Consider the following 60,948-nt stretch of genomic DNA (forward strand, 5'->3'; position numbering starts at 1 on the left):
GTTCTAAAGATTATGTTGCGTGTGATTTGTTTTTAGGTCTTATTTTCAGATATTAAAGCATGAGATCATCCTATTTTGTTTCAAATTATTTGGATATATATATATATCTACCCATCCAGTTGTTTTTATTGGTTAGTTAACTCATAATACTGTACGTAAGCTAGCTAAGCCTAACCTAGCCTAGCTTGCTCTGCTTTAATTTGTTGGGTCTTGTGATCCTATTGAGAGCATCTCAAAAAATTGACTAAAATTTAATTTTTTAAATCTTAATTTAGTTATTCATGTCAAAAGATTACGTCTCCAAACTGATGTGCACTTCAACACACTCATTTGGATCATTCTAAGAGCACAAGTTCAAATAGTATAGCCAACTACTAGCTCCAATTCATCTACAGTCAATCTAATAGTCAATTCATGCAATAGCTACTTAGAAAACCTATATTACTCTGTCACACATGTCATACACACATTATATCTTAGAGTCCGTGCTGTATCTAGCTATAGCTATAAATCTATAGCTTATTGCTCTTCTCTCTACTTTCTTAGCTTTTTAAAATATGTTTATAGTTGGCTTATAGTCTACTATTGTACCTGCTCTAACTCTTCAAATCTTAATGGTAAGGAGGACCACTTAAGCATGTTAGGTGGAATAATGACTTGCCAGATTTGCCTATTAAAAAGATATGTTTAGCCATTCAAATAACATGTTAAGTCCATAGTTCTTCGGGGATATTTTTTTTAACATATAGTAAAATTTAATATGGTAAGACAAATAAATAGTGTTTTGAAGATGCGGTGAAGCCTTGGTCACTATTTATTGTGGGGAGATCATTTGCGTGCGGGTCACCGTCGCCTGTGGCCGCCGTGTGGCAGATGCACGCATGCTACTGTAATTCCAGAGTCCATGTCTCACTTGGGCGGAAGGGAAATGACGCACAGAAGCGAGCGACGGGTCAGTCAATCAGTCAGCCAATACTGTACAACGACATTACACGAACTGCACGCGCTTGTAGTAAAATTTCCAACAGCGTTACAAAACTGTACGTGTCTAATGTGGACCGGACAAAATTTATCGTCCATACTGTATTCTCTGTAGTATTCAAATCTTGCTATATTAGGCCCTGTTTAGTGTCTGTTTGTTTTCTAGGGGCTATTTTTAGTCCCTATCCCATCCAATACTTAGATACTAATTAGAAGTATTAAATATAGACTATTAACAAAATCACCTCATAATCTGAACTATTTCGCGAGAAGAATCTATTGAGCCTAATTACTTCATGATTAGCGAATGTGATGCTACAGTAAATATTTACTAATCGTGGATTAATTAGGCTTAAAAATTTTGTCTAATAAAATAGCCTTTATTTATGCAATTATTTTTGTTATCACTCTATATTTAATACTTATAATTAACGTCTAAACATCTGATGTGACAAGGGACTAAAAAAAGTCCCTGATCCAAACAGCCCCTTAGTTCCAAAAACATCACATCGAATGTTTGGACATCTAAATAAAGCATTAAATATATATGAACATTAAAACTAATTACACAATTATGGAGAAAATCGTGAGATGAATCTTTTGAGCCTAATTAGTACATGATTAGTCATAAGTCCTACAGTAACCAACATGTGCTAATGACGGATTAATTAGTCTCAAAAAATTCGTCTCGTGGTTTTTAGACGGAATCTGAAATTTATTTTGTAATTATATTACATTTAATACTTCAAATATGCGACCGTACGCGTCGATGTGACCTTCCACCCAAAAAGTTTTTGAATCTAAACACACCCTTATTGTAACTTTCCATGAATCGATATAGCTAGAATGTAATATCAGAAGGCCCAAAACACTACGTCCTAAAATTTTAAAAACTCTGAGAAAGTCTCCCCTATTAATAAAGACATTATTTGTAAAGAGCATGTTACACGGGAGAGTCATGAACCATGTTTTCATCGCTAAAACGTTGTATATCTATTCTTTTAACATTTTTTGTTTAACTGAAGAGATAAAATTTAAGAAATTACATGTTTACCCTCGTGCCAAGGTTATACATATGTTCCAGAATTCAGAATGAAATTTCCAAAATTATGGGTCTTTCGGTCCCTTGGTAGGATATCTAGCTTTTTTAAAAAAATAAAACATTTGAATTTGTGAAATTTTACAATATGTGACTAAGTACCTCGAGTACCAGGTTATTAGTTTAAAGTTTTAGTAATTTTATATATGTATTACCTTGATATATCAAAGTTTTAGACTAAAATACCATACCTTCCAGTTTTGCCACGACAGTAAACCCGAACATATATATAAGATACAGTCTGAAAGAGGTATTCACATTTATTTTTTAGGTATAACACTAATAAAAAAGAACTTTTGTAGGCATCCTAGTTTTATTTTTCAGATAGTTGAGAAGAAAACATTGGCCTATGAAAATGTATAAGGGGTTCTCAGTTAAAACCCAACTATAAAAATCAATTTACATAGATGAACTACTTAAATGACCCATCTGTAGCTGGGCATACCTTAAGCTGCTAGGCCACCCATCAAAAAACCTACTTATAATAGAATAGGTAAGAGGCTAACAAGGAGGGCTAACTCCCCAGGCCTCCCTCTTCTTCTTGATCCAGTCTCTCCTTCACCCTCCTGACCCCTTCCCTCTCTCCATGCTTGCCTTGTCCATACTCTCTCCCCCTCCACCGCTCCTCCGATGGCGACAACAACGAGAAGTACAACAATGATTACTGATGACATCAAGGAGGGGAAGCTCCACATCAGGGACCTTCGTGAGGGGTGGATCAAGCATCAGTAAGCTCTAGGAGGGGTTGATGCACATCAATGGCATTGGAGAGGGGTGAATTTACGTCAATCCATACTAATGATGTTAGATAAATGTTGATCCTGTGCCTATGACCCCTCTCCCAGCCACTCTATGACACACCTCTCTCTTCCCCAAGCCAAACGGAGGATGAACAATGGTGGACCGGGGAGCAATGTGGAGGCTAGATCTAGACAATGATTCTCTAGATCTATTAGCGATAGGCATCGATGATTGCAGTGACGATGGTTGCAGCTCAGAGAGGTAGCTTAGTGACTACGGTGATGACCATCTTGAATATGGTTCTAGGGTTTTGGAATTGGGAAATCCGCTAGCAAAGGCCACAGAGAGTAGCGGGTGACGACGGTGGGATGGTGGGGCTAGGGTTTTGGAAATTTTTTTTGTTCAATTTCTTGTGCAAGGATGTCATAACTTGACCGCAAGTGAACATTGATCATCATGTGCCGTTGCAAGGCATGCGCATGAAAATTACGATTTTCACATACATCTGTGGTTGGGTGCATGCTTCACCCGACAATGAAAACTAAGTTTGGCTGTTTGCAAACATCAATTTTGTAGCAGTATGACACAATAATATAATGCGTTGTGCTTAGGATAAATATAATACAGTCTGTCTGGTAATTTAGTGGTGCAATATCGGTGATACGTACAGCTATTCGGATCATATTACACTCGTACAGTAATAAGGTAGATCTGTAGATAGGTAGCTAGCTTGTGTGTGGGGAACTTTGCTAAACTCCACTCCCAAGCATGTCGGCCCGGCACGCTAGCTACTCCGAGCACCCCGGGCAAAGATACGGATACGGATACGGATCGGGGCGGTGAATTGGAGCTGCAAACAAAACGAAAGAGAAAACTTATTTCGTTGGTCACATTCATGCCGTTTTTGCGTCCATTTGGTTGAAAGGCCGGAATCAGGCGACAAGAAAGAAAGAAAGCAAGAAAAAAATCATTTGAAATGTAGATTCATTTATTTGAAATTGGATTTTTTTTTTTAGGACAAAGGGGGTATATTTAATTTCGATTTAAGAAACTCACTAGGTGGGCCGTCGCCCGGTGATCTGCACCAGTAGCCGGTGACGGCCGCCAGCCAGAGCACGACGGCGAGCTGAACAACGGCGAGCAACCGGAGTCGGAGCAGCCGCGCCATCGGGAGAAACAAGAGTAACCCTAGTGTGCGTTTGCAACCAGATGTATGGGAGTTTTGCACCGAGCTACTCGCTCGTCCTAGCTATAAAAATAGTGGCTTTGCCAGCACACTTGTCTCGCACATGGTTTGACGAAAGAGCTATTTTATCATTTTTAAAAGTATCTTGAGGTACCAAAATTTATATTACAAAATTCTGGTATCTTAAGATACAATAGTACTAAATTTTTATACTAAATAATATGATATCTCGAGATACTTTTTTAAGTATGATAATTAAAAAAGCTCTTGACAAAAACAGCTTCAAAATGAGGTCCTCGGTACTAAGATATATAAGCCAAGGCTGAAAAATAAACTACGATAAAAAAACTTAATTTTAATCTTAAATTTTAAAGTTAAAAATTTAAAAATTAGCTTATAAGTATAAACAAAAGTCAAAAGATGAGGTAAAAAAAACCCCTTTGTTTTAGGTATTCCTCTTCCTTCTAAACTGATTGCTCTAGTCAACACCTTTTTTTTCTTTTACTGAAGTCCACACGATTTTTTTTCATTGTTCTCACACTATTATTGGTTATGCAAGTTGACTCATTGTATCTTATCAGGAATGGGATACTCTGTCCACATGATTTTTTTTTCCTTCTTCTCACACTATTATTGGTTATGCAAGTTGACTCATTGTATCTCATCGAAAATGGGATACTCCGTAGTACCGTCGATACAATACGACTCATAACAGTATTAGCCTCATGCTCTTCGGCATATATGTCAATGAGCAGTACCATTTCTATAATTTGAACCCAACTCCTCGAGGTACATGAAACTTTTCATGATTCGGTCAGTTTATGTAAGGCATCTTAAAGGAGGAAGCAATTAATATAGTATTAGTCCCTCCAATTCTATTTAACTATAATTTTCTATTAAAATATAATTTAAAAAAATGTAAGTATTTTTATGACTCATCTATATTGTCCTCGTGTTCAGAGCTCTGTTCTTCGTTCTTTTAGTTAACTATTGATGGTTTGATAAGAGCAAGTTTAATAGATCCTAGTCAGCAGGCGGGAACATGTTCCACATCATCAAAATCCTAAGTGGAGGAGTGAGAAGTGATGGAAAAGGGCGAAGTGGGCGGTCCATCTATCACTCAGCTGAAGCGCACCGTACGAGAAAAAAAAAAAGCCTTCTCCTCCTGATCCCATGCATCTCTCTTCCCCTTCTGCACAAATTAATCTACACAAAGGTAAACAGACAGACAAGATAGAGTGTAGCCACAGCAGATCAAGAACACAAGTAAATATCAAAATTCCCCACTCTACACAAAGGTAAACAAACAAATAACCTAACCGCCAATCTATTATATCTATTATATGAGCCAGCTATAGTGATGGCTATAGATGACATGGTAGTAGTATTGAACCAGCAGCCGGCTATAGTATTAGCCTTGCTCTAATCTTTAGAGATTCAGAGATTCAGTGAGGTTGAGTGTGTGAGCTAGGAGCGAATTGCAAGTTTCCTGACACGGAATAGAAGCGCAAGGAGACGAGGGGTCAGCTGGGGTCGCAGGCAATAATTAACTTTTTGTCACTCTTAAAAGACCCACATGTTATAGACACATGAGGACCCACGTGTCATAAACAACGAGACAAATATGTTAGGTGTCATTTCTAAGAGTAACAAAAAGTTAAATACCCCAGAGTCGCAGCATCCGCGCCATCTCCTTGCATATATCACGAAGGCCGCTTGCAGCTCCTTCACATGCATGTACACCGTAGCTGCGCTTTACAGAGGCATACAAGATCATCGCAGTGCAGCTAAGTATTCTCTCCATTGCACGTTATAAGACGCTATGATATTGTATAGATTCATATATACATTAATAAATTTAGACACATATACGGAGCATGCATATCGATATATCCGGCACAGTATTATACGTACGATACAAATCGTCCGATTTTTATATGAGCAAACGGCGGTCTCAGCTGTTCCGTTTGAAGCAACGCCAGTGCATTTATCTGTTTGAAACAGCGGCAGTGGTGAGTTTGTAACACCGGCTGATATCGTAAGTTTGTAGTAAGTTTTCGTCGTACGTATAGTGATTTTGATAAACGAATCTAGACAATTCAAAATATTTTATAGAAGGGAACAGAGCGATCAGATGATTGAATGAATTTTCCTGGTCCATGGTTTTGGAAAGTCAGTGTCGTCCGGTCAATTGTCAGCATTACAGTACTGCTGTGGACAAGATTCGTCGACATATTCGAATTGGATACTGATGCTACGGTGGTTACGGTGGTGTTTATAGATTGAGAAAATTTTTTAGATCGGACGTTGGAAGAGGTTTTTGGACATAAATGAAAAAAACGAATTTCATGGCTAGCCTAGAAACCATGAGACGAATCTTTTGAGCCTAATTAATCCGTCATTAGCACATGTTGGTTACTGTAGCATGTATGGCTAATCATGGACTAATTAGGCTCAAAAATTCGTCTCGAGATTTCTTCCGTAACTGTGTAATTAGTTTTTTTAGGTTCATCTATGTTTAATATTTTATTTAGGTGTCTAAAGATCCGACGTATGTTTTTGAAAAAAAATTAGGAAGTAAACCAGGCCTTAATTTCACCAACCGCGAGTATAAGTACACGAGCATACACAGATTTTCCGACAATGTTACACAGGTGTGTACATGTTCAGTTGACTTGACTAGCTCACTTGTTTTATTTGTTATACTTATAAAAACTAAAGTTTAAATTTTAAAAAATAGTTTTAAATTTTTTGATAGATAGCTTATTTTTTAGCATTTTTTTATATCGGTAAGAATATATATATATATAAATTTATATATATAAATATTTTTAAATCATTAATAAGTTGTTTCGTTTATTGTTCAGAATCAAAAGGATGGCCCGTCCTCGCCCATGGCCTCCAAAGAATTATTTTTTAAAAGAAATTCGTAAGCTGTAGGCAATATGCTCTACTTTTATACAAAGCGGATAAGAAAACAGTGGCTGATATTTGAATGAACGACAAAATTTATTTTGCATGCTTTCACATGCAAATTTGTAAGTCTTGACAGAGGTGTATGTCCTCAGCCTTAATTGATATCTTAAAGAAGAAGTATTTTCTCCGTTTTATAATATAAGATGTTTGATTTTTTCTTATAATATTTGACCATTTATCTTATTTAAAAAATTATAAAAATATCATTTACTTTACTTGTGACTTACTTAATAAAAGAACTTTAAGCACGACTTATTATTTATTATATTTGTATTAAATGAATAAGACGAATGATCAATCACTATAACTAAAAAAGTCAAACATCGTATTTATCACAGCCACAATGATTTGACCCGGAAGGAAAGGAAGATAAAATTTTGTTTTTTTGTTTGAAAAGCTCTGTGTGGATTGAAGCAAACACTGAGGAATAACTAGACGGCTGTCCCTGCAGACCGCCGGAGAAATCCGGCGAGCAAATTATAATTAAGTTTCCGGTCATGACAATTAAGCTATAAACTTTAGTTTTCTGTGATCGATGAAATGCGTGAAAAATTAAGGGGAAAACAGATAAACTGTCGTTTACCGCATGCAATTAATTTGCAAGTAGCTTGTGCGTAGATAGATATATATGCATGAGTGAAAATTAAGGGATCGGAGAAGTAAATGTGCTCATAAATTAAGGCAATGTTTTGTCGAAGATCGTCTAGCGCCGAGCTAGCTAGTGTTCGTCGCCGATTTTGTTATCATCTCATCTGCCATGCATCTGTCGCCGGTGGCCTGCCTGCATTAATATATATGCATGGTGCTTGATTTAATTTCCAACTCCGCATTCGTCGTGATTTAACTTGTAATCAGCAAGATAAGACGGTGCATGCATCATGGTATGCACCGTGATAAGATTTAACAGGTTATGATTTGATTTATTATTAAAGCAATTTTAAGAATAACTTATAAATTTGTACAAAAGTTTTAAATCAGACACTGATAAAAAAACGTAGATCAAAAAAGTCAATAACGTTAAATAAAAAACCTGGGGAGAGTAGTAACATTATTAATATATTTTAGGGTGGAGTGGGCGTATTGGTTCTATTAAAAATAATTACTCCCTTAGTTTATAAATAGTTGATACACTTGACTTCTAACGTAACGTTCAACCATTTATCTTATTAAAAAAATCATATCAATATTTTTTATTTTATTTTGACCTACTTTTATTATGATGTATTTTAATTGTCTTTTTACACTAATTTTCTTTATCAAAACAAATAATCAAACACTACAATCAAAAGTTAACCATATCAAATAATGAGGACCGGAGAGGGGGTATAATTGATAGAGTCAAGAAAGGCTCGAGATGACAACATATATGCATGATGGTTCTAAGGCTCTTCCATCTCCACCATTCTTATTCAAATATATATACCTGCACATACACAGCTCAAATCTCGAGCATCTCATATACATTAAGATTGGAGTGGATCTTGATTCATTATTACTAAGCGGCGTATCCATCGATCGATCTATAGCAGATAGGATTTAATTTTGTTGGCTAGACGTACGACGTCCAGTCGTCGGCGATTTCAGTTAAGGCTGGCCGCCGCCAGGCCTGCCTGAGTAGCAACCTTCCGGCGGGCACACCGGCCGCGGCGACGGGCAGCCCGGCCGGCGACAGATCGGCCGCGGAGTGATGGGCCGCCTGCTGCTGGGAGCTGAATTGATGCAACGCACGTACGGCAAATTAGAGTCTCGAAATCTAATCAAGTTAGTACTTCTAGTGCCGGGAACAAGGATGCTCACGAGGAGGGATCGCCGGCGGCGGCGGCGGGTCACCCTGCTGGCAGAGGTAGCCGCTCGTGGCCGCCAGCCAGAGAACCGCGGCGAGCTGGACAATGGCGAGCAGCCGCCGACGCAGCGGCATCGCTCAGGGATCGATGCAGTACGTACGTTGATCGCTGGTTAGCTAGCTAGCTAGCTAGCTTGGCCTTCAAATTTTGCTCTCCGCTCTGATGTGCTCTCGCGAACGTCGCGTTAATTTGCACCATTTATGGAGGCAATATGCAAGCCAAGTTTTATGTTTTAGTACCCAGCTACTGTCGTGCAATTTTGATATTTTAGTCTTTTTTAAAAAAATATTTTATAAGTAAAAGCTTAAAAAAACCTTATTGCACGAATAGATCTTTTTGATCACGCCAACATCATTAGCGTCGTCATTGTATAGGCACCGTCATCCGGCCACATGAGCATGTCATAATGACTTGGAGGATGATGCCCTTCTATGTAACGACGACACCAATAACGTTGGCATAATCAAAAATATCTATTCCTGCAATAAGTTTTTTCAGAAATTTATTTGTAAAATATTTTTTTGTAAAATGTTTTCTTTAAATAAACCAATATGTCAAAATTCCAGAGCTACGGTCTTCTGACAAAGTTTGTCAGAGTGTGGCGACAAGGGTATGGAAGCAAGGAAGAAACAAGAAACTTCGCTCTCTGCAATTAATTGGTTTGACACGCGGAAGTTATATTTAAACTCGCAGTACTACATATAAAATTTAAAAAATTAATTTTTTATAACTATGTAATATATGAGGAATCCGTTTGTTTTCATGGTGGACAGATGTGTCCTCCTTTTCATTAGCATATTTTTATGAGCTAATATACGATATTTTTTTTTGCAAAATAAAAAAATAAAAGTTCATGCATGTACATGTTTCTTTACGATGTAAAACATCTATTTTTAAATTTAGAATAGCTAGCTAATACTTTAATCAATCATCCTCTGACTAACAACTCATCGATATATCGCTTCGTATACCATAAAAGATGCAAACGTACATCGGCTACCTTGGCTACTAGCTCATGGAGAGAGGACTAGACAAATTAACGGTCCAGTCTTCGTCTTTTGGACAGAGAAAAGTTTGGCACGGACGACACATTTTCTCCTCACATGCGCACAAAGGAGAAACGAGAAAATTCAACAGTTTAGTGCGGTAAAAACTAAAAAAGTAACGAAGTGTGAGCGTCACCATCAACATACTCCTATCTTTCATCTTTCAGTGATAGTCAATTGGACACAGGATTAAGGTGTTGGAATTTGGATGGTCATTTCTATGATTTCTTTATTTCTGAAAACATGCAAGTGCGGTAGGCCTTTTGGTTTGTTTGTGGGTAGCCTGAGAACGTTTAGAGGACGGAGACGTGAAGAAAGAGCGTAGAGAAGAGTCATGGCCGGTCATTATTTTTGACACCCAGTGCGAAAGTAAGAGCAATTTAATTTTACGGTTCTTCATCAGTTGCTAAAAGATATTAAATTTTACCATGTAGTTTTGGTAGTTTCCAGTAACTTTTCAATAACTATAAAAATTACTCCCGAAGATAAACATAAAGATCCTTATCATGCTATACAATATTAACATAGATATATATAGATCGAGAGAGTAATTTTATGGTACTCGAAAAAATACCAAGAGATACCAAAATTTTACACTAGGTATTAGGAGGTACCAAATTTTACACTGAAATTTTAGTACTTCACAGTACCTACTCAAGAACTGTAAAATTATTTATATATATATAAATAATTTATATAGAAAATATTTTTAAATTGCATTAAAAAATATTTATATAGAAAATATAGTACATATCATCTTAAAAATTTGGGGTGTGACCCCTACGATTTGGGGGCCAAAACGTCCGCACTGCTCGCCCTCCCAGGGCCAGCCCTGAGGAGAGTACAATATCAACGGGGCACAAGCACATTTTAATTAGCAATATGATATTGGAATACACATCTTACAGTCCAGATAACTTGTATTCACGTCGGTGTTTGAGATATCTGATATTAAATATTTATCTTTTATGATAGTTGTTTAAGGGTATAAACAACTAAAATAACTACAATAAAATGGTAATCTTGTTCTAAAAAAGTCAGAGAATGAACTTTTATATAGAAATGTTTGCATTAAACACGTCGTTTATGAGGTACAAAACTGTGCCCGGAAAATCCACAAACCATAAATGGATTAGAACGCAGCCACGTAATGCAACTGCAGTTAACTTTGAATTTTCCAGATTTTGATATCATTTCTCACACTATTCATTGCACAACTATAGGAGTAATTATTCTTGCAATAGAAGCAACGTATGCGCAGGCAGGAGGTTTGCGGTGATTTTCGATTTTACATATAGCAGCTTAATATTTAGATGTATTTATAAAAATATGATGTGCGTTTAAGGATAATTATACGCGTATTGTGAACCCTCTGTTTTGTACTATGCTTCACCACGAGAAAAAAGAATTGTATTCTCATCCACTTAAACTTATAAGCTAAAATTTAAGAGCAATTTTACCATTCGATATCAAGAAATACCACTGTTTTTTATATAAAATTTGATAGTTTTTTACCATCCTTGAAAAAGTATCTTAAGGTATCATACTTTTTAACGTAAAAAGTGTGGTACTTTAAGGTACCAAAAAATTGTAAAAAATCCTCGGTACCTTAAGTTATTTTTCAAGGATGATAAAAAAGCTTAAAATTTAATATCTCTTGATACGATACTAGAAGGTACTAAATTTTATATAGAAAAGAGTGGTACCTCATGATATCTCCTCGAGGATAGAAAAAATACTCAAAATTTAAATTTTGATGCTTAAATTTAGAGTTAATTTTGAATTTTTTATTATAATTTTTTCTTTTAGATCACTGTAAACACTTGTATAAAAGTTTAAGTACAAATTATTTTTTAGTCGTTAATAAGCAGTTTCATGTGTGCTAGCTTATAAGCAGAAACCTAAAACGAGTTAACTAGATTCATGCCATTATAATTTTGCCTATTTTAAAATATACTATTACTATTTGACTAATTGTAAGGATGTCATTATAATTTTAGAAATATTTCAGATATGTCATATTTAGACCAAATTACCCTTTCCACCTATAAAGGGTGTAGTGAACAACGTAGGGGCAATATGGTACAATTTTCTTTAAAAAATACAGCAAAAGGGCACAGAGTGGCATATTTCGAATAGTTTTGAAATTATTATGGCATTCTTCCAATTAGTTGAATAGTAATGGCATATTTCAAAACTAGCAAATTTATAATAGCATTAATCTAATTAACCCAAAACAATAAGGCTGTTGATCACGAGCTCAACCTTCCGCGAACGGAGGGCTAAACTCTCCGTTACTGCGTCAGAGCAAGTATAATAGTAGACTATAAGTTGGCTATAAGCTGATGTGGAGGAAATAGGAAATAAAAATGAAGTAGGGTTGGCTCGGTTGGCTCTCATGCAAGAGCCAGCTATACACCAACTTAAAAAAATATATTAAATACAAAGGTAAGAGAAAGAGATAAGAAATAAAAATTATAGCCAACTTTATAGCCAATCTATTACTCCCTCATATTTTTTTTGTTAGACGTTGGTTAGTTCAATTCGTCTAACATTTAAATATGAAAAAAGTATATGTGTTGATTATAATATAAACTTATAGCCAGTAAGTTAGCTCTACTATTAAATTTGCTCTCAGAGTTTTGGGTTCAGTTTTGCACCTTCCTTTGTATATTTCGTTCCTACGAAAGTGCCACAGTTAGATAAAGGCGGTACTTAGTAACTTTGTATCTCCCTCTAAACTGATATTAATTATCATGTTCATGCATGCATGATGACGCGGCATGGGGCACTGGTACGTACACATAAAATTTTCCAAGGTGATTAATTCCTTGATAGATATCGGGCAGATATATGAATATCTCACATATAAATTAAAATAATAGAAGACGGTATGAGTCAAGGCCCCATACGTAAAAATTAATTTTTACAGGAGGCTCGCTAAGAACCACGCCTAGAGGTACTTCCAGTAGCTGCCACGGTGACCATGGCGATCGATGATGGCCCGGGTGGATTTGAACACCTCAACAACGATCTAGTCACAGTGCATTAAAAATACTGTTATATTTATCTATAAATTTGGTTAGATTTGATTTGGAAAAACAGTTGCACTATGGAACAAAGGGTGTATTTATTTATAACAATAGCGAATACGACTAGACAAAGTGATTATACATGTATGATCTCCTCGGGGAGGATAATACGAAAGGTATAAACATTTCTATTCCGTGCTCAATTATATTGAAAGCAAAACAATACAACTCTGCACCATGTATGTATAGTAATTAGTGTAAATTAACTTTGCTCCTGGACCTGCTTAGCTCTAACCCTATGGTTGGGTTCTTGGGTGCTCGATCTCATCGATTTCATGGCATAATTTGTCCATTTTAATTGTTGTTGCGTCCTTGAGAGATAGGAGGATTGTGCTCACCGCCGGGACCTGAGATGAAACTCCCCCCAAGTTCATACATTTTTAAAAACACACAAAAAAAAAACGAAATACACGAAATTAAACTCTCAGATATCAAAATTAAACGACTTACTTGACGGAGCTCCGCCACCAGCCAGAAACCGACGAGGTGGTGGTGGTCTGCTTGCAGCCGCCTCCCAGCCGCCGGCGACAAGCTCACCGGCGGCGATGACGCCGGACGGAAACGGCGTCGAGAGCAGGAGGAACATCACCAGGATTACTTGCAACTCGACGCGAATACGAGCAGCTCCCATGGTTGCTTTGGAAAATACTACTGTATGTATTCTTTTGAGAATTCTAAGCATGCATGCATACATACGATACGAGCTCTGTGTCTCGGACGCAAATAGTGTGATCTTTCTACAGAATCCGTAGCTGTAGCTTCAAACAGAATCCGTAGGTTTGAATCCGTAGAAGTCAGAAGCTTTTTTATAGTTAGTTTCTGAGAATCTGCAGTGACAGATTCCAGAAAATAAAGAAGCCAGAAGTTTGATTTTCCAGCTTTTTTAAATTCTAGAAAGTTGGCTTCTCACCTGCTGCTTTTCAGAATGTTAAGCTTTTCCAAACAAACAAGATCCCAAGGAAAACATATACATAGCTAGTGCTCACAATACATAATTGTTTTGTTGAGAGGAGGGTTATTCATGTAGTCCGATTAGTTGATCTCGATCATCAGTTTGTGTACATATACTAGCATAGTATTGCTATGCGATTTAAATTAATAAAATTATCAATACTTTATTTTTATTATTATATATTATCTTTTAATTGATGATACATTTTACAAATATGTGGGCGTTTTGTCCCCCACACTATTCCCTTTTACTCCTATATAACGTAGAAAGTTGACGAAGGATGTCCGACATGTTGACTCTTTGCTATCTTCTTAGAAAAGATGAAGATCGCTGCTTCTTTTGTAAGGGGTTGTTTAGATGGGACTAAACTTTTTATCCCCATATCATATCAGATGTTTGGACACTAATTTAAAGTATTAAATATGGACTAATAAAAAAACTAATTTTATAAATGAGTGGTAATCCACGATACGAATTTTTTAAGCCTATTAATCCATAATTAGAACATATTTACTGTAGCATCACATAGGCTAATTATGGATTAATTAGGCTCAATAGATTCGTCTCGCGAATTACTCCAAGACTATGGATGGATTTTATTAATAGTCTATATTTACTATTTATAATAAACATTCGATGGGACAAGAGACTTAAAATAAGTCCCTGTCCCAAACACCAACTAAGTGTATCGATACAGTGACATTTTTTCCACTAGAAAAGTTACAAATCTTGCAGTTAAAGTCGCAACATAACTCTAGTGGCCAACATAGCGTACTACATAGTATAACAACCTTTTATAAAGCACAAGCAGAGTATCTCTTATATATACTAAAAGTCCATTAAATTTTTCTTGTAGAGGTCTCCTAGTTCTTCTCTATAAAATTAAGAAAAATCATAGAAATACTAATGATAAAGCAAGACACTTAACTGTTATTTTCCGCTTTAATCGGTGCATCCATTATTTTACACCATTAGATATCTATTCTAGACATGGAAAAACCCACCCAATCTCATCCATCCACTCACGGTACACACGTACTTTAGACGTCCATCGTCCTCTTCCTCCGTACATTTTTCCCTCTTATTCCCTCGCTCTCACGGTTCTAAAATTAGAAAAAAGAGTGTACAAATTGTAAAAACAAAGAAAAAATTTTGGCCATCAGTTTCACTTAAAATGTTGGAATCTCGAAATAAAACACACTTCTAATTTTTTAGGTTTTTTCTTGAAAAAAAAAAACAAGTTCAACATTTTTCCTATAAACGGGACCAAAAAGTTGAATCCCCATCAAAACATCCAACCAAAATTGAAAAACAAAACAGAACATCAAAACATCTGTTTTCGCTTGTACCAGTGGACCCGTTTTTTTTTCAACCATTTGATCAAATCTAAAATTTCCTCGTGTATATATTCATACAAAATGGAAGAAAAATATATGCTTAAAAAAATCCGAATACAATGTCTCTATGACTCTATCTGCCATCCACCAGGCTTTGGTTTCCTTCCCAGTGGGTATATAAACCTATTGCCAAATGGCCCCTTAATGTTTGTAGTTTGACTAACAATGATCGATTGGTGATTATTGAAATTTATACGGCCATATACATGATCAAACATACTTAAATAATATATCATAATTTAAATATTTTTAATTTCTTGCTGATAAAATAATGTGATCAAAAAGTTTGAATGTGAAGAATATGTCAATATCTAACTACAAGTGTTTGAAAATTTAGTCAGTTTCATTTTTTTGTGAAATTCATTTTTTTGGTGAAAACCAAATTGCAAATATAATTTGTGAAAATACAAACATGGAAAAATGATTGTTTGGTTTTTTATGGAAAAAGTCAAACAGCATATTTGCAAAAGAAAATTTTGAATAAAACTTTTATACATATATTCTCAGTGATCTAAAAGCTAGAGCTGGAAAATTAATTTCGGTAAAAAAACCTCAAAATTTAATGTTAGAAATTTAAACTTTAGTTTATAACCATAAGAGAAAAGATGAGGGGCACAATTTCTTATATTTTGTTTAGTGGATAGTCATAAAAAAGTACGGTGTCGAACAACTCACCTTTTGTGAGCCTAACCTATAATCACTGAGTAGTACTTCCTCCAATTCCATAGTACTTTGCATTTTGGACAGAACTAAAGCCAAACTTTAGAATTTTAATTATTAATAACTTTTAAAACATTTACTTTAACGGAATTATATGTATATATAAAAACTAATCTTAAAAGGTACTTCAATAAAACCATTTTTATTATAATTGTTGATATTACCATATATATATTGTAATTGAACAAATTACGGTCAAAGTTACCTTTTGGAGACATCATCTTATTGAAAACAATAATTGTTATGTAACCAGAGGTAGGAGCAGGAACACGCTCAAACAGTTCTGGTATGAAGCTGCTTTCTATTCTGGCAAGCAAATTTCTCGCCCTAATGTACAGAACCGAAGCAATACATCACCCTGCTAAAAAATTGTTATATACTTCATCTGCCCCCAAAATGTGACCACATAGGATGAGATTTGATCTATCCTAGAAGTCTGGAGCTACGAATCTAGACATGGAGGGAGTATTGAATAATAATGGATCATTCAGTGTCTCTTGATACATTATACGAGGGCGCCCCTTTAAACTAGCAGCCCTTTGGTATTGGCGGCAGCTTACAGATACAACAAAACCGAACAGGTTCCCAAGACCCTTCTGTCAATTACCAAGGGGATGCCAAACAAATTCCCCACTTGAACTGTGTAGATGGGAATGGGTCAGGCCGCAGTACGTTCCAAGCTGCAGATTTGCATCGGAGCAAAATTGATGAGACTCTAAGCGGCCTGAGCTTGTCGACCAAGCCATGACTAGAGTGTGCTGACAATCAAGAGAAGCTATCAGAGGCCTCTTATCAGGGTCACTCGCCGTCTCCATTGCCAAAAACTCCAATGCGCTGTCTTCGCTTATCAAAAACTGCCCTGAAGGATTCACCTTCATCACGGAGTTGATCGCTGAATCGCTTTTTTGTATCATTGTTGATTGCCCCCTTTGTCTGCATGGAATTACCTTCAGCTAAGGGGTTGGAAACCTGCAAGCAACAGGATAATAAATTGAACTGCCAGTAGTTTCAATGTATGATGTAAATGCTAATCTGAGTCTTCGTGTATTATGTGGATAAAGCAGGAAAGACATTCCCTTTCAGAATCCTAACCAAAATGAAATATGGAGCACGATTCACATTTTATGCATGACTAGGATAAGATGGCAAAGAGGTAAACGAATAGGAGACCACAACCCCACCAGTGATTTCTAGAAGGTATGGAACTATACATAGTGCAGGAAGGTCAAAAGACCATGTAAGTACCAAAACTTGAGTAAATAAATCAATTAGGCTACTGACCAAATTGTATCCTGATCCAGGTCCTATGATTAATGAAGAAGTCAGTCTTCTCTTAGCTGCACCAATAGAAAAACCACCCTTTTCGAGCTGCAAGGAAAGAACAAAAAGAAATTGAATAACAAAATTGGTCACATGATGCACAGCAATAAACATGTAGAAGTATAATCAAATATATGATTTTGTAATACTTATAAACAATTATATACATTTAGTTCTGTAGTTTAATAATGAGATTGGTTTTCTTGCAACGACATGACATAGGCAGCAAATGTTCAGCATTAACAAAGCACAGGAGAAAAAAACATACCCTGTCTCCCCAGCTAACTGTTTTTCGATGAGTGCCGTAGGTTTTAGCCAACCCAGAAAGAGCACGTGTACTTCCCTCTGCATGTTCAGACTTCTCGATATCCTCATCAAAATCTTTGGACCATTTACTCTGTCCTAACTCTTTGTAGCCATCCAGGTCATCGTCTTCTGGTGAGTCCCACTTTTGTCCTGCTTCTGAGATGTCTAAACAGAATTTCACAGGGATGACTTAACTTGTCCCTAAGACTATCACTAAGAATCTATTCTAATTTTAACTCATGAGGATAGCTTTCAAGCAAACTAAGAATCAAAACTGACAGTCTGCTACAATTGATGGATGCACTACAGTACTAATATCAGAACAGTGGTTCCACACCCATGCTATGGTGATGGTGTAGGAGTATCATTGTTCACTGATATTCAGAATAGCAGGATGTCTTTTGCACCTAACCATCTACTTCAATCCCACAGTGCTTGATTTACGGTGGATTCAACTGGTCTCTCCAAATTTCATAAGTGTTGCAAAAAGAACTCCCTCTGTCCCCCCAAAGAAAAAACAATTCATGGCTACAAATCTGGACATAGGGTATGTCCAGATTCGTAGACAGGAATTGGTTTTCTTTTTTGGACAGAGAGACTAAATATTTGGCCACATTATCTAAACTAACTGAGAACTGTGCCAACAGAACAAGAGAAGGCAATTGGTACTATCATCTCGAATCAGCAGGTCTAGCTTGAGCTTGACAAAGGTGTATGCATCCAAGGATCAGAGCCTCAGACCACCCATAGTGAAGAGTTTTCTACATTTATGTTGTAAAAATACAAGGATTTCCTAAAAGTTTTGAGGGTTTAAATGTTACAATAAATTGTAACAAAAGAATGTCCACTCATCACTGAAGAATGATAGGAATCCGTACCTTGATCATGTCCATTTTCTAGTGATTCAGACTTCTGTGTGTTTTCAGCTTCAGTACTAGTTGCTGCGTTATTGACATCATCAACATCTTCTGTGTCCATATCCACCTATTTGAAGTATGATAAAATTTGAACACATAGATCTCTTTATAAGTGACTGGCAGGGTAGTGATATACTAATATGTGATACCTCTTGAATAGAATGCTCTTGGAGATTGTCGTCATGGAATAATGACTAAAATTATCAACACAAAACATGAAAAATATTGATTAATCATGTATCTAATAGCAAGTCTTACATCTTAACTGCGAATTATATGGATACTGTCAAAAAAGCATACATGGATGTCTAGTCGAAGATATAGTGGTGGAGCCTCTTCCCAGTCTGCTGCCATTTTTTTCACATCATCTACTGTAAACCCATGCACATTCCTAGCAGCACAGCCCTGTAGTTCACAAGATATCAGCAATGATTTCTAAGTCAACTGAAGAAAGAGGTGTCCATATGTCGCTTATTTAGTGGGTCCAGATTGATGGTGCAAATGCGTAACATATTCATAGACATTAGATTTTTATAACATAAATATGTATATAATTAGTGTTTAAGCATGCAAGTGTGCTATGTAAAACCTTCACAACATTCAACTTCAACAAAAACAAATGGTCAGTAAAACTAAAATGGAATGTCCACAACAAGAATTGTATTTTGTACCACACAATCACTTGATGACCCAGTACATGTTACAAGCTGGTTATTAGTAGCACCACGTGAAATATTATATGTGCAACTTTTATAAGAAAATAGGAACATCTGATTTAACAAAACAGAAATAAATTATCAGATGGTTAAAATGTATGATCCAAATACTGGTAAGATAACTAATGGGAGCACATGCAAGACTTTTTACAGCCTGATACATATATAGATCGCCTACATAGCTAACATATTAAGAAATTATGCCAAGGATAAATTCATGTCTTACTCAAGAAATAAGGTGTCTGATATAGCACATTAATATACATATTAACTGGGTAAGCTTTACATAGTGATAGCAGAAACTTACTGTTGGATCCTTGTATGGTGCCTCCAGCAAGTACACTTCATAGCCTGATTTCTACAAAAAGAATAGAAAAACAGTTAACTTACTTTCAAATGGCTACCAACAAGACTACTATTCAGAGAATATAACTCAAAGTAAATGTAGAGGAACAGAGTGGCTCCTGAATGCCAAAGTATAATCCAACAAAAAGTTGCACGGACCAGTCTAACAGAAAGTCACAATAATTTGAACAGTCACTGCCTATTTGGGCGTATCATCTCAATTCTAAGTCAATAGTGCCAAGAAAGTGGAAACTAATGATGCTTTGGACCAACTGAAGCACCAAGAACTATACCAATAATGCAAATACCAAATCCCTTTTAGCAACTCAACAGCTGATTAAGGGTATGTACAACAAGCTGACTACCATAAACACTTGAAAACAAACCAAAAAAACGTTTATATCATTAGGCGAACCATGTAAAATTAAAAGGAAGACCCCACATGCAATTAATTGCATATGGAAACCAGAATTACAGCTGGCACAAACGTCTACACTCAGAAACAACCAAATACTCCCATTATAGCAGAGAAGGAAAACAGAAGAAAAGGGAGAGAAGGGTCCAGTGGACTGTCTTAGAGCAAGTTTAATAGTAGAGCTAACAATTAACTATAAACCCATTTAAAGATCGTATTAGCATTAACAAGTACAATACTTTAGCTATAAGGTTGTCTCCTTTTTAATCCCTCACTTCTCTTTTTAATTCATCCCTCTTGTAGTTGTAACATGTGCAAAGGTGGCTCTAGCATTGAGATTTAAGAGCCTTCTTCCTTTTCTCGTCTTTCTCCTCCACATGTGCAAAATTGGTGGTTTAAGCATGCTATAAGCACTCTAGTGTACTAGCTCTAATGCCTTAGCAGTAATAGATGCATAGTACTATTTATCTTCTTCGAAGCTTTAGAATGCAAAAACTTGCAGGAAACAATTCAATTCCAGTAGGAATATTGGTGCATTACAAAATGGGTGCTTAATTTTTAATATGGTATGCTTGTGATAGGAGTACAACTAATGTAGTATTGAGAAACCATTAATAAAAATGGAAAGAAAGAAATTAGAAGATTCGTGTTGTAGCCAAAAATAAATTTAAGAGTGTTTCCTGGTTCATAATTTGCAATAAAGTATGCTTTTCAAGTGCAGGCCACCTCTTGATCTAGAGCAATAAAATAAAAACAGAACCCCTCGAGGATTCAAAACCATAACAAAAAGTTCCAGTAAACAATGTAAATTCTCGCGCAACAGAGACTGAGAGTTTACCTTCGCACTTGCCCAAAATTGAGCAAAATCAGCTACCCGCAGATTGCGGTCATCCACTAAAACAGCCAAGGGATACCAGCAATAAACAAGTCAGTTACCACAGATCCAGCATTAGCCATTGCTAAAATGAAGGCATCACCCGGTACATTGCCATTGTAGGCCTGTTGCTTAATTGAATGTCTCGAACAGTACAAAACATAAACCACTAATACAAATGGATGTCCTGTCACCCTCCGAATGTCTAGGGAACCCATTGCCTATGTCCTAATCCCAGAAAGTGATCACCAAACTGTTGAACTTAGACAAAAATCGGATCATGGATAAAAGCCAATTGATTGTCAAACTATGATAATATGATGTCAATGAATATATGATAAAAAAACATAAACATAGGACACTTTCTTTAGTCAATGATATTTATGGAAAATACATGAGACAGAATATACTTTAACCACCAAAGCAATTACCACCAAGGCACCAACATGAATTATATCATTAATTCCTCCTAAAGCAACAATATTTAAAATGATTCATACCAATCACAAATGTAAAACTCCCTTCATCAAGGGTCTTCTTAAATGCATTCAACATGCTCGATCTGTATGTCTGTCCAATAAAAAGGAAAATTAGCAACATTACTACACCAAACAATAAATAGACAGATACATGAAAAACAATATTTGCACTGTAATTTAGAAAATGAGATTGATAGACAATGCTTCCATATATGGTATACAGATTCCATGACAAAAAAGTGTCTTAACATTAACATGTGTTATGAGGTATAGTATATTTAGAATACAGTCTGAGATATCATATCCTTTCAACATAACAATGACTTGTAGGCAATGTGTTGGCATTGTTATTTAAAGTAACCTGAGGTATGTGATTTGTCTAAAGGTGTGCCTTAGTTCTAATGAGTAAGGACTACTTTTACAGGCAAATGCAACAGTTTGCCACAGCATAGCTCCAACAATTGGCAATAGGATTCATAAGAAATAAGAAAAAGGAATAAACAGAAACAAAAGGTATTTCATCACCTCCTCCATTTCAGGCTCATAACAATACTCGATCACTTTCTTGGTCAGCTGCTTTCTTCCTTTAGATGTATTAGAAGATTTTGACCCTTCGTTGTCTTCGACTTTCTAAGAGCATTAAGCCAAGTTACAAGACAGAATACACATCAAATAAAACAAAATTGTAAGAAGCAATTCGAATATATGGTGAAAAATTATTTTGAAGGGTTCATGATTGACTCTGCTGCTATTTTTCAACTGACCTTCTCAACCTCAATCATGAAATAGTCATCCATTGAATGAATTCTAGGTGCATTTCGACCATTCTCAACTTCAAGATCACGCAATGCCTTTGCAAGATAGCTCTTTCCACTACCTATAAATTGTAACAGCAGTAGCACAGATATATAATATATGAATTAAATCCCCAGATTAAAAAAATATGGATAGTCTTGCAAACTATTAAATAATGGTCATAAGCTTGCATGTAAGTAGGAGGCAAAAAATTTATGTATCAAAATCAAATAAATAATGTCACAAGCAGTACTCTAGATAATAGACAATGGCAATTGAAATAGATGCCTTGATTCCAGCTACTCCCTAGGCCCATTCTGATTCTCTCGGACTATCATGATACGCTTGTTAAACGTTACAAGAATAATAGCACTGTGAAAGTATATTTTCAGCCATGTGTTTATTGATGTTGTTTTAGTTGTTTAATCAATATAATTGCCTCTATTAAGATCATGATCAAAGTTAGATGGAAGCAAGCATTTCTCAAAACAAAATATATTTATGAATGCAAGAGCAATAAAAATAGATCATGTGTATTATTTTGTTAACTGAAAATTAGGAATTTTATAAGAGTGTGTGTGTGTGTGTGTGTGTGTATAAAATATCAGCAACTCCCAGATATTATATGTAGAGGAAGCCACAGCAATCTCAACAAATAACAGGTGCAGTAAAGCTGCTACCATGAGATGAACACTTCCTGAGGTATGTTTAACAAAGTCAAGCTAGGTGTTGTGGCCTTGCCACTGACCACTGGCCAGTATACAAAACTGTCAACATTGTTGGCAATATTCTTTTGAATGCTTAACCAGCCATGTGGATATTAAAAGGGATTGTGAGAAAACCTGGCAGCCCACGGAGGATGATAACAATATGATCAGGCCGTGACCCATGAAGTGGCTGCTTGAACAAGTTGGAGGCATTAATCACACTGATTTTAGCATTGTTGATGGAACGATGAGCGTGGGTTTGCCTTCCATCTCCCAACTGCTGCTCTAAATGTGGTTGATATGTCGAACCCGATACCTGAAACATATGTAGAACAACAGGTACTGCTTCTGGGTGTATCCAATCATAATCTATACATCCAAGTTCACAGAGAGAAGATCAACCTCATTGTGGCTGGGTCCATTGTAACAATTTGCAGGCATCGGGCAAGCTTGGTGCGAAGCCTGAGAACTAGGTGGACGCATAGTTGCAGATGGAGAACCAGAATGAATTGGAAACAACGATGATTTAACACTCTGCGGAGGTGGTGTGGCATGATAATCTGGGGGAGAAGGTACAGGAGGCTCTGTTGGTGGTGGTGGAGCATCTGCCTCAGGATGCCAACTGCGGGAATCATAACGGCTTCTTGTCTCAGCATATCGAATCGGTGGAGGGCGCGGCGGCGCGCCAGGTGATTCCTCACGCTGGAAGCGATGGTAATGGTGGTCATGGTTGAAATACCTCTCCTGAGGCCCTCCAGGCACAAAACCCGGACCTAAAGCATGCATCTCATGCTCAGGCGGCAACATTCCGCCGTGCTCGTAATCGGGGAAATTACCTCCTTGCATATAGGGATTGTTATAATTTGAAGGAGGATAGCCTCTACCTCCTCCATAGCCGAATCGATCCGGAGGATACGGTTCGCCGTGCAACAGCTCTGGCGGCGGCAGCGGGGGGCGACCGTGATCTCGGATCAAGCCTAGCAGCCGATCGCCCGGCGGCGGCAGCGGGGGTGGGATCCCATCGCCGTACGCATCGAACGGGGGCGGCTCGGCCACGCGCATCCGCTTGTGGGGGCCCTCCATGTCGATGAGCTCGTAGGGATGCGGAGGGACCCACATCGGCGGCGGTGGCGGAGGGTGGAAGGGGCCGTGGTACTCCGGCAGAGGAGGAAGCGGCGGCGGAGGGTGGAAGGGCGCATGGTACTCCGGCGGGGGAGGCGGCGGCGGCGGGTGGAAGGGGGCGTGGTACTCCGGCGGGGGAGGGGGCGGAGGCGGGTGGAGATCGTAGGGGAAGGGGTGGGGCGGGAGGGGCGGAGGCGGAGGCGGGCAGAAGGGGAAGTGGGGCGCGGCGCAGACCGGGCAGAGGTCGTCGCCGGCGGCGGGGAAGCGCCACGGGTGGTGGTCCATGAGAAGGCGGATAGATGGGCTCGGGGATCTAGGGTTTAGGGGAGAGCAGAAGAGAGGGGAGGGGAGGGGAGGGGAGGATCGCGAAACTTCGAGAAGATTCGAGAAGTTTCCTGCGATTCGGGTTCGCTGCGATGCGGCGCCGCCTGGTGGTCCAGGTTCTAAAAATTGACAGAAGCCAGAAGGGTTCTATTGGAAATTGATGTTGTGTTCTTCAGTTTTGGGTTGCCCTGCATATGCATTGAGGACTCACGTAACCCAGGTCTTTATTTAGTGCCAAAAAATTTTTGACAGGTCACGTCGAACGTTTGATCGGATACCGAAAATGGTTTTTGGAGACGAATAAAAAAGTGAATTTCACAGCTCGTCTGGAAACCGCGAGATGAATCTTTTGAGCCTAATTAATCTGTCATTAGCACATGTTGGTTACTATAACACTTATGGCTAATCATGCACTAATTAGTTTTTATTTCCATCTATATTTAATACTCTATTTAAATGTCTAAAGATTTGATATGATATTTTGGGAAAGTTTTGGAAAACTAAACTGGGCCTCACTTATATTTATAAACCAAAAATTTAAATGTCCATCTTTTTTTTCTTTCATTTATATTTATAAACCAAAATTTAAATTTTCAATCTTAGAATTGACTTTGGTGTTTTTATTATATTTTATTTTTATTATTAGATCACGGAAAAACATATACAAACTTTTATTCATAACTTATTTTTTATTACAAATATGGTGTTTTATTTTATTTATTTCTTAAAAAGCCAACGAGCACCCTGACGGTCTCCGTTCTCCAGTACCACGAGGTATAAGTATTTCTAGATAGTTTAGTCTAAAGGAGTTTATACTCACTTTAGCCATTAGTTCATGAATATTAATTTCATTATATTTCTTTTTTAAACACCTAATTGACTCTCTAATCATTGATGAATGATCAAAATCATGAAAGTTACTTCACGATTGTTTATATTGTAGTATAAACTTTAATAATATATTTATTATTTCATGGGTGTTTATTTCATGATTGTTTATATTTATATTTTGCAATGGAGCAAGTAGTTGAAAATTGCAGTCATTCGTCCTCCCTCCTCTCCTACTCCAAAACAACCAGGAAAAACCCAACCACTACCCTGCGGAAATAAAAAATACAATCATACCCCACACGCACAACACACCGCGAGATTATCAAAGTAAATAAATCTTTTGTTTTATATATTATGCCCATTTTTTATTAATTCTTAGAACAATCAATAGCATGTGTTATAACTTAATGTTCTGTTATAAAACATATGTAACTTAATGGGTTTGGTAAAGAAGATTGGTTGAGAGGATCAAAAGTAAGATAAGGTCTATTTTATTATGAAGCCTTCACATTCAAATTATTTAGCATATGGAAAATTTTAGATCCGGACAAGTTAGCCTCTAGCAGAGTGAGGGTAATCTATTTGTCTTGATTCAAGAGCCATGGGCGTCAAGGTTCCTACTTGATGGGGTGGAATTTCAGGATATTAGAGGTAAATCAGACTTTACAAAAACAAACAAAATAATAATAATAATGAAGTTATAACTTTCACAACTCATGCTCTTACAAAGGAATGCCCGTAAAGATAGGAGAGGGCACCTCCGATGTTAAATACGGTGTGACATGGTTATTTATATGTAGACCTATGAGTGGTGGGCCCTATATGTCAATCATCATGTCAAGGGCAATTATGTTAGGAGATTACAATCCGTGAGGATAGCACATGAATTAGGTATAGCCTCAAGTGACATAATGATATGACATAGGATTTATAAATTTGAAAAGAAAAACATGTTGACATGAATAAATCATTCATGAGGCACCTTCGGACGCGCGATAGCAGGACGCATTTGAAATTTACACCTTCTCCAAGCAGGAAATCCATTTGTCTTTTTTAGTTTCCACGCATACCAATTTTCTTTAAGATAATGGAATTAATTCTGATATTTTTTAAAAAAAAGAGCTATGGACAATTATTGTAGAGGTGGTAGATAGAATGTCTATGAATTTCAAAATCAAAATCATGAATACAAGGCGATAAACTATGTAATCATCGTTTCTCCAGTGGCTTGCAATTGGACATGGTCCTTATTTTGTTCCCAAACCAAGAAACAAAATCTCTGAAATCGGAGATTGACCGATCGACCGAATTTTACTCATATCACGACTGGTGACTAATATCAAAATATATTGAAAGATAATGTCGAGAGAGTAACTAAACCGTAAATCAGCTTTCAACCAAATCTACCACCAACACAATAGTTGAGGTCAATCCGACAAGAATGACACACCGGTCGTGAACCTCCGATGCGATGACTCCAAAAAGATTAAACCATCTAAAATATCCCCATCGTTGTTCCAGACATTCGAAAATGAGTTTTCACCTAGAAAGTCCATGCAAGAGAGCAATACATCGCCCCCAAAAAGGTGTGCGGCGGACACAAGAGAATTAATCGTCTGTCCATGTTTGAAATTTCACTATACACTTTTATACTAGTGTAGGGGATCGGAAATTTCGGACATAATTTTTCAAATTCAAATGTAATAATGATCGTTTTCTTTTAAAAAATATAATTTTTGATAATATAAATGATTATTTTGGGATTTTTAACGTCCTTATGGGACCCCCACCGAAATTTGCGAAATTTTTGAATTTCGGAATTTTTGGAACGAAATCGCAAGCCTTTCTGCTGCTATGATGCTATCAAGTCGTCGCATACTCCTCTACCAAGTGATCGCGCGTAGCCCTGCATCGGTGTCCAAGTCCGGCGTGCCCGCCGCCACCGCAGTGGTGCTCTCCGATGACCAGATCCGAGAGCGCCAGCCATCCCTCGCCGCCTCTCTCACGCTAGTATAGCCTCCCACCGCAGCCGGCCACGGTGTCGCTGGCCGCTGGGCTTTCGCCGGACATCCATCTCTCATGTTCGCCAGATCGACATCGGTGTTGTGACTCCGCCGCCCCCCGCCCTAGCGAACGCCTGCGGCATGCTCCTCCGCCTCGCCGGCGCGCTCACTAGCTGTTCGACGAATTGCTGGAGCGAGCGGGCCGTCGATCCCCCGCTTCAGCGCCCTCAATCCTCCACGCTCCTTAGGGAAGAAGGGTTGCCGCAAGCTATATCACGGCCACGAGCGTGTTGCTGACTTGCAGCAAGATGTATGTGCTGTTTTTTTTTTCTTTTTTCATTTTTGAACCTATATGGTTTGAAACTCTCACCACAAGATCGAAAATCATTTTCGTTATTTATTTACAACCTCATCTTTCCATTTCTGTCTATACTTATAAGCTAAATTTAAATTTTCAATCTTAAATTTCGAGTTGATCGTAGTTTATTTTTCAGTCATTGTTTTTATATTTTAGTATGTAAAAGTTTTATTCATTAATTTTTTTATTTGTAAATATATCATTTTCTTTTTTCCTAAAAAAACCAAACTATTACTACCTTTCTATTCACATTTTGTTGACCTAATTGTACATATACTCTTGCCAAGCTGAGTTCTTCCTAACGTTTGACTTTTTTTTTATCAGCTTAGTTTGTTTATTGATGGATATATTTCCCCCTTGTTTTACGATTTATTGGTATTTTCTTGGCAGGAAAAATGTTCAAGTCGAGTAGAAGGTTATTGAAGAGTCACACTTGATCTGAATTTGCACCATCCTTAGCAAGCGACACGTGATCAAGAAACTGATATTAGGTATTAATGCTGCTTATCCTCGAGAATCGGGTATTCTGTTTTTATTTCTGCTTATGTTATAAGCCAAATTTTAAATTTAACCTTGAATTTAAAGTTGATTTTGAGATTTTTTATTATATTTTATTTTTCAGTATTTTTTATCGCTAACAACACATATATAAAAATTTTATTCATAAATTATTTTCGTTTACACATATGTCATTTCGTTTTTTCTTTGAAAAAGCCAAGTGATGGCCACGATACTCTTGTGTTAAATTAATTTCTTCCAATGATAAATTGCCATCTCATTTGCAGAATTAGTTTTGAGTTTAAATTTTGGAGCAAATCTATCAAGATTTTGGTATGCGAAGTGCTGGAGCAAAATAACCATATGCATAGCTACAAATACAAGAAAAGAAAGATTATGTCAAAAGATTTATGAACTGAAGATTATGTTACCCACGTTAATATACTCCCTAGAGGTTTACACCGAGTAGCTTTTAGGGTTGGCTGCACCGAGAACGCGAGATGGAGATGGACAAATCAAAATCAAAATTGCCATCTTTGGGAAGTTGATGATCCCTTTGTACTCTGTGAGAGGATGAGCCCACTGGTTTAGCTCGGAATGTTCTTTTTGCAGAATATTTTAGTCTCGCAGTAGTGATCTCCTCAGGGTAGAATACGGTGTTAATAGGTGTACTACTTTCCTTAACCACAGTAACGATAAGACTGTAAAGGGTTTAGTTGGTGGATTGATTTACCTGCAGAATTAAATGCACTTGCAAATGGCCTTGAATAATTCCATATACTGCTGTTATGTGTTTTCTAACGTAGACTAGATTAATATGAATGCAATGAATATTTACATATATAAACAATATATATTAATCAATAGATAAATTTAGACATAGCTAAAACATCTTAAATTTATGAAATAGGGGAGCATATAATAGCATAATGAGTGTGTCTATATAATCATGTACTGTATCTTTTTTGCGCGCCGGTCATCCCATAGAAACTACTAATTTTGAGTTGTGAAATTAGGCCGTGTCCGGTAGTAAGGTAAGTAACTATAGTAGATTGGTACATAATTAATTAATTATAAAAAAATAAAAAATAGATTAATATAATTTTTAATGTAACTTTTTGATAAAAAATTTTGAAAAAATATACCGTTTAGCAGCTCGAGAAGCATATGCTTGAAAAAAAAAGAGAATCTGGATTAGCTATGCCATGCCACCGAACGAACGTGACCTTAATGGGCAGAGACATACATAAACTTGTTTATATGATTAAGGCACCTGTTCGATACAACAGTTTGGTTGGACTATTCCTCGTTTAGTTTGGACATGTTTTTTTATAGTTAAAAGGTGTATTTGTTAAGACTTTCTATTTGAAAGTTTGTCTTAAGAAATTAAATTATCCAATTTTTAACTTTTAATAGTTAATTAATATATTTATTTGCCGCCAAAACAACCGGGTAGAACGGCCCTAAACCTAGAATAAAGTTTAATATAGAGTAAAAATACTTATACCACACGATGTTATCTAAGTCTATAAAAGTAGATGCTTGGATGTTAATGTGACCATCCATGATAGTGAGAATTTTGTATTCATATGCCCTCTCGCTACGGTGTGGTCCAAAATTAACTCCTATCATATCAATCCCAATGGTACTCTATGATCCTGTTTGGATTCCAAGAGATTTTTATTTTTTATACCTATCATATCAAATATTTGGATACTAATTAAAAATATTAAATATAAACTACTAATAAAATCCACCTCATACTCTGGACTATTTCACGAGACAGAATCTATTAAGTCTAATTAGTCCATAATTAGCAAAAGTGACGCTACAGTAAACATTTGCTAATCGTGACTTAATTATGCTTAAAAAATTTGTGAAATGAAATAGACTTTATTTATACAATTAGTTTTGTTATCAGTCTATATTTAATACTCCTAATTAACGTCCAAACATCTGATGTGACAAAGGACAAAAAAAAGTCTCTGAATCCAAACAGCCACCGTGGCTTCTTAATTATCGCTATCCCTGGTCTAATATTGGGAGTAACAAAGCTTGTTAAGAGGAACTATCTCCGTTTCATATTGTCTAAATTCATCAATTGATGAATATATATAATTTATATATGTACCTATATTCATTAGCATCCATATGAATCTACACAAAGCTACAAAATTTTATATTATGAAACGGATAGAGTACTATTTCTGTTAACTTTCATTGACTAGATTTATATTGGTGATAATAAATCTAAACATATATATAAACAATATGCATTGATATATAGATAAATTTAAACATAACTAAAACATCTTACAATATAAAATAAAATAGATGCAATATACATTGACCTAAATATAAAATTCACATCATTTTGGATAGCGACGTCAACATCTGAGATACATTATATGTATTTTGGATCTTGTTTAAAAGTACATTAAACCAAGATTAGAATTCCTTGATATGCACTTTACCAAGTTCATGTAATTAGACGATAGCTTGGTCCAGATTTATGGTCTGACCATGCCTTATAAAGACATACTCTTTAGGCTGCTTTCGATGTCCCCATGTGAGTTAACTTAGCATGTACGCACGTTTCCTAAACTGCTAAACGGTGTATTTTTTGCAAAAGTTTTTTATAGCAAAGTTGTTTTAAAAAATCTTATTAATCTATTTTATATTTTTTAATAATTAATAATTAATAAATTAATTATGTACTAATCTATTAATACGTTTTTCACGTCAGATAAGTTAACTTACCAATCCTCACGACGAACTCGGCCTTAATAAATGAAGTTATTTATCTTGCAGCTATACCTTCTTTTGCTTTGCAATATAATTAACTATTATCAAATAGTATTTTTTAACAAAATTTATTGTCGAACCCATATCGCCAACACCATTTCATTCATTACTGATATTTTAACTTGTACAATCCTAACCAAACTTTTATCAACCATAAAGCCATCACTACGGAAATATGAAAAAAAAACCAGTCAAAACGAAAAGGAAATGAGAAAACAAGCTTTAACGAATCAAGCAAAAAGAAATCCCAGATTCCAAGCCCCTTGTTTGACACAGCCGTCTTCTAGAATCTAGACCCTTCGGCTTCTATCATTTCACGGCTACGAGTTACCCCTGCTTATAAAATAAAATTCAAATTTTATAACTTAATTTTCAGCTTAATTTTTTGATTTTTTACTGTGATTTGCTTTACTATTTTTACTTTTGAATAACTATAAACATGCCTATAAAATTTATGTCCAAGCTATTTTTCATTAGTAAAAACGCGTTTTCTCGCTAATTCTGAAAAGCGAAAAGAGCTTTCGTTTCGTCCCTCCGCCTCTCCGCCCCCCAACGCCTATATAAACCCTCCTCCCTCCCCACCATCGCCTCCCCTCCTCTGCTCCGCTCCGCTTCGCTTCCTTCTCAAACAAGCAGCCGACTACGAGCACGCGAAAAAAAAGCGAAGAGAGAGAGAGAGAGAAAAATCCAGCCCCGAATTCGGCGGCGGCGGCGGCGGAGGAGGAGGAGATGGATCCCTCGTCGGCGGGCTCCGGCGGCAACTCGCTGGCGGCGGTGGCGGGGACGGACGCCCAGAAGCGGCGGGTGTGCTACTTCTACGACACGGAGGTGGGCAACTACTACTACGGGCAGGGCCACCCGATGAAGCCCCACCGCGTGCGGATGACCCACGCGCTGCTCGCCCACTACGGCCTCCTCGGCCGGATGCAGGTGCTCCGCCCGCTCCGCGCCCTCGACCACGACTTCTGCCGCTTCCACTCCGCCGACTACGTCGCCTTCCTCCGCACCGTCACGCCCGAGACGCAGCTCGGCCGGGGCCGCCAGCTCCGGCGCTTCAACGTCGGCGAGGACTGCCCGGTCTTCGACGGCCTCTATGCCTACTGCCAGTCCTACGCGGGCGCCTCCATCAGCGCCGCCGTCATGCTCAACCACGGCACCCACGACATCGCCATCAACTGGTCGGGGGGCCTGCACCACGCCAAGAAGTCCGAGGCCTCCGGCTTCTGCTACGTCAACGACATCGTCCTCGCCATCCTCGAACTCCTCAAGGTCCACGAGGTGATGTGATCCCTTTCATTCCGCTCATTGACTTCCTCCCATGCCTCTTTACCCTTTTCATGTTTCCGCTTTATTTTACTACTTGTTTTCGGTTAGTTTGTTTCGACTAGTAGATCACTAAATGGATCATAGGTGGGGTCAATAAGGTCGGAAGCAAAATCCATCTTGACTTCTTCTCTCCGGTTCCCCTGATTTGTCGTGTACAGTTCAATCTTCGGTCAATTTTGATTCAGTACTCAGTAGGAAGTCTTCTCATCTGTAAACGTAAATGGCAATGTGTTATGTGTAGGCAACCGTCCGGATTAACTGTTGATTTGCGCAATTCCATGTCGATCTATGTTCGTTATGAGATTACACAATGACCGGAATGATTTCAACTTCCTGCATGTATTGTTTGCCGGTGCCCATTCCGTATAGCCATGTTAAAGATTCATGCACCATCAAACTGTTCATTGGACGGCAAATGATGAGAGAATGATTTGATTGAAATATATTTAAAACAAGTGGCGACTGATTAGACAGATCGGAAGAGTGGAGGTTGCGTAAAAACAATCCTAGGCTATCATGCACAGCAGAGTTGAAAGTTCGAGAACAGATTATATGTTTTTTCCCAATAGCTTGAGCTGTTTTCTTGTGCTAAACCATTAATATGTTCTCTATCATATTTACAGCGAGTTCTGTACATTGATATTGATATCCATCATGGAGATGGAGTTGAAGAGGCATTCTACACAACTAATAGGGTTATGACAGTCTCGTTTCACAAGTTTGGGGAATATTTCCCGGGAACAGGGGACATCCGTGACATTGGGTACGCAGAAGGGAAGTATTACTGCCTGAATGTGCCGCTAGATGATGGAATTGATGATGATAGCTACCAGTCCATCTTCAAGCCAATCATCGGCAAAGTTATGGAGATGTATCATCCTGATGCAGTTGTGCTTCAATGTGGTGCTGATTCGTTGTCCGGTGATAGGTTGGGATGTTTCAATCTCTCAGGCAAAGGTCATGCGGAATGTGTTAAGTACATGAGATCGTTCAATGTTCCGTTGCTACTTCTTGGTGGTGGTGGATATACCATAAGAAATGTTTCACGGTGCTGGTGTTACGAGGTATGTATGACAGATAACCATCTCATTTGAGGATGAAACTGTTGTCTACCTTTTTTTCTCATCTTTTTTCATTTTCATTTAATAGACTATGTAAGTTCACTATATGAAAAATAGATGAAAAGCAAGCACTCGCACTCTGTTCCTTGCTCAGCATCAAGTTATTGGAACTTGCACCACCCTAGTTTGTACCTTGCACCTGATACATGTTGCTGTAATTTTAAAATCACAAATCAAGCTTTTGGTTTTGCTGAGCATATGACGAATTCTAGAGATCACATGTAGCCCATTGACATGTAATGCTTAATCTATTTATTTTCAATTTGTTTCTTCGAAATGCATTAATTTGTTGAGAGCTCGTGCAAAAACAAGTCACATTGTGTTTCTCAAAGTATTGAATGCTGATCATCTTAAATCAGCTATAGTATCAGGCAAGACACAAGAGAGTTTTTTAGACAATTTGTTTTCTCCATTCCACGCTATAAGACTTTTTTGTCTTACCTAGATTCATATGTGTGAATTTGGAAACATATATATATATATATATATATATATTAATATATGGATGAATCTAGACAAATCCAGAAAGTCTTATAATATGGAATGGAGAGAAGACTTATTACCAAAGATGAATCCTAGAAGATGATAAGTGCTTAGTCCTTGCAAAATTATATGCTTCAGACCACTTCCTGTCCCTCACTTGTTAGCTTTCATCAAGAAGTGTTTAATAAATGTAAAACCCAACATTTGAACCCTTAAAGGCCTGTTCTTGTTCCCTTTTGTGATTTTATAAATCTGAGCACACGATAGGCTAAACATGGCGAACAAAAGTGTGCATTGCTGCTTGTTCCTGAAGTAAATTGTGAGTATCCTGAAAAAGGAATGTTGTTCTCTTGTACCAGGATCATCTGTTGCTACAGTTATGTTTTTATCTTCACCTTTTGGAGCCACACCTCTTTTGTGTGTTTATAATTCGATGCTTATCCTCTGATTGTTTATTTGGCCTTTTATTTGGCCAGACAGGAGTTGCAGTTGGTGAAGAGCTTAAGGAAAAATTGCCTTACAATGAGTACTATGAATATTTTGGTCCAGAATACAGTCTTTACGTTTCATCAAGTAACATGGAGAACAGAAATACAAACAAGCAATTGGAGGAAATGAAATGTAAAATTCTGGAGAATCTTTCAAAAGTGGAGCATGCTCCTAGTGTCCAATTTGAAGAGCGAATTCCTGAAAGAAAGCTACCTGAGGTGAGTTTCCAAGTTTCCTAATATAAGCATGAAAGTGATGTCTTGGAATCGATAACTCGAGACGTGACTGTATTCGGGTCCTTTGCATACATGTTCATTATTCAGCGAGATGAAGATAAAGAGGATCCAGATAGAAGGCCCGACCCTTACTTTGATAGGTTTTTGAGTGCTCGCAGACGTCTGAAACACTCAGCAAGGTATCTATTTTTTCCCTTTTAAAAGCAGAACTAACTTTTGTATAATTGTGTGCCCTGCCTCATGTCGTATTTTTATTTTTGGAGAAGTCGAAACACCGGAGATACGAGAGAATATACTGAAACAGAGGCCAAAGATCAGGTACTTTATCATGTTAGTTATGCAAATGGGCGATTCTGTCCTGTTTCATTCGTAAAATTCAAGCAGTACGTTCGCCGTTTTTTAAATTTGGGATGTCTCCTTTGGATGAATCCTTAGAAGTAATAATACTTACTCTATTATTTTGTAGACGTGTGCCGTTTTGTTTAAACAACCAGCATTCATGAAAACATGAGGTATCTTATGCCGTTATGGGTATCGGTGCTAGAGTAGTTAAGTTTCTTGTGCTATTGAGTTGTCGAGGAAGACTTGGTGCTGGTGAAAATATTTTGCTAAACATAGATGTATTGATATTTTCATCTAAATGAAATTTAGGTGGCATTGACTGTATTTCTTATTTCGCAGCATTTTTGTTTTGGTTGTGCATAGACTTTTCCAGTCTCCAGATCGCCTAAGGTGGTGTTTGAGACAGGGACTAAACTTTAGTCCATTGTCCCATCAAATGTTTGGATACTTATTATATATAATAGTAAACGTAGACTATTAATAAAACTCATCCATAATCTTGGACTAATTCGTGAGATGAATCTATTGAGTCTAGTTAATCCATAATTAGCCTACGTGATGCTACAGTGAAGATGATCTAATTATGGTTTAATTAGGCTTAAAAAATTTGTCACGTAAATAAGCTCTCATTTCTATAATTAGTTTTATAATTAGTCTACGTTTAATAAAAATGCGGGGAAGCCTAAACTGGGCTTAACCAATTTCATTAAGGGGGAAAGCATGTACAGGGAGTCTACGTTTAATATTTATAATAAGTTTCGAAATATCCGATGTGACATGAGGCTAAAAAAATTTAGCTCCAGGTGAACACCCCCTAAAATCTGCCTTGCATTTATGCTAACGAGCCAGTTGAAATTCTTGCACCTTACTTTCTGGTATCTTTGGTACCTTTTTCCTGGGAAAAACAGTGTGATCTTCTGTGAATCTAACACTTTCTGATTTACCCATTCTGTAGCATGGTAAGATACCAACAACTGAACATAGAGGACCAGAACCGATGGAAGAGGATCTTGGTTCCTCCAAACAAGCACCTGTAAGTTGTTATCTTCTCTATCCATCCGTGCAAACTTTCATAACAAGAACACTGCATCTCCAAGTGCCCATACATAGATATCGAGCACCACGGTCAAAGCTGCTCTAACAAATCTTTCCATCTTCACATTTCTTGTCGTCGAAAGCCTGCGGATGCAAATGGGATGGCCATCAACGCCCCAGGCAATGTCAAGAATGAACCGGAAAGCTCACCCAAATGACCTATGCACCCCAAGGCATGATTTGCTACCTTCAGGCAAACACCAGCTCCCCCGTCACGGTTTGCTTCATATGCTCTTTACTGGCAGAAACTGTGTGAATCCGTACTGCATATCGTCATTTCAAACTCACTCACCCTGTGGTATTGTAAGATCGTTTCTTCTGTAGAATAGTGTAGGAATCTATTGGTGGCAACACTTGCAGCTAAAGAATTCCATAGTGTTCAGGCAATGCTAGACGTGGAGACATTAGACTGACCAATTTGGCAATTCCACATGTAACATGGACCAAAAGTTACAGTATTATAGTCTGTTGGAACTCCAGGCCAAAGCACTATGCCTACGTGTGTTTGCTCTCTGTTGGTTGTGTTTCGTTCACAGCTACTTCTTCCGACGCATGGAGTGGGGTGTGGAAACATAATTAGTGGTGATTTTTTAATGGAATTAATTGAGTACGGTTAGATCTACATTTGCAATGGTGAGGGGCTGGATTGCTTCTCCTCTATCATCGACGTAGACGCTTATAAAGTTATAATCTATCTAGAACATGGAAACTTAAACGGTGAGAGTGAGGGTTCAGCGATGGAGAACATCCTTAAAAAAATGTCTTAAAAAAGTATCTTAAGATACCATATTTTTTAGCATATAAATTTAATATATTGAGGAATAATATAACTTAAGAAATTATATCTTTTTCAGCATATAAATTTAATATATTGAGGAATAATGTAACTTACGAAATTATATCTTAAGATAATAGGTATTTTTAAGATAAAAAAGCCCGGGATCGAGATTCATTCTGATAATGAAACTATCCCTTTTTGGTGCCTAAAATTTGGTGAAGTAGATTCTCACGCACTCATCTTTTCATTTCTACTTAAGCATATATGCTAAAATTTAAATTTTTAACTTTAAATTTAGTGTTGATTTTGATTTTTTTTTCATCGTAATTTATTTTTCAGCCTTTGATTTTAGCCTGCTAAAAACACTTATATAAAAGTTCTATTTATAAATTATTTTTTGTTGCAAATGCATTGTTTGGTTACAAACAATCACCCCCCTCATAAGCCTATCAGAAATCCAAAGAAATACTACTGTACTAAAATGTACTCCCTCTATCTTAAATATATTAGTTTCTAAAGTTTAAAATTTGTTTCAAAATAAATCAACTTCTGTACTCGTATTTACCATCGATTCACAGGGATTTTAGTATGTTCTCTTCATTATAGTTACATTGGAATTTTATGAATATACTATCTATTTTTCATTTGCCGGCATTGATTTTTACACCTATGTTTGACCATTCGTCTTATTCAAAAAATTAGTTATTTAGTTATGATTTGATTTATTACTATGCACACTATAAGCATGACCTACAATTTTAAAAATTTGCATAAAAATTTTAAATAAGACGAATGGTTAAACATATGTAAAAAATCAACCGTATTAAATAAAAAAACGGAAGGGTATTTCTTTTTAAGATAAGAGGGGGTGAATGCCTTGAGAGTCATATCAGTTTCTCTTCCTTTAGAAGTATCTTGATGCACTAAAAATTTAGTCCAAAATTCTAGTATGTTAAGTTACATTGCACCTCAAGATATTGGACTTTTACAAAAAAAAAAAATATGATAACTCAAAATACATTTTCAAAGATGGTAAAAAAAAATTTTCTTTTCTCTTTTTTTTCCCAGATACATCTTCAGGTAAACTTCCAATAACCCAATCGAATGCAGTCTACAGCTTCTATCACGTACTCTGCTTTCTTGTCTTGATTTCTCAGACATTACCTCGCTGCTTTGATAGTCCAAACTCTCACATGCCCTTTAGAAAAGCACTTCATTTGTGGTAGCTGCTTGCTCTCCGACAGCTGAGACATTGAATTTCCTTTTGCATGTTCATATAGTCAGCTGGTCATTTTGGTAGTAAATTACCTCATCATCCCGATTTAATCGAGCTGGTCCATGCTCTCTGCTGATTGCTGAAGACCAGTGAAACTCCATAAGAAATCGGCACTACGATAGATAGCCACCAGAAACAGAAGCAAGGACAACTAATTCCACAGGTTTGGACCGTATGTACACAAGAGTGGAATACAGTGGACTCCTGGACTGAAAGCAACGGCCTCTGTTTAAGTCTTCCGACTCTGCTGTCGTTATATTTCGTTTCTGCTTATGTTATAAGAAAATATAAAATTTTAATCATAAATTTAAAATTGATTTTATAATTTTTCTATCGTAATTTATTTTTATCCTTGATTGCTAAGAGTTTTATTCACAATTTTTTTATTTATAAATATGACGTTTGAATTTCTTCGTGAAAAGCCAATACATCACCCATGCAGATAAGATAGAATTAGCTCTCGTCAGTATTAAGGGATGTTTAGCTAGGAAAAAGGAAAATTTTTAGGTGCGAACATTTGATTGGGTATCGGAACGGTTTTTGGACATGAATGAAAAAAAACGAATTTCACATCTTGTCTGAAAACCACGAGACAAATCTTTTGAGCCTAATTAATCAGTCATTAGCACATGTGGGTTACTGTAGCACTTATGACTAATCAATTAGACTCAAAAGACTTGTCTCACGATTTCTCACATAACTATGCAATTAGTTTTTTTATCTCATATATATTTAATGTTTTATTTAAATGTCTAAATATTCGATACGATGTTTTTGGGAAAAAAAATATACTGTAGGTACTAAACAGGGCCTTCCCAATTTCCATGCGTCTGCGCCGTCCTTATGTGACGGTGACAAAACTGACACCAATGGAACCCGCCGGCAATTGTCCCCTGATCACAATGTCATTGTCCCTTGGGCGGGGCTACCAGCCTACCACTGCAGCGGCCGAAGACGACAGCCTCGCGCTGACGCCGTTCATAAAGTATCTCTGTGTAATAATTTTTTACGTACAAAATATGATATCCAATATTTAGAGGTAGCTCAATGTATCATTGAAAGATAATTAAAAAACTTGTATTTATAATCGGCTGTAGCACAACCCGTCGGGAGGTGTCAAAGAATAAGATGGCCAAGCTATTATTAATTAATGGTATAAGATGTATATAGACCTAACTATGGTATGAATTAGATTGTTTATGAATTGGGATTTTTACCATGTTTGAAATGGTATGGTTGTAAAATTTCCCAAATAAATGACGACTTCTTTTACAGCTGTTAACTGGTTCTGTTCTTAATATTGGTGTTAATTAGAGGCCAATTTATATAGTCGCGGCCATTGCCGTTTCATGCAAATTTTTATACAATATACTCAGTACTAAATTTGCAATTTGCAATATCAACACCGCAATTTATTTGACATCTACGTATCTATTACAGTGTATTATAAATGCAACTTTGAAAGAGCTACACGTATCTATAGAAACATAAGTTAATGAGTTATATATTAAATCTAATTGAAACCATGGACTAGAAACAGAAATAAAAAAGAAAGTAAAAAAACATACATATATATATATATATAAAACTTAATTATGTTTTGCATTTTAAGAGTTTATTATATAAAATTCAATTATGTTTTGTTCTATGTACAAACCATAATTGTTATATAAACAAAGCATTGATAGAATTATATATCAAATCCAATTCTATTAGTGGAACGGCGAACCCAACGATTCAAGGTGGTATTATGTCAATGTCATCACAGTTACTTATACGTGAGTCCTATTGTTTTACGGGTCCATATATCAGTACCGATAATAGCATCTCTGTCTTGCAGTTGCTTCTCACCATTTCTGCTCTGGTCTGTGTTGTGTGCAATCATTTTGCTTTTAGAATAAACTAGAAATGCAGGGCAGCTTTGCCGCGCTGGAACATAGAGATGTGAAATGTTCTTCCTTCATTTTAAATTAAGATTATTTTTATTCCTCTTGTTTGTCATAAAATACATTTGGTTTTGAGCAATTATTGTATTAGAGTTTGTGAATGTTGGAAACAAATACATTGGATTTAGATAAAGTCAAGATAATTGCATTGGAATTTGATAAAGTGAAAGGTATAATAGTTTTCATCTTTTCTATTGGTATGTGTGAGATGGTAGAAGAAAAAAATTATTTTAAGATAAACGGTTATATTCTTTTGTTATAGGCAATGGCATACTTCCTCTGTTCTAAAGAGATTTCATTTTTAACTTGCCTCACACGTAACTATATAAAGTTATAAAATCGAGATGCCCTCATTTTTATAAATCATCACGCATGTGTCTCCTACTTTTTGAAATTTCAGTACATTTGCCTACTACTTTTAAAATATCAATGTATTTGTCTCTTACTTTATCAACTCCGATGCAATAATTACTAAAAAGTAAAGTCCTTTATGGAAAATAAGAACTAAATATGAAGTCTTTTTGAGCAAATATAGTGTATATGATGACATATTGATTCTTATAATTAGTTATGAGGTTGTGGTCTATGGAATAACGAGTGACAGATAATTTGCTAGTCTACAAGTTTGGAGGAGGATACTTCGTCCGTCTCTAAAAGATTTTATTTTTATATTTTTAGACGAAGAAAATATAAAATATACTACTATCATATCCATCTCAAAATTATGATATATGATAATTTCTAAAAATAAATATGGGTATTAAGAAAGTACATGAAAATGGTTGAGGGAGGTTGTAATTGTTTTAGAAGGTAAAATAGATTAAAATATTAAACAGAGAATAATTGTGGATGAAGGCTTTACTTTTAGCAAATTTTTATTAGAGTTTGGTACAGTAGAAAACAGATACATTAAGATTTAAGAAGGGGATAAATGTATGTAAGTTTGAAAAAGCATTGGACAAATATATTAAAGGTTTATAAAGTGATGAACATTTTTGTTCTTTTATGTTTGTATAGGTATACGTGTGATAGATTAAAAATAAAGTATTTTTGGTGAGGGAGTAACCGTTAAGAATAAATAAAGTGGTTTATCAGCAGTGCTATGCACAACAGTACGCAGGGGCTATAGCAATAGCTTCTGCTAGATGGACAAATGCAGTTAAATGGCTGATCATTGCTGTGCCACGTGGACACACCCACCGCCCAAGAATGCGCATGGAATTCGGTATTAGAGAGATATTTCAAAACATATCTTTTTCTCTCTCACTATTTTCATACATCCTAATTTTTAAAAAGCAATTAAAAATATACCAATGTCACATTCTGTATAACAAAAGGGTACCCCAGACATCTGGGGTGTCTGTAGTTTTATGTTTTTAAAAAACAACATATTTGCGAAAAATCATGAAGAAAAAAGTGTATTTAAAAAACCACTTTTGAATTACATTTCAAAATACATCTTTGCTTTACTCGCTTGCAAGATGGTACCGAAGCAAAGCCAGCTTAGCCTAGCTCGTCTCTTATCTGTTACTACCACTGATTTTGGAACAAATCTGCTCACACGATAAAATGGAATTTCATTATCCTCGAACTGATTTTTTGTGTCTGAAATAAACCAATACGATGATTAAAAATACTGTGATTAGCACCTACAGAGACAGTGGACGCCTCATCTGTAATTTTCCAGTATTTCATTGCTCGTGTTCGTGCGGTGTTGCTGCATAGATACGCTACACTACACATGCCTGCTTGTCTTATCAAACAACTCTACAGACCTTATTTATGTCCTTATCTGTGAGCAATTCGAGGACATGATAAGGCTTGATCGTTTCGTTCGGTTTCTATATACTCCCTCTGACAAAAAAAAAAACAATTATTCGGTTTTTAGTATCCAGCGTTTGACCATTCGTCTTATTTAAAAAACCTCCAAGAAACTTTTTAAAAAAATAGTCACACTTAAAATACTATTCGTGATTTATCATCTAATAAGAACAAAAATATTAATCATAATTTTTTTTCAAATAAGACGAAGAGTCAAAAAACATGTAGGTAAAAAGTGAAAGATTAATTTATTTTGGGACGGAGGGAGTACACCCTTTGTAAATTATTAAATAGTATATTTTAAAGAAAATTATGAAAAGTTTACCATCTCATCTTTCTAAAATAGATTTTTCAATTTTATAATGTTTAATTTTATCATTTATGCTATTAAATAAAAGAATATTAAAAACCTTTCATCTTTAATCTCTCAGCAAGAAACAACACATCCCAAAGAGGGAGATTATTTGGTTTTTTTATATTTACAAACGAAAAATAATTTATTAATAACATTTTTATCATTTATGCTATTAAGTTACAGTATTATAGTCCGTTGGAACTCCAGGCCAAAGCACTATTCCTACTTGTGTTGGTTGTGTTTCGTTCACAGCTACTTCTTCCGACGCATGGAGTGGGGTGTGGAAACATAATTAGTGGTGATTTTTTAATGGAATTAATTGAGTACGGTTAGATCTACATTTTTTTATATTTACAAACGAAAAATAATTTATTAATAACATTTTTATATATGTAATTTCGTGATATAAAAGTTAAGTTTGAAAAATAAATTACGATGAAAAAACCTTTAAAATTAATTTTAAATTTAAGGTTGAAAATTTAAATTTTGGTTTATATTTTTAGTCGTTTGTCCCATCGAATATTTAAACGTTTATTATAAATAGTAAACATAGATCATAATCTTGTACTAATTCGCGAGACGAATCTATTGAGCCTAATAAATATATGATTAGACTATGTGATGCTACAGTAAACATGCTTTAATTATGGATTAATTAGATTAAAAAAATTCATCTCGTGGATTAGCACTTATTTATGAAATTAGTTTTTTTATTAGCCTATATTTAATACTTTAAATTAGTATCAAACATCCGATATGACATATCCGATATGACATAGTGCTTAAAAAGTTTAGTCCCATCCAACCCTCAGTATAGTCAAAAAGTTCAGGCGCCAGCTGCTATCGTCGCGGCACGTAGTGCCTACCAGGCTAGCTCCCATTCATCCCTGGCGGCAAAATCAGGTGCTCCTCGTCCACTTCGCAAACCATTGACTTCTAGTCTCAACAGAATCTGCATGGCAACGACAATCCAGTATTCCACGATCTTGTCGGCAGATTGCAGCTGAAGATGCTTGACGACGACGATGCAGTACAAGCTTAAGGATCACATGGGCATTGGCAGTAATCGCAACCCGGCAATGGCGGCGCTGCTCGAGTGCGTGTCGCCCTTGTTGCTCGCCGTCGTCTTCATAGCGCGTCCGGTGGTGCCGGCGTTCCAGCCGCCTGGCGTTGCCGCGAAGACGGCTGCCACTAATGCCGGCGACGTCGCCGGCTGCGGCTCCGACCGCCTCGCGCTCATGGCGTTCAAGACGCTCGTGACGGGCGACCCGTCACGGGCCCTGGCGTCATGGGGCGACGACGGACCAGGCTCAGCCCCGACATGCCAGTGGCGCGGCGTGGCGTGCGGCGTGGCGGGGCGCCGCCGCGGCCGCGTCGTCGCGCTGGACCTCGCCGGGGCCGGCCTCCGTGGCGAGGTGAGCCCGGAGCTGGGCAACCTCACCTACCTGAGGCGGCTCCACCTCCCCGAGAACAGCCTCCACGGCGAGCTCCCATGGCAGCTCGGCCGCCTCCGCGAGCTCAGGCACCTGAACCTCAGCCGCAACTCCATCGGCGGCCGGATCCCACTGCCGCTCTCCGGCTGCCGGCGGCTCAAGAACGTCCTGCTCCACGGCAACAGGCTGCAGGGCCACCTCCCCGGCGGGCTCTGCTCGCTGCGTCGTCTCGAGGTACTCGATCTTGGCCACAACACACTGACAGGCAGCATCCCTTCCGGCATTGGAAACCTTGTCAGTCTGAAGCTGCTTGTTCTTGAGTTCAACAACCTGACAGGAGAGATCCCTTCTCAGATAGGCAGGCTCGCCAGCCTCACCGGATTAAGCCTCAGCTCCAATCAGCTGTCAGGCTCCATCCCTGCATCACTGGGGAATCTCTCGGCATTGACCGCCATTAGCGCCTCCTCGAACAACATGACAGGGAGCATTCCGCCATTGGAGAGGCTGCCATCACTCAGTTACCTTGGTCTGGGAAGCAACAAGCTTGGAGGACCCATTCCTTCCTGGTTAGGGAACCTCTCATCACTGACAGCTTTGGATCTTCAGAGCAATGGCTTTGTGGGATGCATCCCGGAGTCTTTAGGAGATCTTCAGTTTCTTGAGGCCATTTCACTGGCAGATAATAAACTTCGGTGTCCGATTCCTGATTCCTTTGGAAAACTCCATGCCCTCACTGAACTCTATCTAGATCACAATGAACTGGAAGGTTCTTTGCCACTTTCAATGTTTAATCTCTCCTCCCTTGAGATGCTAAACATACAAGATAACAACCTCACTGGGGCTTTTCCACCTGACATGGGCGACAAGCTTCCAAACCTACAGCAGTTTCTTGTATCTGAGAATCGATTTCATGGTTTAATCCCTCCATCATTGTGCAATCTATCCATGATACAGATGATTCAAACAGTAGATAACTTTTTGTCTGGAACGATTCCACAGTGCTTGGGAGTAAACCAGAACATGCTGTCAGTAGTGAACTTTGTGGGGAATCAGCTTGAAGCACTCAATGATGCTCATTGGGGCTTCCTGACCAGCCTAACCAATTGTAGCAATATGATATTAATAGATGTTAGTATCAACAAACTCCAAGGTGTGCTACCAAAAGCAATTGGTAATATGTCGACACAGATGGAGTATTTTGGCATAGCAAACAACAAAATAACAGGAACAATACCTGAATCGATAGGGAACCTCATCAACTTGGATGAACTTGACATGGAAAATAATCTTCTCAAGGGGACCATTCCTGCATCAATCGGCAAACTCAAGAAATTGAATAGATTATCTTTGTCAAATAACATTTTTTCAGGATCCATCCCAGTAACTCTTGCCAACCTTAAGAAACTTACAATACTTTTGCTTAGTACCAATGCACTCAGTGGAACCATACCTTCTACTCTCAGTAATTGTCCTTTAGAAATGTTGGACCTTTCATACAACAACTTTTCTGGCTTGATACCTAAGGAGCTTTTTCTTATCTCAACAATATCAAGTTTCATGTATCTTGCACATAATAAACTAACTGGGAATTTGCCTTCAGATATTGGAAATCTCAAGAATCTTGGTGAACTTGACCTCTCTGATAATATGATTTTAGGAAAGATCCCTACCTCCATTGGAGAATGCCAAAGTTTACAGTACCTCAATTTATCTGGGAACTTCCTTGAGGGCACAATTCCTCCATCACTAGAACAGTTAAGGGGTCTCCTAGTACTTGATCTTTCTAAGAATAATTTGTCTGGAGCAATCCCTGGGTTCCTCGGTAGCATGACAGGTCTTTCTACCCTGAATCTTTCAAGCAATGATTTTGAAGGTGAAGTTCCAAAAGATGGAATATTTCTTAATGCAACTGCAACCTCTGTCATGGGAAACAAGGACTTGTGTGGTGGGGTGCCTCAACTCAAATTGCCAATATGCTCAAACCAAACCAAACACGGCCTATCTTCAAAGGTCATCATGGTTATCATGGCAGGCAGTATACTTTTGTTTGTCCTACTATTTGCATGCTTTGCGCTACATCAAAGGGCTAAGCTTAGAAAAGCAAACTCAAAGATAGCACTCTCTGATGAGCAACACTTGAGAGTTTCTTATGTTCAGTTGGCCAAAGCAACAAATAGTTTTTCATCTGAGAATCTAATTGGAGTGGGCAGCTTTGGTGCAGTGTACAAAGGAAGAATTGGGATCTCTGACCAACAAATGCTCGTTGCAGTGAAGGTGCTCAACCTGCAACAAGCTGGTGCATATCGAAGTTTTGATGCAGAATGTGAAACTTTGAGACATATTCGCCATCGAAACCTTGTAAAGATTATAACAGTGTGCTCAGGTATTGATTTCCAAGGTCGTGACTTTAAGGCTCTTGTATTTGAGTTATTGCCAAATGGAAATTTAGACCAGTGGCTACACAAGCATCTTGAGGAAGAAGGCGAACCCAAGGTGCTAAATCTCATTGAAAGACTCCAAATTGCCATAGATGTGGCTTCTTCATTAGAATACTTACATCAGCAGAAGCCATCTCCGATTGTTCACTGTGATCTCAAGCCAAGCAATATTCTTCTTGACAATGATATGGTTGCTCATGTTGGTGATTTTGGGCTTGCAAGGTTCCTTCATCAAGAACACAGCAGTAGTTTAGAGAATTCAACTGGATGGAATGCAATAAGAGGAACAATTGGCTATGTTGCCCCAGGTGTGCATAATTCTACTAGTACAATCTTAAGTGATGCATTTCTTTCTTCATTTTATTCTGCCTATAGAAGCTTATTAAGTACTTTACGTTTTTTTATTTCAGAGTATGGATTGGGCAATGAAGTTTCAATTCATGGAGATGTCTACAGTTATGGTATACTTTTGCTGGAGATGCTCACTGGAAAAAGGCCAACAAACAGTGAGTTTGGCGAAGTTCTTACTCTTCATGAGTATGTAGAAAGAGCCCTACCAGACCAAACGACTAGTATCATTGACCAAGGCCTACTAAATGCAACATGGAATAGCGAAGGAACAGCTCAAAAGTATCACAACATCGAAGAGATAAGAATTGAGTGCATTGTTTCAATTCTGAATGTCGGAATATTATGCTCAAAAGAGATGCCAACTGATCGCATGCAAATTGGAGATGCATTGAGAGAGCTACATGCAATTAGAGATAGATTTCACAAACATCAACTATAATAGCTAGCATATACGATATATTTTGTTGAAGTGGCGACAAATCCATGCACTTACTAGTCAAATCTTCAAGAAGACAGCTGGAGGCTGAAGAAATTCTACTGAAGAATTTTAGGAGTTGGTAGTTAAAAATAGATATGGAGTATGAAGGCAAAGCAAAGCATTTGCACTTAGAAAAAAGAATTAAATTAATTAAAATCAACTAGAGCATATTTTTGATAATATGGAGCTGAGTCATGACAGCTTGACAACAGAATAATATTTGCAACTGTAATTCAGTACCAGTACTGCATGATCATGCAAAGATATTGTTAAGTACTCTGTAATATCTAAGTACTAAATAAGCTCCTATAGCATTTTTGACGCAGGGTGCCCAGTTAGCTACTGATTTTCACCCTTTATACGTATAACTCCTAACAGCGAAACTCATAAGTTTGTCAAGATGATACTGTCTGTCCATTTGGCTAATATCATTGATCAATTCTTGCTACAAGTAGCACGAGATAAGGAAATAAGGCCCTCGGTCTACCATAGACATAGACATGAAAATTGAACATTGATTGAGCACAGAAGTATTTGAAATGCAGGAATTTCTTGTCAGTGCAAGATTTGAGAATTTATATGCATTTTTAAGTAACATCATCCAAATTTTCGTGTTTCTAAGGAGATGAAAGTGACAGGGTCTAATCTGTCATACCTGCGGGCAGCATGCAGTCCAAATTAGTGGAGTGAAATATTCTTACATATCGATATGTGAAGTGCAATTGATTATATATTCCTTCTTGTATAATTGCACTATCTAGCATAGTACTCCGTATCATATTGCCAATTTGCCATGAAAAGTCAAGTAATTAGCAAGAAAAGCTCTGCTCTTCAACACTAGAGTAGATATAAGGAACAAACGAAATATCTTATATATAGTTCTGTAGATTATGCGAAGAAATACTCATAGAGGACAAATCAAGGCCGGCCGAGCATATCCATCCTTCTGTCCTGCATGAAGCCACATGAGAATGCTGTTAGCAGAAGATTCCAAGTAGCTGGCTACATGAATATATTTTTAGATACGCACTCATTTTAACCCAAACAAGCAGGCAGCAAAGTTGATAAGGAAGCTTCCAAAATTCTAACATGCGGCCGGCTATCTGATGATTGACTAAATTTGCAATAAAATGGAATATTGGCAATCAATTTATTACAACTGCTAGAGTGTCGACCAAAGTACAGGACTACAGGTACTACCTGGGAAAGTGACAAGTTGATTGGGACGCAAGAATTATTTACATTGATGACCAACACATCGTGCTTATATTAAGGCAGGAAAATGTGTTGTTTCTATAGAGCAAAAGAAACCATACCTTTCATGCAGTGGTAAAGCTGAACTGAGCAACCTCTGCAATCAGCACCAACTTCCATTTTTAAAAATATACACCTAAGACCTTCCTAGCAATGGTGGCCGCTGGGTTCTCTTTCTTGCTCACGCTGCTGCTCTTTGCAGCTGCTGTTCCACCAGCTTCCATGGTTGGAGCTCAGGCTGCCACTGATCAACTTGCACTGATGTCCTTCAAGTTGCGAATAACCAGTGACCCATCATCTGCACTGGCCTCGTGGGGTGGCAACCAATCCATCCATGTCTGCCAATGGCAAGGTGTGACGTGCAGCATGCAGGGACTTCGCCGCAAGCGTGTGGTGGCACTGGACCTCAGCAACCTTGGTCTTTCTGGCACCATTGATCCTTCCATAGGCAACCTCACCTACCTCAGAAAGCCTGATCTCCTTGTGAATGATCTTACTGGCAACATTCCGTCAGAGCTGGGTCGTCTGCTTGACTTCCAGCATGTCAACCTGAGGTACCCTGGAAGGTGGCAGTCCAGCATCACTGCCCCTATGCCAGCAGCTTGAGAACATTAGTCTGGCGTTTAACAGCCTCTCAGGAGGGATACCACCAGCCATGGGTGATATGTTCAAGCTGCTCATAGTTCAGTTGCAGCACAACATGCTTGATGGGGCGATGCCTCGCACAATAGGCTTGTTGGGAAACTTAGAGGTGCTTAATCTCTACAACAACATCCTTTCAGGAAGCATCCCACCAGAGATTGGTAACCTCACCAGTCTAGTAAGTCTTAGTCTGAGCTACAATCACTTGACAGGTTCATTTCCTTCTTCTCTTGGTAACCTTCAGAGAATCAAGAACTTGCAACTGAGAGGGAACCAACTTTCAGGGACAGTTCCATCATTCTTAGGGAACCTCTCATCACTAACCATTCTTAATCTTGGCACTAACAGATTTTATGGGGAGATTGTATCATTGCAAGGACTATCATCTCTGACTTCCCTAATTTTGCAAGAAAACAACCTTCATGGTGCTATCAGAGGCTGCATTTTGCTTATTTTAAAACAAATTCCAGCAAACAGTAAAAAGGCAGTATTGTGTAAATTATGTATTATCAGATATATCCTATGTATGAATTTAAATACAAATTCTAAAAGTTGCAAATTTTCCTTTATGTAACATTTTATTATGATTACAGAGTACGGTTTGGGCAATGAGGTTTCAATCCTGGGTGATATCTACAGCTATGGTATACTGTTGCTGGAGATGTTTACCGGAAAAAGACCAACTGGCAGTGAATTTGGAGAAGCTCTCAGCCTTCACAATTATATTCAGATGGCACTTCCAGACAATCTGATCAATATTGTAGACCAACACTTACTAGTACCAGAGGACAACGATGGAGAAGAAAGAAACTCAAGACAGTGAAGCAACAAGAGATGCGAGGATAGCCTGCATCGCTTCAATCCTGCAGATTGGAGTTTCCTGCTCAAAGGAATCTCCAGCAGACCGCATGCAAATTGGAGATGCTTTGAAAGAGTTGCAGAGAACAAAAGACAAGCTTGGTATGTCCCTGTGTTGAAGCATCAAATCTTTCAATCATTTGGCATAACATCCTGAGGTTACCATGCATAAATATGTAAAGCTGAGCAACCGAAGCCTTATTCAGTACAGGTTCAGGTTGCAACTTAAAGAGTAGCTCCACGATATGCTCAGTTGCTCACACAATGCAGGGTGCTGTTTAATATTGAATCGATATAAGAGCCATAATCTGTTTGGCATTTGCAGAAAGTACATGTAAATTAACTAACTGCACAAGCAGTTTTATGTAATTCTATTGGGCTTGTAACCTTCAAAATTACTTAGTGCTTACCAATGCATTTGATAGAGAAGTTGCAAGTGCAATGCATCAACACAAGAAAGAAGAGTATCAGTGTATTCACGAATAATTTTCTTTTTTAAACAAAGGAGTATCAGTTTTTTTTTCGTGAATACGCAAAAGAATTGCGTATCATTGCATTAAGACGAGAGAAAAAAAATTACAGATCACAAACCAGGAAGAGGACAGAGAGAGGAGAGGGGGCAAATATTTAGGCTGCTGCTGGTACCTATCGTACCTACCTTTTGATGCAGGCGGGGAGAGGAGAAGGCGGAGGCGGGGCGCAAAGTCCCCACCGACTCCTCCTTTCGAGACGCGAGGCTCACCGGCGTGGGCGGCGCCGCGATTGCCGGGCTCCGGTGAACTCGGCGGTATGATAAGCCGGCCGGGCTAAACAAAATCCAGAAGGATTGACAGGAAAATCCCGTGTCGTATCGCGCGCTCGAGGTCTCGTGGTAGCGACGACGATCAGGCCATGGCGAGGGGAAGGGGGAACCCGCCGTACCCCCACGCCGGGGGGAGACGACGGCGGTGAGCCGGAGAAGACGAGGGAGTGGGCCGACGCGGCCTTCATGAGGGAAACTGTGGCCCGGCCCACTAGTCAGTCAGCCTGCACGGGCTCGGCAATCCCGTCCCGGCCCAAAATGTATGGGCCAACATGTATTTCGTCATCCCTTTCAGGCCCAACATGTATGGGCCGTCACGTTGGCTTAGCCATTTTATCCTGAGCCATCACCTCGCTTAGCAGCGAGGAATTTGCCATTTTGGACACCAAACACACGGCTTCGCCAAAATGATCATAAAACTGCTTCTCTAAAATAGTCACGTATCTATTGACACCATTTTAAATGGTTATACATGTTTGATTTACATATCTCCTTCTCTTTTCACCCAAAGTAACATTTGAAAGCGCTAAACTACCCCTAACTCTTTCCTAACATGTATATGAATATTTATGGATCTAAAAATATGTTAGACATCAAAACATATTAAAATGATCCAGTGTGGCGTAGTTGCTCACCGGCCCACCGACGGCGTCGCGATCGTGGTTTGTTGAGTTCAACGTCCCTGAGCAGCTGGCCCTAACAACACGGTGGACTTCTCGACTTACGCCGCGTTTGGAGGCCCGCTACTTATCATCTTATTTTCTCATTTTTATGCTTTCTAAACTGCTAAAAGTATATTTTTTATAATTAATAATATTAATCTATTTTATATTTTTATAATTAATAATTAATTAATCATGTACTAATATATTAATATGTTTTTCGCACTAGATAACTAACACCCCTCTACTTACAAACGAACGTGGCCTTAGGGTGAGTTTTAAGAGTCCGTGAGAAAGGAAGTTAGAAAATTACATAAAACAAAATATCTTATTAGTGAAAGATAAATTAAGTATTAAACTATTACAAACAAATGGTACAAACAAACTTCTTTGCACCATCGACTTGGCTCAGTGTGGACAACATCGGCAGTGACAAGGAGTAAGGATTGTGGGATATTTAACTATTTATTAACCTTAGATTTAATATTTAATCAATATGTCTATACATGTTGGTTCTACTAATATGTCATAAACATAAAAACCGTAAATATTTAAACGTTATAATATAGCGGTGGCAAAAAAAATTGAATGTCCCTAACAACGGTACTTTTGTAAATAATAAGCTAATGATGTGTTTGGTTCTAGGGATAGAGTGGGTTGGATAGATAGAATCAACCCATCCCTAACCTTGTTTGTTTGGTGGATGGGTATGGGTAGGATCAGGAGAGAAATATTCCTCTTAGATCCAGGTCCAACCCATTCCACTAAAATGGTGTGACGGATCCGTCACAGGACGATCACGACGTACAGAGATGTGTTTATTTTATTTATTAAATTTATTTAAAATATATTACTTGTATAAATATACATCCAGTTACTTTGGGTTATTCATATATTAATCCTAGTATTTAATATTTTATTTTAGATATGAGAGGTAACCTTTATCCCATCTCATCTCTTTAACCAAACAAAAAACAGGTCTAACCCATCTCATCTCATCCCTCTTACCAAACAAAAAACAAGATCTAACTGATCCGTCTAACTAAACATAGAAGACCAACACATCCTACACTCCAGGGATGGATCCAACCCAACTCACCCCATCCACAAACCAAACGTATCCTAATCGTTTTGTTTTTGTCTCGTTAAGAAAGCCATGCATGAAAATTTCATTGGATTGATCGAGCAAAATTTGCAAAGGTCATTATTGACGAAAACTTAAATCTAAATTTTGTACATTAACTGGCGACTACGAGCCACTCCTCCCCTACGCCTTGCCACAATTTCTAACCAAAAAAAAAAAAAACGGGAGATGCTTCCATCTTCAAAACCTTGCGGCATGTCAACTCTGAATTCTTTCTTCGACCACCTGTCCCAGTCCTTAATTCACATGTTCCGATTATTAACTACCTCAATAGCTGACATTGCAAGTCAAATTTATCTGGCAGCCTCATTTGATTATTTTGCTAGATTGATTGCTCTTTGATCTCGCAATGTTGCTGCCTCCTTGTTGTCCTCCGACTCACGTTGCTTCTGCAGAGGTGATTGCAGGATATATAGCAGCAGCAGCCCGGGCACCCTCTGCCATCAATTCGTCATGTTAGAACAAAAGTTGGCATAGTCTCACAGTATATAGTCTGTCTGTTCTAAAATATAGCTAACCTATATCATAGGATTTCGTAGTTATATCATATAAAGTTATATTTTAGGATGGAGAGAAAATTATGTTATCTATGTTGGCAGTAGCAAAGGTTAATTTAGTGGTGCGTTCCTCCTTTTCTTTAAGAATAATTACATAAGATGAGGAATTAGTTGATTTCTTGCGCTACATTGCATCATCAGTTTTCATATTATAAGATGTTTTGGCTATATGTAAATTTATTCAGGTGTCAATCAATATGTTTTATATACGTGTGTCCAAATTTATCAGTATGCACATAAATTTAGGGAGGATTATAAAATCTTTTAATTTGAAACATATGTAATATTCTATTATATATTTAATAATAATAATAATAAGTTCGTGGCAACAATTATTGTTTAGTATGATTTGCTTTGTATAATAATAAGTTCGTAGTATAATAAAAAAAAAGAAGACCTGATTGCATGAACTCCATGCGGTAAAAGTCCTCTGTAGCTCGTCCAACGAGCAAAAGTCAACAAAATGATCCAATTATTTATAATTTTTGTACAGATATATTGTAATCCCGGACTAGTAGTACTTCAATATGACAACTCGATCATCTGTAGATAGCTAGCCTTGAACAAATTCACACGTAGGCTAAACCACCAGACGTGATTATTAAAAAGGTTGAAACAGAGACTAAGACGAACAGACACAAAGAAATAAACTTTAAGAGAAAAAAAAGCTAACAATTAACATGACATGGGTGCAGTAGCACACGATCAGCCGGCACATATGTGCAGCTTAACTGAAACAATTAAAATGACACCAAAAATATTTTGACACACAATAATGGATTTGTGATAGTAATGATAATAATAATAATTATTATCTATAATTATTATTAGATAATAATTACTATTTCCGTTCTTCATCATTAGATTTTTTTTCATTTTTTTCCTTTCTTTTTTTTTACGAAGCACAAGTCTGAGAAACGCTTCACCACCATCCGTTTGTATCTCGAAGTCGGCAAAATGAATCGATAATTAGGGTGTGTTATATTTCTAATTATCTCTTCTTCGTTCTCACCAAAGATATATAATTTCTTTTATCCCTCTTCTGGGGTCTTACCGGAGATAATTCGGATATCATGCCTAATTTTTTTTATGAGAACACATTACAACGCCCCCTCTTCTGGGGTCTCAATGGGCACGTCATCTCACGCTGAGAGCACAAAGCTATTAGAATTCTAAAAAATTCGCTCCAACGATAAATTGAATCTACTAGATCCTTATATAACCAGTAAGCTACGGGCCCTTTCGCATATCATGCCTAATTTTAATCGAGATCCCAACAGCGGGGCCAGCGGAAACCCGACAGGAAGCCCTTCAAAATATTTTGCCAATCCCTGCAAGTGAAACAATAAATATAATCAGTCAACAATAATCGCAGAGTTGTCACAGAACTAATTAAAAAGCAAACGGCAATTGCACAAATTGTCCTCAGAACAGTGTATGGTGATACTAGCTTGTGTGCTAGGTACTCCTCTGTTTTATAACTTTAGCTATGACTAGATTAATTCATTGATTAAAATATATTACCGATATATATATCTAGATTTATTAGTATATATATGAATTTAAGCAATGGCAAAAGTCTTATCCGTGGATGTTCGCTTAGTTTGAGTGGTTGAGCTCCAGCTCCATTTTTCCCGTTTGGGTGAATTTGTTTCTTAATGCATTTGTTATCGTTAAATATAAGTTTTGCTTTTAAAAAAAATGAATGTGATGCCTTTTCTTTTTGGCATGTCGTGGCTCCCGTGTCACTGATGTACATGGCTGCATCCTCCATAAAAACACCGCCAGCCATAAGTTTGGCTGAAGAAAAGGCACGGCACATGCCAGTTTTTCCTCTTTTTTGTACTGAAAATTTTTGGAAACCTTTGTGTTTTTCTTTGCACTGTTTCGTTTGGGTGAGCTTTTGTCCCTTGCTGAAAACACAATCTATGAATCCATGTTCTGGATTTTTGAGGTATTATCATTGTGATTCCTCTGTTTCACCACTGAAATTTCCCATGCTTAGATGCCATTATGCCAAGTGCTTCCGTCGTCCGAATGAATCCCATCATATCATCAAGCTCCAATCCTCAGACCAAGAAAAATTCAGGTTTGCAATTTGTCCCATCCTCCATTAATTCCATTGGCCGTTCTTGAAAATCTATGTGCATATCTGTTCCTGAATCATCATCAGTGATATCACCAACTTGGGAACTTTAACAGTTCAATGCCAAGTTAGGTCCGGTTTTGAGCGACGGAATTTTCTCTAGCTCCGAGAGATAATGAAATTGGTCTATGTGAAACCCTTTGAAAAGATTGTTCCGGATAATTAATGTTGCGCGAGCGTTGAAATTCTTAAACTTGAATTTGCCATGTCCTACCTCAATTTGGAATTAAACATTGTTAGGTACAGTGCAATTTAGAGTTGTACGACCCAATTGTACTATCTGCGTACGACTGAAACACTATAGTCAAAGTTGATCAAATGAGTGACACTATAGTCGTCGTTGATCAATTGGGTCGTACGTAAGTCGGATGGTTGAGTCGTATGGATAGCAATTTTCTTTGAAGTTAGGTTACTAGCCGTACCTCGTTAAGCCTTTTGGTCGTCGGAGCGCAGGAAGAAGCCGTAGAAGCCTCCGACCACGGTTGCTCCGGCCATGGCCCAGACGAGGACCTGGGCCGGGAACGGCATGATCGCCGCCACCTTGTACGAGAAGACGGCGGTGAGCATCGTCGTCAGAAGCCACACCGCCGTCTTGATACGGTGGCGGCGGGGGGACTCCGCCGGCGTCTTCTCGAACAGCCGCAGGCAGTAGAAGAGTGACACGAGGTCGACGTAGGAGAAGCCTACGAAGGAGATGGTCGCCAGGTCTCCGGCCGACCTGCGCACCGCCATGACCGAGTTGAAGGTCAGGAAGGCGAAGCCGGCGACGGTGAGAAGGGAGAATCCCATCCACTGCTGCTCTGCCGCCGGTGATTGCTGCGGCAGCGGCGGCGGCGGCGGAGGATGCTGCTCTACCTGGGCCTGGCCCTGCTCCATGGATTTCACAAGTAATGCTATCTTTGAACTCATTGGCACGTATACAGGTTAGTCCTAGCTAGGCTCCTAGGTTGTGAAGAGCGATCGAGTTTGTACAGATCTGCAAAATTTCGATATGATTTAGATCAGCAAGTGCTTGTTTCAGGAGGGGGGGGGGGGGGGGAGGGGAAGTAGTAAGATCAGCAAGTGAAAATTGAGATTGGAAAATTCCACAATTATTAGATGAAAATTTAGAAGAATTGGCATCTCTTATTGACGTGTTTTATATATAATTATTACTCGTGTTTTGCGTGTACCCTTACCAAACGTTACAATCATATGGACAACCAGTGGCAAACTCTTCAGTAGAGTTATGTTAGGTGTCCAACTTAGCAAATCTTGTTTATTTGCTATATCTATTACTCAATATATTTTTACCTCCTAATTAATAAACCACATCCAGTCGTGGCGGATCTAGGATTTTTCTTTTTTTTTGGGTGTGCCTACCTCTTACATAAAATTTCCGTTACACCACAAAATTAGTATAACTATACCAAATTTCTTAAAATAAGCTATAATTTAATTATATCAAAAAATTTCTCAAAATACAGTACTAATAGTCTAATACACAAATATGCTAAAAATCTAGGGTGGTCCTAGGCACATATCCCTGGAATCGCCATTGGCAGCCTGAATGCCCATAATATTTTACTTTTTTTTATCACGAATGTGCAAAACAGATATTGTATTTTACAAAGGAAAATTGTAAAAGAAATAAAATGAATGTTCTAAAAGATTTTAGATATAAGAAATAAATGAAATATGTGTTGAACTTTTCATAAGGATATAAATGCATAAAGTATGTAAAGGGATAATGTAATATTAGAGTTGAATTACACATATTTGAACGTAGATTTTAAAGGTGTTATTCAAGATGTAGATACATATGATTTTGAAGACTTAAAAGTACCTTTATGTATAGTAATTTGAAATGGAAAAAATGGGCAAGCAACTTGTTCCTAAATTTTATATAATTCAATGATTTGAATTAATTGATATAAACCAAAGCTTTCTCATTTAAATTATAACATAAATAATGATTTTAATTCAAAATTAAACATTTTTGTTAGGTTTTATAGTTTTTTTCCTAAATTTTAATATAAATTTAGGGAAGATGAATTCATTTCTTATTAGACTAGAAGAATTCACCGATTATAATTTAAAATAACAATTGTACAAAATAAAAGGTAAGAAGAATGTTAATGTAACGTATAAAAAACAAACTATTAAATTAAGGAAATATAAATGAACCAAACAACATACTTCATCCGTCTTAAAAGAAGATCACTTTTGTTTGTCCTAAAATAATGTACTTGAGTTTACGAACGTAGAAAACAAGTACATTAGAACTGAATAAAGTGATAAACAATTGCATTAAAATTTGGTAATATAAAGGGTATTGTATTGTTTTAGCTTTTGTATTAATACATATATAGGATGAGAGAAAAATTAGTTACTTTGAGACAGAGGGAGAATTAGAGTGAAGTTTATATATTTCCGGAGTGCTAATACAATTAAAATTTTCTGTTTATATTAATAATAACTAAAATTTATATGCACTCCCAAAATCTCTTTTAAGTCCGTAGATTAATATAGTAATATTTTTAATACTCCCTCTGATTTCAAATAATTGACACCAGTTATTGTTCATCTGACAACTTTGATCATTCATCTTTTTTGAAAAAAAGTACGGTGTATATCAAAAAATTATGGTATATTTGTGATGTATGATATATAAATATGCAGCCGTACAAATTCCACTAATCATCACAAATCATTAACTAATTGTTTAATTGTTATTGATGATCAAAGTTGAAATAGTAATGGTCAACCGTGAAAATAAATAAAGACGGATGTAGTATAAAATAAATATACTATAAATATATGTAACGATGTTTTTTTAAAAATACTTTGGTGATGTAGATGGTAATATATTTTTATATAAATTTACTCAAAAGTTCCAACTTAGATAAAGTACCAACTTAGATAAAGTAGTAATATAAATAGTTTTAGCAAACATAGGGGGTGAAGACTAATTAACGCCTATTTAGTTCCAAAAATTTACTCACACAAATATCATATCGAATATTTAGACATCTAAATAGAGCATTAAAATGAAACGAAAAACTAATTGCACGGTTATGTGAAAAATCGTGAAACCAGTTTTTAAGTCTAATTAGTCAATGATTAGTTATAAGTGCTACAGTAACCCGCGTGTGCTAGTGAGAGATTAATTAGGCTTAATTAGACGAGCCGTAAAATTCATTTTTTTCATTTGTGTCAAAAACTATTTCCGATATCCGTTAAACGACGCCCAAAGGTTTTTATTTCCCAAACTAAACACCCCCTCCCCCGAGATAACTGGGCTCAGGACCACTTGAAATTAAACACGGTGCACAGCTAGAGAAGATGTCGTTGCATGAAGCAGACAGGCAGATCTTAAGCAGCAGCAGGTTGACCGCAGGAAGAAGAACACCTAGTCGCATGAACAGAGGAGGCTGCATGCTCGGCCGGCGCTAAGAAGGAATCGGAATCGGAAGCTCACACGCAGCAGCAAGGAAATTAAATTGGCCGCGGCAAAAGGCACAACACACACCGGCCGGGAGAGTTCAGAGTTGAGAAATCACATTTATTCTGAGGCAGAAAATACGGAGATGAAGCTATCGAGGTTGGGGGAAAGGAAACGAACCACAGACCGGCGGAGGAGGTAGGAGCGTGCACCGGCGGATCGAGAGAGACTCCGGCCGGCGAGCTGCTCGCGCGACGGCGGCAGGTCGGTCTTTCTGACACTAGCTATTATTAAGGAGCTAACTGTAATTGCTGCAGCAGCAGCGGAGGTTCTCGGCTAGTCTTTGCCATGGATACCTCTTCCTTTAATACTAGGGCCAAAAGAACCTCACGGCGACGCCGTCTCGCCACTGACGCGCAAATACTAAACTTTTCGTCGAATGTCGAATCGGATGACACTAAAGTATTAAACATATATTAATTATAAAACTCATTTCATAAATAAGTGCTAATTCGTGAGATGAATTTTTAAGCCTAGTTAATCCATAATTAGACATGTTTACCCTACCATCACATAGGCTAATTATGGATTAATTAGGTTTAATATATCCATCTCGCGAATTAGTCAAAAATTATGAATAAGGTTTATTAATAATCTACGTTTACTATTTTATAATAACCGTCCAAACATTCGATAGAACAAAAGACTAAAAATAAGTCATTTGTCCCGACCACCACGACTCACTGGGAAAGCACTGTGCTAGAAACAGCGAAAACAACGACGTGGACGGCCCGTCGCTCGCCCTTTCCACCGGCTTTTAACACATAGGAGTACTCACCCGCAATAAAATTATTTTTCAGTTTTTTTACAATCATTTAACTCTGTGTCTTATTTAAAATTTTTTATGATCAATATTTTTATTTTTATTGGATGATAAAATATGAATAGTAGTTTATGTGTGACTAATATTTTTAAGTTTTTATATAAATTTTTCAAATAAGACGAATGGTCAAACGTTGGATAAAGAAAAACGAAAAATAAAATTATTATGGGACGGAGGTAGTAATAATAACCCGGAGTGGGTGATGGGTACTCAAACCAATACCTATCTATATTCATGACACTAACAATTATAGGATTATAGCACTCAGCTATTAAAATCATGTTATGTAACGATAATTTTATACATTAATGTTAAACACACCGTGAACGATCATGCATGTAAATTCAAAAATCAATAAATTAGATAATAATTTAATACAACTAAACTTGAACTCAAAATCAAGACTCAGCGTGTGGGGTTTTTTAACCTATGTGTTGGTTGGGTACATATGACTCAACAGAACACATCCCATATATCTATTATCTAACAGGTATGGATTTTTGATCATTAGTACGATCCAGGACGTACCTGCCGGAGTGAAGTGCGATCCGACGGACCAGATCCTGGAGCATCGGGAGGGCAAGGCGATGCCGGACTCGAGCAATCTCCACCCTCTCGGCGACGAGATCATCCCCACGATCGAGGGCGAGAATGGCGTCTGCTACACCCATCCCGAGAGGCTGGCTTCCAGGTTCACATATGCATTTGTTGAATCACCGGTGAACGAATTGCCGAGCTTAAATTCTTCATGCATAAATTGGTTGATGCGTGATGCAATTGATATGTCGAATGATGCGTGCATGTGTATGTGATTGCGGCACAAACTTATGCCCCCAGAGATTAAGATTGGATCTTAAAACATAAGTATTCTTAGGTTTTAGCTGTGCAAATTAGCCACGTTAACACTAGGCATCATGCAAGATCATGATGTCAAAACTAAATACACTAAGGGCCCTTTTGAATTACGAGAATGAAAAAACGGAGGAATAGAAATAATATAGAATTCTAACAGGAATATACGTGTAAAACAAATGATTGCAAAACATAGGAAAAACATAAGAAGGACCGTTTAATTAGACCATAGGAAAAACACACGAATTAGACCCTTTGAATAACATGAATGAAAAAATTGAGTAATAGAAAAAATATAGATTCGGACATGAATGTAAGTGTAAAACAAAGAATTGCAAAAATAGAAAAAACGTAGAAATAGCCGTTTGATTGGACCACAGAAAAAACACAGGAATTTAAGGAGAGATAAAAACTCATAGGATTTTTTCCATGAGGTTCTACCTCTTATTAAATTTTCTCCAAAACTTATATGGGAAGAGACATTCCATAGGAATTTTATAAGATTTTATAGGGTTCATTACTTTGATTCAAATGACTTTGTAGGAAAAATTACTATAGTAATAATATGCTCTAAAATTTCTATAGATTTTCTTTGAATAAAGGGGACCTTAGAGTTATGAGAAGAAAAAACATGAGGTCCTAACTCATGTTTATTTTCCTCTAAAATATATATAGGATTGTCCAATCCATAGAAATTTTAAAGAAAAGGATAGGATGTAATCACTTGTTTCAAAGGCTCCCATAGAAATTTTTAAATAAGATTAAAATCCTCTAAATTTTCTATATTTTTCCTGCAAATCAAAGGGCCAGGAAAAGAGGTACGTACCACTGGTGCAAAAAAATATAGCTAACTTTTTCCATTTCTCAGAGGCAGCGCTGGCCCTCTCTAATTATTACCACTGTCATC

At 37.4% G+C, this 60,948-nt stretch overlaps 3 protein-coding genes and 1 long non-coding RNA gene across 6 annotated transcripts; 2 read left to right on the forward strand and 2 right to left on the reverse strand.

The window, feature by feature from the left end:
* Positions 1-16,195: 16,195 nt before the first annotated feature.
* LOC102717865 (YLP motif-containing protein 1) lies at positions 16,196-24,529 on the reverse strand. Of its 2 annotated transcripts, none has more exons than XM_040520739.1 (13): positions 23,311-24,529; positions 23,044-23,224; positions 22,171-22,283; positions 21,932-22,036; positions 21,428-21,497; positions 20,892-20,947; positions 19,601-19,651; positions 18,878-18,982; positions 18,727-18,771; positions 18,539-18,644; positions 17,623-17,825; positions 17,316-17,402; positions 16,196-17,003 (listed from the first exon to the last, which is right to left on the reverse strand). In XM_040520739.1, exons 1-13 carry the CDS (start codon positions 24,313-24,315, stop codon positions 16,833-16,835), a joined length of 2,298 nt encoding a protein of 765 aa, XP_040376673.1. In that variant the 5' UTR covers positions 24,316-24,529; the 3' UTR covers positions 16,196-16,832. The 2 variants fall into 2 exon arrangements, with proteins under 2 accessions (XP_040376673.1, XP_015689477.1); XM_015833991.2 differs by having other exon boundaries at positions 17,623-17,816; positions 23,311-24,067.
* Positions 24,530-31,438: 6,909 nt separating this feature from the next.
* On the forward strand, positions 31,439-36,548 carry LOC102718142 (histone deacetylase 3-like). Of its 2 annotated transcripts, none has more exons than XM_006647006.2 (7): positions 31,439-32,127; positions 32,799-33,239; positions 34,256-34,486; positions 34,592-34,683; positions 34,768-34,822; positions 35,802-35,879; positions 36,025-36,548. In XM_006647006.2, exons 1-7 carry the CDS (start codon positions 31,579-31,581, stop codon positions 36,097-36,099), a joined length of 1,521 nt encoding a protein of 506 aa, XP_006647069.1. In that variant the 5' UTR covers positions 31,439-31,578; the 3' UTR covers positions 36,100-36,548. The 2 variants fall into 2 exon arrangements, with proteins under 2 accessions (XP_006647069.1, XP_006647070.1); XM_006647007.3 differs by having other exon boundaries at positions 31,454-32,127; positions 34,771-34,822.
* Positions 36,549-43,196: 6,648 nt separating this feature from the next.
* LOC102704034 (receptor kinase-like protein Xa21) lies at positions 43,197-47,256 on the forward strand. Its single transcript, XM_040520860.1, has one exon. The coding sequence runs from the start codon at positions 43,197-43,199 to the stop codon at positions 46,776-46,778; it is 3,582 nt and encodes a 1,193-aa protein (XP_040376794.1). The 3' UTR covers positions 46,779-47,256.
* Positions 47,257-53,720: 6,464 nt separating this feature from the next.
* LOC102718619 lies at positions 53,721-58,715 on the reverse strand. Its single transcript, XR_005811072.1, has 2 exons — positions 58,487-58,715; positions 53,721-54,067 (listed from the first exon to the last, which is right to left on the reverse strand). It is a non-coding gene; the product is annotated as an uncharacterized LOC102718619 (long non-coding RNA).
* Positions 58,716-60,948: the final 2,233 nt, after the last annotated feature.

Source organism: Oryza brachyantha, chromosome 2 (assembly GCF_000231095.2).
Source record: "Oryza brachyantha chromosome 2, ObraRS2, whole genome shotgun sequence".
Classification (NCBI taxonomy): domain Eukaryota; kingdom Viridiplantae; phylum Streptophyta; class Magnoliopsida; order Poales; family Poaceae; genus Oryza; species Oryza brachyantha.

What these genes read in the sequence shown, in the direction of transcription:
- LOC102717865 (XM_040520739.1), bottom strand. Translation starts at nt 24,315, where the DNA reads ATGGACCACCACCCGTGGCGCTTCCCCGCCGCCGGCGACGACCTCTGC. An exon ending in CATCCTCCGTGGGCTGCCAG is followed by an intron (nt 22,284 to 23,043) that starts GTTTTCTCACAA and finishes TACAATTTATAG; the next exon opens with GTAGTGGAAAGAGCTATCTT. An exon ending in CACCATACAAGGATCCAACA is followed by an intron (nt 18,983 to 19,600) that starts GTAAGTTTCTGC and finishes TGTGAACTACAG; the next exon opens with GGCTGTGCTGCTAGGAATGT.
- LOC102718142 (XM_006647006.2), top strand. Translation starts at nt 31,579, where the DNA reads ATGGATCCCTCGTCGGCGGGCTCCGGCGGCAACTCGCTGGCGGCGGTG. An exon ending in CGTCTGAAACACTCAGCAAG is followed by an intron (nt 34,684 to 34,767) that starts GTATCTATTTTT and finishes TTATTTTTGGAG; the next exon opens with AAGTCGAAACACCGGAGATA. An exon ending in GTTCCTCCAAACAAGCACCT is followed by an intron (nt 35,880 to 36,024) that starts GTAAGTTGTTAT and finishes TGTCGTCGAAAG; the next exon opens with CCTGCGGATGCAAATGGGAT.
- LOC102704034 (XM_040520860.1), top strand. Translation starts at nt 43,197, where the DNA reads ATGGCGGCGCTGCTCGAGTGCGTGTCGCCCTTGTTGCTCGCCGTCGTC.